This window comes from Cucumis sativus, unplaced genomic scaffold, assembly GCF_000004075.3.
Source record: "Cucumis sativus cultivar 9930 unplaced genomic scaffold, Cucumber_9930_V3 scaffold69, whole genome shotgun sequence".
NCBI lineage: Eukaryota > Viridiplantae > Streptophyta > Magnoliopsida > Cucurbitales > Cucurbitaceae > Cucumis > Cucumis sativus.
Window position 1 is genome coordinate 32,703 of NW_022279561.1, and position 60,948 is coordinate 93,650.

The 60,948-nt window shown below is 30.6% G+C and overlaps 4 protein-coding genes, 2 long non-coding RNA genes and 2 pseudogenes across 11 annotated transcripts; 3 read left to right on the forward strand and 5 right to left on the reverse strand.

Annotated features, from left to right (window-relative positions):
- Positions 1 to 19,621: 19,621 nt before the first annotated feature.
- LOC101217923 (cytochrome c oxidase assembly protein COX11, mitochondrial) lies at positions 19,622 to 26,882 on the forward strand. Of its 3 annotated transcripts, none has more exons than XM_031889852.1 (9): positions 19,622 to 19,708; positions 21,856 to 21,935; positions 22,122 to 22,273; positions 23,246 to 23,603; positions 23,685 to 23,737; positions 25,267 to 25,339; positions 25,595 to 25,699; positions 26,397 to 26,477; positions 26,550 to 26,882. In XM_031889852.1, exons 2-9 carry the CDS (start codon positions 21,876 to 21,878, stop codon positions 26,649 to 26,651), a joined length of 984 nt encoding a protein of 327 aa, XP_031745712.1. In that variant the 5' UTR covers positions 19,622 to 19,708; positions 21,856 to 21,875; the 3' UTR covers positions 26,652 to 26,882. The 3 variants fall into 3 exon arrangements, with proteins under 3 accessions (XP_031745712.1, XP_011653124.2, XP_031745714.1); XM_011654822.2 differs by lacking the exon at positions 19,622 to 19,708 and adding an exon at positions 20,486 to 20,580; XM_031889854.1 differs by lacking the exon at positions 19,622 to 19,708 and adding an exon at positions 21,661 to 21,771.
- A 558-nt stretch (positions 26,883 to 27,440) lies between these two features.
- On the forward strand, positions 27,441 to 31,274 carry LOC116406156 (annotated as a pseudogene).
- A 237-nt stretch (positions 31,275 to 31,511) lies between these two features.
- LOC116401611 lies at positions 31,512 to 35,462 on the reverse strand (annotated as a pseudogene).
- A 7,675-nt stretch (positions 35,463 to 43,137) lies between these two features.
- Positions 43,138 to 44,291, forward strand: LOC116406159 (putative ETHYLENE INSENSITIVE 3-like 4 protein). The gene is given in 4 exon segments (XM_031889849.1): positions 43,138 to 43,287; positions 43,289 to 43,649; positions 43,652 to 43,702; positions 43,705 to 44,291. Coding segments are annotated over 4 exon segments (1,107 nt in total). The 5' UTR covers positions 43,138 to 43,179.
- A 2,167-nt stretch (positions 44,292 to 46,458) lies between these two features.
- On the reverse strand, positions 46,459 to 47,493 carry LOC116406151 (major pollen allergen Lol p 11-like). Its single transcript, XM_031889846.1, has 2 exons — positions 47,280 to 47,493; positions 46,459 to 47,151 (listed from the first exon to the last, which is right to left on the reverse strand). The coding sequence occupies exons 1-2, from the start codon at positions 47,437 to 47,439 to the stop codon at positions 46,820 to 46,822; spliced, it is 492 nt and encodes a 163-aa protein (XP_031745706.1). The 5' UTR covers positions 47,440 to 47,493; the 3' UTR covers positions 46,459 to 46,819.
- Positions 47,494 to 49,507: 2,014 nt separating this feature from the next.
- Positions 49,508 to 52,984, reverse strand: LOC116406148 (protein UPSTREAM OF FLC-like). Of its 4 annotated transcripts, XM_031889843.1 has the most exons (5): positions 52,329 to 52,962; positions 52,192 to 52,261; positions 51,951 to 52,069; positions 50,743 to 51,324; positions 49,508 to 49,919 (listed from the first exon to the last, which is right to left on the reverse strand). In XM_031889843.1, exons 1-4 carry the CDS (start codon positions 52,495 to 52,497, stop codon positions 51,071 to 51,073), a joined length of 612 nt encoding a protein of 203 aa, XP_031745703.1. In that variant the 5' UTR covers positions 52,498 to 52,962; the 3' UTR covers positions 49,508 to 49,919; positions 50,743 to 51,070. The 4 variants fall into 4 exon arrangements, with proteins under 4 accessions (XP_031745703.1, XP_031745701.1, XP_031745704.1 ...); XM_031889841.1 differs by having other exon boundaries at positions 50,743 to 51,313; positions 51,951 to 52,261; positions 52,329 to 52,984; XM_031889844.1 differs by lacking the exon at positions 52,192 to 52,261 and having other exon boundaries at positions 50,743 to 51,313; positions 52,329 to 52,975.
- Positions 52,985 to 53,516: 532 nt separating this feature from the next.
- LOC116406152 lies at positions 53,517 to 54,315 on the reverse strand. Its single transcript, XR_004219175.1, has 2 exons — positions 53,989 to 54,315; positions 53,517 to 53,755 (listed from the first exon to the last, which is right to left on the reverse strand). It is a non-coding gene; the product is annotated as an uncharacterized LOC116406152 (long non-coding RNA).
- A 5,359-nt stretch (positions 54,316 to 59,674) lies between these two features.
- On the reverse strand, positions 59,675 to 60,205 carry LOC116406153. The gene is made up of 2 exons (XR_004219176.1): positions 60,158 to 60,205; positions 59,675 to 59,928 (listed from the first exon to the last, which is right to left on the reverse strand). It is a non-coding gene; the product is annotated as an uncharacterized LOC116406153 (long non-coding RNA).
- Between the last annotated feature and the right edge of the window lie 743 nt (positions 60,206 to 60,948).

A 60,948-nucleotide genomic window follows, 5' to 3' on the forward strand; every position in this document is an offset into this window, starting at 1 on the left:
TTAATCAACTCATAGCAAGGATTCGTCTGGCAAAATGCAAAATTATTATACACACATGTTTATATGCATGGTCAAAACATCAAAGGTTAAATTAAATATACATTTTATCTACTAACTTTCTTCAATCATAGTTAAAAGTCTAGCATATATATGTAAACCTAATTAAATAATGACGCACGAAAAGGTTTTTTTTAGAAAAAAACAATTGAAAGATAAAAGAAAAAAGTATGGATTTCTAGAATGATATACCTATAAAATATTAGGTTGAAATTAATCAAAGATCTCACTATCTCACTATACCTGTCTTTCCAAGAATGACAAATACCAAACCTACAACAAACAAACTCAACTTCAGTGTTTAAGTGGAGGATTTTTCTCTACTAAATTGACTTATTATTATTTTATTTCATATAAAAAAAATAAAAAACATCTAATCCAACCTAGTCTAGTCTAAGTTGAGAATTTTTCGAAAGATGAAAGAACAAAGTACATGAAATTTAAACGATTAATCTTAAATTTTGATGACATATTTTTAAATATAAAAAATTTAATTAAATTACCATCAAAACTAGCTAAAGGATGGTAGGTATCAAATTTTATCATAGTTATGCAAATACAATGTTTTTTTTTTTTTGAAAAAAGGATCATATTTCAGAACTCTTTAAACCAAGTTAAGATTAATCTTAGCAATGTTAAAACGTTTTTATGTTATAAATATTTAAAATCCACTAAAACATTAAAAGCTTAATTTTTAATGTGATAAGGGCGGTAGATGCATTGAAAATCCCATGAACTCAAAACTTATACAATGTATGCACATTGTAATTACTACTATATTTTGATCATATACGTTATTATTACAATATTACCAATTATAACCAATTTGTTTTCCTATTTAAATGAAGAAAACGTATATAGATAATAGATACAAATTAAAGCATAGTGGATGAAATTGTTATAATTTAACATATTTGAAATAAACATTTACATAAAATTGTAAGTACTGGATAGGATCCAAACAAAACAAACAAAATTTTCCCTCAAAAATTAATATTATTAATTTTCAAAAGAGAGAAAAAAGAAGAAGAAAAAAAAAGGCAATATGTGGTTAGGGCACCACAAATAGAAGATAATTTGAGAGTGTTTGGATGCTCCATCGTGTCAATTAATGACGACTTTCAACACACGTGTATGATTCACCCCTCATCAATTGCTCTGCCCTCTCTCTATTCCTCTTTTTCTCTACTTTTTTTTTTTTCTTTTTAATTTACTTCTTAGTGTATGGTTGATAAAGATGGATAAACAATAACTAAAGTATAAGGGTTCTATGTATTTTAGTTTCTTGCACCAAAAACTTGATGTTTAATGAGTTTTTTTTACATTAAATTGTTTTAGAGTTTTTGGATGGGTTGTCCGCTAGGATATGTCGATTATGTCGAAGTGCATATAAGTTGACATAAAATTTATGGATATAAAAAAGAAATTATTAAAGACATAGGAAGAGTGCAAGATTGATAAAATTTCAAAGAAAAAAAACAATACTTATAGCTACTTTTTTTTTTTTGTCGAGATTGAATAAAGTTATTTTTTAATGGTTAACGTGGGATGGGATAAATAGTACGTGACCGAATTAGTATAGATTTGCATTGTTTTGTGAATGAACATATCTTCTCGAAAATAACCAACTTGAATAAAAGACGCAATTATTCAAACGGCCACACATAGTCTATAAATTTCTTTTATAAATATATATATATATTTTTAAGTTTGTTCAACTTTAGTTTATTTTTTTTAGATGAGAAAGTTAATATGTTATTTAATGTAGGAGACATGTACTCATACAAGTAAGACGTTAGAGTAAATAAAATTATGTTAGAGAGCACTTGAATTGGTTGATTAGACTCAAATTTTATATTTTCTGATTTTTGTTTTATAATAATTATTATTCATAATAATAATGGGTTTATTAATAATTTTTAAATGAAATTAAAATTGATTATAGGAATTTTTATTTTGTTGGGGTTACAAATAAGTAAGTGAATAAAAAACAAATGAAATAGAGGGTTGACATTGTAGGATTTTATAGGTAAAAGATGGATTTAATTTGTGGAAAAAGAATCTCATACTTTTGTATGGGTATGGAATTTTAATTTAAATTGAAATGATAGATGGCTAATCAAGTCTAATTTTGAATCTTTTTTGAAAAGATGGTTAATCAAATATCGAAGTATATTAAGTGGATGTATTTGGTTCATAGCCATTCAAAATAAAGAGAAAATATATATATATACCATTTCCATTTGTCATGTGCCTTTGTCTACTTTCGATTGAGACTAACCTAAAACTAAACGCCGACGTTTTGATCTTCCTTTTATTTTTCCTATCTAGAAGTTAATTAAATGTTTAATTTTATTTTTCATCTCTAAAATTTTTTAATATATATATTTATTTTGGTTGTGTAATGGATGGAAATCAACACCTCTTTTTCTAATTCTAAATAAGAAAGCGAATTATTTGAAATCTTATCTAAACGTCATTATCTCTATTTCGATGCTTTACTTGTTTTATTTAAAGACAAGAATCACTGTAAAATTATTAATTGAAAACTAATTGAGAGAGGATGCATTATTTTTCTAAAAATAAAAGATTTAAAATGAAAATTCATGAATTAAAGTAGAATAAAATTTAGGGTGCCAAAACTTAAACATTTTATTTCGATGTTTAGAGATTAAAATATTAATCAGAAGATAAGAAACTTATACATGTCCAACATTTCTTTTTCTTCTCTACACAAAAAAAAAAAAAAAAAATTGTTATAAGTAGATTTTCATTAACCATTAAATCACAAATGATAACTTTTTCACAACTATTTTTCTTAAATGTTGACATAAAGTAATCGATGTTTAAAAAAATATTATTAAGTACACCTACATACTAATCGTAAATTTACTCTTTCAATATTTTTTCTTACCCTCATACAAAAAAGAAAATAAGAAAAAAGAGATAAAAAATTATAACTGAATTTATATCCTAATCTATCAACTTAAATTTTAATGAACGATTTAACATGGGATTTGAGAGCATGAAGTCTTGGTTTATACCCCATGTAATATTGTGTTCGTTGTTTGTTCCAGAAGAAGAGTTAAATATGTTGATATATAATAAAACTCATATGTCCCCACCTCGAAATAGTGGCTTAGCTAGGCATTGAAGTAGATTTATCACGTGGAAGACCTATTGCTAATTTTACCAATGTCCTATCTATATAAAAATGACACCTATCCCTAAAGAGTACAAACCATACCATATATATGTCCTAATAGAAAGAGATAACATTATTGTTGTGATGAATAATATTTGGTTCTTTTCTGTAAATGATTGGTAGATGCTTATGGATAAACAGTAAAATTTAAACTATTAATAACATATCACTTATTGTACTTCAAATCAACAACTCACAAGGCTAAGAATAAACGTCGAAGGAAATATAGCATAAATCAATAAGATAATGTAACAATCAAAATAACTAAATATAAACAATAAATAATCTAAAGAATGATAAAGATAAAGTGTACATCATCGGAGTGTTCTAGTGCTGCTAAACCAACCCTATCGTTCTACATCCACTACAATGGTGACCTTTGAATCAATATTCTACTTTTCACCTTCTCTTTCTTTTAACCCTTTTCAATCCTCAACAGACTTTTCTTTTTTTAACTTTTACAAATCAGCTCTTCTTTATTTAACCATTTTATATTATTATTATTTACATTATTTGACGTAGACATCATATAGTAGTTTAGGACGTTACCACCACTCTATTAATTACTTAAGATATTGTTTTCTTTTATAAGAAAAAACAAAATTATTTAATACTTAGGTCTCCTCTTTCTTTTTGTTATATAATTTGTAACACGTTAATTTATGAAGGGAGGCATAACACACTATTTATGAATTAATATTTAATAACAACGTGTGCGTGTGTATATATATGATAGAATAATTAAACAAAAATGAATACAAAACTTTTAAAAGGTTAAATGATTAGACAAAAATATAAGAAAAAGGAAAGAAATGAATTATTAATGATGAAGAATTATTTATGTCTTAATCAGCTGATTAAACTACTCATAACCCATAAGTCTCATAACACATAAAAATGGAACAAAGTTTGACCAATTCCTCGTTGAGTCTACATCCAATTCGTGAAAAATAGTAATCCCTTTATTCCGATTCCGGGATACACTCACACATGCAGCCAAACACTACTCGACAAAATCACTCCAATTTTTTTTTTTGTTTTGTTTTTTATACTATTTTCCTTCTAATTCTCATTTTACTCCCCAAAAACCTTCCCTTTAAACTCTATATTTTATTTCATTTATTTATTTTCTCTACTAAAAAACACACCTTTAATTAGTTATTGTTGTACTGTTTGTTGTATTGAAATTTAATAACACGAAGAACAATTACAAAAACACATAATTATATTGGCTCAAAACTAAAAAAAAAAAGAGTTTTATTAACAATTGAATATCTTTATTAATAAATATTGTCCATATATTTATTAATAGGTATTAACAGGTATAAAATTAAGCTTCAATTTTGTTATAATAAGTCAACCCAACCTCAATAACAATCTTCACTTTGGCTATTTTTTAAGGCAAAACAAAACAAAACAACCATTGAGAACCCAAATTAACACAAAACATCCAACAGTCTAATGAACTTCCAACAACTTTGACCACGACAACAATCCAAACAAACAAGAGCAAATCCATAGCTATAACCACATCAAGAGCAACCCTATAGCCATACCTACGTTCATTCTCTTCTTTGGTTCGTCTTAAAAGAAACAGCCAAAATCAACAACATATGATATTTAAAAGTTTAAAGCATATACTAAAAGTCTTTACCCTCATTTTTTTAAAAAGAAATATCTATTATACACATGTCTATCTACAATTGTTACGATTGTATTTTATCAAATTGCATCATATTGAACCAAATAAGTGAGTAAACCTTGTTTTTGTCTTCAACAACGTTCAACTATATATGTTGTATGGCTACAATTTGCTTGTTTCCATATGAGAACTTTGAGGTTACTTCAATGTTGCTTTGCTTTCTTCAATGTTGATTTTTTTTCTATAAAATTTAATTTAATATAATATGATCCCTTAACTAATTTTATTTGTTTATTTATAGTAAGTTATCTTTAAATAAAAAATGTATATTTTTAAGCACTGTTTTTTAATTACATGGAAAGATTTGCTAATTGAATTGAATATTTAATCAAAATTAAAACAATATAAACGTCTTTTTACTACTATTTCCACAAGGTAAGTAACCAAAGTTTAAGAATAAAAAATAAACCTAAAATTGTTATTGGTATAATTAGGGAGTAGAAAGAGTAATATATAGTAGAAAGTAATACGAATAAAATGAATGTATAAATTTTAGAAAAAAGAATAATAAGGATAATGAATAAATGATATTGTGAATGTGATTTTGGTAGAATGGAGGTTGCAAAAGGCATTGTGATATTTATAGGATTTTATGTGCTGTTGGGGTTGTATGATCTCCCTCCTCTCTTTTAAGTCAATCTATTAAGTGAGAAAGGAAAAATGGGTTGTAGAGGTTTGGAAATAAGGTTAAGTAGTGTTGAGATGGTTTGAGTGAATTGTAGCATTGGTTTGATTTAGGTGTTTATAAAAGTCATTTTGTTTGTAGTTAAATAATGAATAAGAATACATCCTTTGAGTGGCACCTACATAGACAAAATTACATTGTTGAGCAAAAAAGAAAGGAAAGGAAATCTTGGAAACTAACCGTCATCCAACCAACTGTAGATAGGGAAGTTGGAGTAGGAGAGATAAAAGAAAAAAACTCGGGAACTTTCGGTTACTAAAGGGATGGGACCCGGAAGAGGAATAGCCACGCGTCGTTGGAGGGGACCCACCCCCGAAGTACCAAGTTGGTTGGTTGGATGTGCGACACGTGTGGGAGCCCACCAGTCTTTGATCTTTCATCTCCTCTCCCCTCCCCACCTCCACCACCCTTCGCCCTTCACCTTATCCTCGGTGGCTCCTACCACTCCCACTCCCACTCCCCCATCTCCTTTTCTCTCCATACGTACTTACAAATATTTCCATTCTTCTTTCTATTTATGATTTTTTCCTTTTTTTTTTTTTAATTTTATTTCCCTTTTAATTACTATACATTTTTAGTCCATATGCCTCTCCTTTTGTCCCCATCTTCTTTTGTTTCTTTTTTCTCTCACACTAAAACCATTTTTTTTTTTTAGTTTTAAAACAATATATGAACCAACTCTCATCAACTCTTAATTAAATGGATCTTTGAGATAAACAAGTATAGTTAAATAATATTATGGAATTTTCATATGAGTAAAATTATAAAGCATTTAGAAATGAATTGGGATCATTTTTATGACTTACTATAATATATTCTGATGTGGAGATTTTGGAAATAGATTCCAAAAGAATCTTCATGTCAAACCCAATGACTTCAAAGTTTGTGATTTTTCAATTTTTATTTTTCCTCCCTCAATAAATTATTTGGAGTTAAATTCCCCTTTCGTTTCTTTTATTTTCTTTTTTTTTTTTCTCAAAATAAATAAAGATTTGATGATTCAACGTTAGGATACAAATTCTTGATATATATATATATGTATGATATTATTCTTAAAGCTAAATGAAAATGCATGCATGAACCCACATATGTATATATATTAATTAAATAAAGAAAAAAAAAAGAATGAGATATGAGATTCTATATACATTCATAATGTTAATTTAAAATGTTATAATGTTGACTTTATAAATGGGTCTGCTTGACCAATTCGAAAACCTATGTGTGTAGAAGAATCATGTGCCATATATGTGTATATATATATATATATTATTTTTCATAGCAAATTGTTGAGAGAATATTCTAATGATACCAATGAGAGACTGAGATCGGGGTCGGTTTATGATGGGACCTCAATACAAAAAAATCCAAATACTATATATAAAGTTTAAATATTTGCCTTCAAATCTCTCCCGGCCCTTTTTTTATATATATAATTATTATTTTTCCTCCTTTTTCTCATTATTCTTCTTTTGTTTTTGGTATTGTAAATCAAGTTGTTATATTCAATTCTGTAAATATATGTAGCATCAATATGTTAGAGATGATGTTCACGATTCCTTCATACTTTTATTCTACATGTTAATAATATTATAACTCAAACTTTTTTTAATCCAAAATGAATTATTTAAATAGATTTTGAACGAGCAATATAATCAGATGGACCAAAATATTTACTAATTTAGTAAAATGTAATGATTTATTAGCGATAAACATCGATGGATTACTATCATCTATCACTTGCTTAATAGTGCATGTCATGAGTATCTATCACTGGAGGATGAAATTGAGTTTTTATGGAGGGTATAAGTGGTAGGTTAGATTTGAGATTTACCATATGGCAAAATGACCAAATTGATTGATTCATTAGGCAGTATTGCATGCTCAATTCTTCCACCGAAAGCTATGTAGACATTGTGTATAAATGTTCAAAAGAACCTTGTTGAATCCTTTTGCTTGATTTTTTAAGATTTGAGGCATATATACTGCCTTTTTGTACATTATCATATAGAATATGATAAAGAATCCCATATCAACTCTATGTTCTTTATAAATTTTGATTTTTGACATATTTTAAGGAATATTATCTTCTAAATTTGATATGAGTTTGAGAATTTAATCTTTCGTGCCAATATATTTAAAAATGATTAAGCGAACAGAAATCATACCTGCTTCATTTTGGAATCAACTTTTCTAAATACCTTATGCCATTGTTGAATTATGATGATCAAGAGATTGTGAAAGCTTTCACGTGTACGTAAAATGTATGGAAGTATGTATGGAAGTAAGCATGGTATATATATAAACCTTCTATTTTTCGATAAAAATTTATGTCTTAGATTTAATTGAACTATACTCATATTGTCATCAATACACAACTACTCATCATGTAAATCTAAGTTAGTATATATGTTTTAAGTAAAATTCTAGTGACCGGTTGATATACATAAATGTGGTGGAAAGTTGCTAACAGTTATATCATAGGTTGATGTTTCTTAACCTCGAAATTTAGAGGGTAAGCAAAACTTTAATGTTAGAATTATGAATATGCTTTTATTAGAAAATGGGCAAAAAAAAAAAAAAAGTGCATATTGTAAGGATTTAAAAAGTATTGATAATAATGTTGACAAGATGAGGCACACTTTGAAGCAACTTGGCAGCATATGATTGTCTTTTTTTATCATTAACCCCTTGAGGTCATTGGATTTACCTCCTTTTTATCCATTGTTTTTCTTTTTAATCTATAAGCTTATCTTTTCTTTCCTCTATCTCCCCTTTTTTGAAAGGCTATGATGATGGGTAGATATATCCCACAACTTATAAACCTATATCTTTTATATTTCTATGATAATTAAGGAAAAGAATTCATCTCCATCCACACTAATTAAACTATCTTTTTTTTCTTTCTCAAATCTCTGCATCCACACATTAATGGTGTGTTTTTGGATAACGTCATGATTTGAAAAGTTGATTCGAATATAAAAGGATTAATTTTGTCCGTATCTACGTAACAAAAATAATTAACTTTGTTGCAATGAGATTTACATGTAATCAAATGACATGTAATATTGATAGAAATCTTATATGTAAACTACGTTTTAACGTAGTTGAATAACTATCATATTTTGATTTAGAGACTTTAATTTAATCTCACCATGAGAAATTGAGATACAATTTAAAACTTCATACTTTTAAACTTTCTTTTCTTTGGTTTTTTTTTGTCTTTTTACAAATAAGTGTCTTTACTATATTATGCCATTTTTTCGTTCCTCTCATATTGAAATACAAGCATTACCAATCGTTAGAAGTGATTAAAAAGGTTTTGAATGAAACGTTGATTTCCCTTCTATTTCAAAAGAAATTACCAACCACTTTTCTTTTTTTCATTTTAATTGAAATTTAAAATAAAAGTAGAGTGTAACTACATATTTCTCTATATAAATATTGATGTTAAAATTTAGACAAGAGAAAACACACAATTAAACTTTCAATTTGACAATAAACTAAAAATTAAAAAATAATGTAAACTACAAAACAAAAAATGTCTAAACATTCCACAACCCTCCAATACCTAATTTAGTAAGAGACTGTTCGAGCATCAAAAAAATTATTTTTTTAAATACTTTAACTAGAATAAACTCTAAAGTTTTTGAAAGAGTTCAAATCACAATTTGATATGTTTCTATTACTTATTATACTATTATAAATTTCAATATTTCCAACCTTTTACAATATATTGTTTACTATGATGGGTAGCTTAAAAGGGGGAGGCCATATGATTAATTAAATCCATCATTTGGGTACTTCTATCATTGTATTATTTAATTATTAATAAACAAAAAGTTGAAATTCTTATCTCTCTGAAAAAAAAAAGTTTATATATTTAACATATGATGACAGTCGGCAATTCCCATCAAAAAATTGTGTCAAAAAATTTGAAAACAATGTCTTTTCATGTCTACGTCTATGCTTATGGTTTTTCTCCCCTTTTCCAGCGAATCAATCTCTCAACCTTTCGTGTAATCGCATTCTTTTTTCTTTCTTTTACTTTTCTTTTATCATTCTTTTCTATAAAAACTCACATACTAATTAAATTTAGATATTATTGTCATTTCAAACTCAAAAAGTCAGTTTCAGTAGGATTTTTTGTCCATTTTATAGAATGTTAATTGATTTTATGATTAAATTGTATGTTTATCTAATATGAAATCGTAGTTGAGATTATGATCCATTTAAAAAGTGACATGTAAATTTGAAAAAAAAACTAAAAGAAAGAAAGTTAAACCATAAACCTCATTTGATGTATCATCCAATTTTGAATTATAAATAAAAATATTTATCAACCTTGTTGGAGTATCATTGTCAATATAAATGGTAAAGGTAATAACCAACCCATAGTTTAAAATTCATAAACTTGGTATAATAGTTGAAGATAATGAGATAAATTTTATAATATATAAAAAGAAAATCAAGTTCCAAAAATGTTTTATTTTAAAAATAATACAGGTCGGTATGTACAAATTTTTAAACAATGCATGCAAATAAACAGATTGAAATTTAAAACATAAGGAGTGGTTCCTTTTGCATATGGGTTTATTTAGTGCCACATTCTAAAAATTAAACATCTATCTCATTAAAAGTCTCTTTTCCTCTCTCTCTATCTGTTTGTATAGAAAAATACAATTAAAGAAAAAAAGTAGTTTTCTTTTCTTCTTTTCCTTTTAGTATTATCATGTCAAGATGGAAAAAGGAATGAGGAAGAAGGTTGATTGGATATTTGAATAAAAGAAAAAAGAAAAAAAGAAAATAATGGCAACTGAAAATAGTTAAAAAGAAAAAGAAAAGGAAGAGTTTTCATAGTAAGGTCCAGATAGATATGATGGACTTCCACGTTGTCGGCATCCCTATCATCATTATTATAATATAATCCCAATTTCAAATTAACTAAATATGTCATTTTTTTTTGTTTCTTTATTTAATCCTCCAATCTTAACTTCAATATTTTCCACTTTTTTTCCCTTACATTATCTCGGGTCAAATCATATTTTTAAAAGAAAAAAAGTTATGAGGATATTTCATGTATTAATTTTCATTGACATATTATTATTTGTTACTAAAGATAAAGAAGAAAAATAAAGTAAGCAACTGAATAAAAATAATGTAGTTGATGTTTTCATCCACGTAGGAATTGAGAGTTGAATAATTTTGCTGATATTGAGATTTTAAATTTTGGTTTTACACAATATTCATTAGTGATGAAGATTCATTTGAATGGAGATTTATAATTTAGAGATAAATAAAATGGTAAGTTGATTAATGGATCCATATCTCAAACAAAATAGCACTTACCAAAAACAGAGAAAAAATAGTGATGAGCCTTATGAAAATAATTATAATACTACTGATTATCTAATAATCCTCTCTTATTTCAATAAATATTAGTTAAGTGTTCTCAACCACCCACATATACATTATTTCAAAACTCTTAGTTTGATACCGTTTTTACTATTTTACATTTATCATTTTTATAATTATTTGCTATAGTGGTTAATTACTATGTTATTTTTAAACTAGCTAAAATAGTTTATACATTAAGTACATATTATTACAATCGAAACTAAAACAATCTACATTCTTAAACACAAGCTATTTTAATCCAAAATAACGATAATAACTTAAGACGCCTTATAACTTGCCTCTCGCCTCAAACGTCCAGTAAGTGTTTAAAAATTTGTTTCCAGATACAAAAAGGTGTTTGAATCACTTAGTTGATCATTGTAGTTAGTTGATAATAAAAGTTAGTATTAGGAGTGTAGACTATTTTAATTAAGTTAATTATAATAGTCTGTGTTTGAGATATAAACTAAATATTTGTGTTTGATTGTGAAATATTAAACACCATAATAAAAAAAAGTGTAAGTAAAAGATAATAAATACTTTAGCGAGCAAGATTTTAATATGATATTGATTATACTTAATTGTCAGTTACAAACGTCGTTATCATATTTTGTGCTCTAGACATGAAGTGGACTATATTCAAATGGCTCCTAAATGCTCACGACCTATTTTATAACTATTGATTAGTATTTTTTTTTCTTTTTAATTAGACAACGATATATCTATCTAATCTTATCAAGCTTTTTAGTTTTGATTTTAATTAGTGTATAGATATATATTTTTCATCCATACTATCTTTTTAAAGTTAACGATCACTCATTGAATTAAAAATTGATGCTTCATTTAGAACAATTGGCATCCAAATGACTAAATCCAACTAAGTCAAAAAAACAAATGATGGTTGATGAGTAGATACTAATTAAATAATAATTACATTGAACAAAAAGTACTTCGTGATATTATATCAACAACGTGCCTATCGAAACTACTATATATATAAATTTAGGATTCTACAATGAATATACGATTCCTTTGTTTAATTTTAATCTTTATATTTTTGGTTATCTAATAAATTAAATTTAAGATATTTTTAAATATATATATAAATAAAAATAAAAATATAGTAACTACAATTAAACTAAACAAAATATGATTATATATATCATTTAAGGGTAAAAATATGCCAATTTTCCTATATAAGTGAAAGAGAGAGAGAGAGAAATAGAAATAGAGTTTCACATTGAAGAGAAAGTGGGGAGGTATTAACTCATTGATTGTCCAATTATTATTATCAAGTTCCCATAGGAAAGTCCAAATACAATGAAACTAATTGGTTGGCAATGATAAATAATAAAGTGAAAAACAAAAGGGTCAAGATTTATAATGACCCTTCAAAAAAAGTTAGTGACTTCCATTCAAAGAGAGATTATAATAATTTTCTTTTTCTTAAGACAAACAAAAAAATGAACATTTTGACTTGGGATTCTCTTCCAAGTTGGCCATGATTCTCCTCCTAATACTTTTCTTCTTCATCTTTTCCTCACGTTTTCAACTATTATAATACATACTTTGTTTTAAAAAATTATTTGAACAAGCTAAGCAGTCGGACTATCTCGACATTGTATAGATTGACTAACATTTAGTAAAACTATATCATGTGACACTTTAAACTTTTTTAAGTAGATAAAAGTAAAAGAATTAGGTTGTACCTAATCATTGCTTTTATATTCTAATATCAAAATTTTCTATAACTATTAAATTAGATATAGTTTAACTAATTTACGATATGTGTTATCAATCAATAGGTATGTGATTTGAATTCTTCTACCTTAATTTATTCTTCCATCGTAAACATTTGGTCGTATTTTTTATTTTTATAAAAATATTTATATTTTGAAAAGCTAGAGAGCCTTTTGTTTTTTCTCTTTTTAACATGTATTTTTATAGATCATTTCCAACAATCCATGCCCATAGATCCAAATCTCTTATAAGATTTGGATTAATTATATATCTTTAGTACATGGGAGCACTTTTGGGGAAATGAATACGAATTGTCTTCATCTAGCTTTACGTATCTTCAAGATTATTGATTATATATATTAGCTGATCATTTTGAAGAGTAATATTCCAATCAAACATCTGGTTCAAAATCTTTGAGTTGTATATTTGATTGCTATTGATTTGGAGAATGTGGACTATGTTATATTCTTTTGAAACTTTAATACCAACTTTCTATGTTTATGTTACACACACATTCTCAAAATCTTATTTTTCAACCTTTTCAAAAAAATGATACTTGGACTTTAAACTTTTTTAAAAAATATAATTATTATTTGTCTTTACTATATTACTTTTATACTTTAATTCTTTGATTTAAATTCATGTTCATATTGACATATTAATAGTATATGTACTTGAAGCCCAAAATCATTAATAAGTTGAAATTAAAATAAAAGTTGGTACATGGCATATTTGGATAACCATTCTATTTTGAAAAAATTAACCGTGGTCTATAACTTTCTTTCTTTTCTTTGTTATCTATATTCTACTTATGGTTTAAAAACTAAAAACTAAATTTGAAAACTAAAAAAGTTATTTTTGTCTATGGAATTTGACTATTTTTTTCAAGATTATTGTATCGAAGAAAGATAGATGAGGAAGAAATTAATATGCATGTTTGATTTTAAAAAATAAGAACAAAAAATAAAATAATGATCAAACATAGCCTTACACATCAAAATCAAAATATGATATATATATATGAATGAAGATACCAACTTACTTAATTGTCCTTGACACCTTGTCACATGCTCTACTAAACAAATAACTAGTTAGCTCTAGAAGGGAATATTTTCTTTGGGTCTCATTTGGTGTTTTTTAATTTCTACCTTTTCTTTTTTGTGGTCAACATTAATTTTGGAAAAATAGACATTAGCTCATTGTATACGTCATATGCACATGATAAACAAAAAGTTAGAGCCAAAGACAATGAAGATACCAACTTCTAAGCTAAATGTAGAAATGAGGGTAGCTAGATACCTCTCTTGATTATTTTTGGGTGGAATTCTCTGACATTTATACATAGTTATTCATATTTCCATTCAAAGTCACATATTTGACCTAAATAAATACACGTAACAAAAGTTTGGCATGTTTTATATTGTTAATGAGTAGGTATATTTGTTTAAACCTTTAGATTATTTTTATGTTTTAAGTCATTTGAGTTATGTTTAGGTTGAGTTTATATGGTATGAGTAATTTTTTATAAAATGGTTAATGAATAAAATTTATTTGAAAAACAATACCATGTGGTATGAAAAACACTCTAATGGATTGTTTATAAATGGAGTATTGAGAATCACATACTGAATACTTTTATCCAAAAACAAAAGAAGGCCGTAGTAAAAACATATTATATAAATACATTTTCTTTTGAGATATTGGTCATTCTCATAATATATTAGACAAATCTAGAATATTGTATAGAATGAGACAAATCTACTACACTTTTACAAACATATATATGGTTCATGCCATTCTATATATACTGTGTACTACGAGAAAATAACGTAACATTGAAGCGATATGGTGGATATATATATATATGTAATACGATCGAGTTGATTAAACGTTCCAGTTTGAAATCTAAAGTTTTGTTTGATGATAAGTGTTTTTTTTTTTTTTTTTTGGTTTTTCAAAACTAAACCTATTTTTGTTTTTAATTTTTTACCACGTTATGATTGAGGTTAGAGAAATTTGAACTTCTCATCTTTTAATTAAGAATATAGACTTCAATTATGTTGGATGACATGATTTTCTAATATTTGTCTCATTAAAAGTTATGGTTTGTGTGATTTATCACGATAGAAATACAAAATACACCCAAAAATTATTAGTTTACAGCAACTTCATGAATCTAATCAATAACTACTATGAAGTTTTTAGAAGAAAAATATTAATAGCTTATTGAATTTCTAATGACAGAAAAACAGACGTTTTGTTGTTTCGAACAAATCGGATTTTCTGGAAACAATCCCTAGCAAATTGTGTTAATCATGAGACAACATTTAAGATTTGAAATTGACGACTAACAAAAAGTTGGTAATGGTAAAAAAATCAACAATGATAAATTAAATTGTTTTAAATAACAAAGTTTCTAAAAACATTTACAAATACGACCAGATAAACTACGTACTATATATTTGTGTCTATCATGATACATATAGACATAAATAATAGTAACTTTCGTAATTCTATCATTTGATAGATTGTGATATTTTTTAAATTTTATAAATACATTCAACCATGTTGATATATTTGAAAAAAAAAGAGAAGAAGAAAGCATTTCGTGTACTCAAAAAACTAACCATTCAATCAATTATGAATAGAGAGATGAGTCGTTCAAAGGTTGAATATCTTTACCTCTTTCAACCCTTCTTAAGACTTTTTCTTTCCATTTCAAACATGCATGTGGTCACCTCATTTTATTATTAATATTATTTTGTATCATTATTTTACTTTCAAATATTAAACATTATTTTGCAAACTAATTAATTTGCTACCTAAACCTTTCTTTTTCTTTAATTTTTATTCATTATCATTTATAATATAGTTTCCATATCTTAAACATTTTTAACAATAATATTATTAATGATCCCTCATTTCAAAAATATGGTTCATGTATATTCACACAATACACCCATTTTTTAACTTTAAATTTATCCTCCAAAATTTTCAATCTTGAAAAGTCTTTTTTTGTTTCAAAACTTAGCTAAGACGTCACAGGTATACAAAAACCATAAAATAATAACCTATCAATTAAACATAATAAGTAAAGATTAACTTACTATAATTTAAAAGGAAAAATGACAAACTTTAGAAAGAAAAAAAAATACACTAAATGTTTGATCGATCATACACATATAAGATTCTTTATTTTTTTTATTTTTTGGAAGTTAAGTGAATGAAATAGATTAAGATGGATGAAACTAAGTTTAATTGAAGTGTTAGGTAATTGGATATTTATTGTATTACAATGGTGAATAACTTATCCCATTAAAGAGTTGTACAATATTATAGTTCCTTATATATACATATCCTTTGACCAATCCTTTCCAAACCAAAAGCACAACAATACAAAATTTACCCAACTCATCAATTATAATCAAAAATATTTATTGAATGTATTCAAATATATAAAATTTAATTTTTTTTAGTTGGGGTCCATGAGGGGTAGAAGAGTATAGTCAGTGTTGACTAGATTATGTGCAAAACCCACTCTTTAATTTGTTGGAAGTTGGAAAAAGATAGTTTTTAATTTAATTGTTATTCTTTCTTGGTCAAAAAGAGACAAATTAGGTTATTATTTCGATTCTAATATTTCACAATGGTATGATATCGATATCTCTATATGATTTTGTTTTATATTCCATTTAGAAAGACTTCTCATGCGGATTTAGAACGTATCACGGTGGGTCCTTGAATAATAATTGTCTTTAATATATATTTATACATTTTGTTTTCTCAAATGATCAAATTATGTGATCTTTGGCATGTGGTAGGGGTATGGTTAATTGATTTTTCTTGTTTTTTCTAAATTTACAATACACGTATTTATATATGTATTGGTTTTTTCTAATTTTAAATTATTTAAATTTTTATGAATTTCTGACCCTTTATGTGAAAATTTTGAATGCATCACAATATTGCCTCTTAAAAGGAGTGAAGGAAATGAGAAAAGAATAGAGCAAATTAAATTGTCCTTTAGTTTTGCCTCAAATTCAAAAAATCTATGAGAAAGCATTGTTTTCCTCCTGATTTACCTTCAATAAAAGAAAATATCATTATATTTCAATGGTTGTTTATTTATTTTGTAATAGTTTACTTTTCAATTTCTACATGTAATCCATTTTATTTTTTAAAAAATAAATAAATAAAAAAATGATAGGAATAATGATAAAACTATTAAAAATATTTTCAAAATATACTAAAATTTTATATTCTATGATTATTGATAAATTTGAAATTTTATTATATTTTAGTTTATTTTGTTATATTTAAAAATGTAATGCACTCTATTTAATGAAAAAAATTTAAACAAATTAAATTTCTACCCATGAGAATCTCACGAAAGTATAACATCTTTTATTATTTAACAACTTAGTTTTTCTTATGAATATTTGCTTTCTTAATTCAATTTATCAATTTACATATATGATAAAAAATTACATTAAAAGTTAATAGTAGAGACATAATATTTTTCAAAATTTATCTATTTTTCATAGGAGAGACTTTTTTTTTGAAAGAAAACTTTATAAAACCTTGAAATCGAACCATGATGACAATGATCAACATTAATAACATCCAAAACCTAACTACGAATTAAAAGTCTCAACAACTCCCAAAACCATGTGCAACCAAAGAATTAAAAAGGAGAAATGGACATTTCATATTTCAAAAGAAAAAACTATATAATACATATAAATTTTTAAATATTGATGCATTTTTAGATGTATTTTTTCTCCAAATTATGCATTAATTCTGCAGTATTTTATCCTATGTGTTTACGTGTATGTTAGATAGAAATATTATAAATCAACAAACCAACGACACACATACATACATAATAAACCATAATTTACGTTGATACAAAATGTCACACAAAAAATTAAACCTTGATGACCAACCTAAAACTATCCAAGTTATAATTACTTATTTTTCTATGCATTTTCACTCATACATTCTATACACATGTGAGAGTACATATTTTGCGTGCGTGCATGTGTGTAATGTATGCTTATTTACTATGCACGATTTTAACATTGCAATTTTACTATCGTTATAAAATGTAGGTGTTTTGTATGTTTACCTTAGATATAAAAGTTACATGCATAAAGTTTTAATATATACAACGCGTGTGAAGTTTTTATGTTATTGATACCACAATCGAGTGTCGAAAATATATAGAAAAAACATATGATTGAACCATATGTAAAAAATTAAACAAATAAAGATTAGCTAACAAAAGAATCACAATTCTTTAGTTTACAAAAATCGCGTTGTATATAATAATTTCTTACTCAACTTTATGCATTCCAAACAAGTTGTTTTATAAACTCTATAGATAAGTAAACTCAGTTATTACCATTTAACTCAACCATGCACTAAACACATCTATTGAAATTATTTCGAAATGATGTAAGAGTAGGTTTGCATCTCGAAGAGATAGAAGTTGCATCTGGAACGGATAGAGGGGGGGGGGGGGGGGGGGGGGGGAAGGGAGGGCAGGGCAGGCATGTTGAATGGTAGTAAATGAGAGTGGGTTGGGATTGTGATGTAAACATCAAAGGGATGGGGTTAGATTAGAGAGTCAAAATCATATATGGCATTCTCTTTTGCCCATGTCTTATTCACTCCATCCTTTCAAGAATATTTGTCCAAAACCCTATTTTCTACAACCCAACAATTCTCTTTTTTGGTAATTATGAATAATGCCAAAATGCATTTCTATAAAAACAAAAACATAATAATATTCATAATAAATCTCTATTTATTTTATTTAGTCCTTCTGTTATTTTGTTTTCATGTCTCTCAAAATTGAGTATATGTGTGTTTACTACATATTTGTTTATTCTTTTTTTAAATGTAATGTTAGTGTTCAAAGGCAGATTTTTTTAAAATTTCTTTTTCAGTCCATTTTGATATAATTTCTATTCTTTTTATTTTTTGAAAATTGTATTTGTTTGTTAATGATATTTTTGTTTTAAACTATATTTCTGAAGAACTACCTTTTTAAAGAAAAATAAAATAATAAAATATTGTTCATTCTTTTCTTCTCTTTCATGGTTAAAGTTTTAGAAAGACTTGTTAAATACAGTAAAATGAACAAAAATATTTTAAAATATAGTAAAATATGACCATCTATTTGTGATAGATCATGATAGACTATATATAGATATGTATAGATGATGATATTTTTGTTATATTTGTTAATATTTTCAATAATATTACAATTTAAAGACAATTTTTTGCTTTAGTAATATATAATAGTATTAAACTAGTTGATGTAATAATAATAATAATAAATACTCAAAGAAATTTGCTTTATTAATATATTTTTTCTTTCCAAAATCTTGTCACATATTGGAAAATGATTTAGCCGAATAGTGGGCTCATGGAGCACATATCAAGCATTGGGCTTTCTCTTGCTTGGAAGTTAGCGTGGGCTGAATTGTCTAAACGTTTTCCTTAATGTGAAAGGAAAAACATTAATATCGCTTAGCAATTTTGAAAACAAACTCATAATAATTAAACACTCATAGGCATCAAGAACCATAAATTCTTCACATTCAATAATAACAAAGATTTGAAGAAATAAAAGGAAATCTTCGTTTCTATGTGAATTTGTACAAAAGAAACCCACCCAACCGGTTCGGTTCGGTTCAGTCGTACACAGACCGTGGCTATTTGGGTTGGGTCGATTTTGGAGGAATACAGACCCCTCCCAGCCCAACTAAACAAGGGTTGGGTTGTTTATTTGATGTTTTTTTTTGCTCGAATCGTTTCTTCCACAATTCCCCCTGATGCAATTTTGAAGAATGCTTCTGGATTTTCTGCTCTCGTATATTGATTAGGATTTATTTCGTGAGTCCTAAAACCTCAGGTCAGAGGCTTATCTAGTTCCTTCTTTCTTTTTCTTATCTTACCATATTGTTTTTCGCTCTTTTCATCCAGTTTTTGGCCTATTCTCAGGGTTGGGTTCTGTTTCTGTATCTTACCTTTGTTTAAGACCCATTTTTGTTGATTGTTTGTGAGATTGAAACTCAGGCAAGCTGTCCCTTTTGGGCATGTTTCATTTTTTGAATTTGTTGGATTTGTTTTTTGGAATTTGGTGTTTTTGTTGTTGGCTTCTTCTGTTTTAGAAATTGGTGTTTATGAATGCGATGAACTTGATGAATTAATAGAAGTTGGCGCAATCCCGCTGTTATAGTTTTTCTTATTCAAATGTAGGTTCTAAGTGAATTTTGTTTAATCTTCTTGGATCAGTAGCTAGTAGTTGTTGAAATATGTGACATATTTGTCAGCACATTTCTCAACAGATTTTCTTGCTAATTTCAGTTGAAGCTTTATATCCATGACTATTTAATTTGTATCTATTTGGAATCTTTTTAGTTTCTGCCGATCATAAATCACTCAACTTGCTATAAGCTAGTAACCCGTTTATACCCCTAGCCCAACTAAAGAAGGGCGGGAGACTTCTTCTACACGTTTCGAGCGCACAGCCCTCCCCTCTCTTGAACTTCTCTTCCGCTCACTATCTCTCTCTCGCACGCCGGCCACGGCGTAGCTTGCCGTCGACAAGTCCAAAACCCTCTCTTCCTCTCCTTCAGTCGACGCCACCACCCAGCCACCTTGCGCCGCTTGACTCGCCGGACGACGACAAATCGCCACTACTTGTCTTGTCTCATATTTGTCTTGTACCGCAGCTGTGAACACCACGTGGCTCCGCCGTTCGCGCTAAATTTTGGCTTTGGGGTAAGATCTATTATATTCTATCGTGTTTCTTGTAAACTTTCAAACACCCACCAAGTTTTGGCTTGAATTAAACATTATCCATTACATTTTGGTGTTAGATTTGGGTTCTCGAGGGGAATTTAATCGCTGTCTAGCTGTCAGGAAGTTCAAAATTGGGTGATCGACACAAATTTGTGTAAAATTTCAAGCTTTATGGTTTGGGTCTTGAGTACCCATTTAACTTTAGTGTTGATATTGAATAGCCCATAATGTTGAATGCTAGACTTTGAAGTTACAAGGTTGTTATGTGCTATCCATTAGAATTAAGGCTACTCTGATGAGTATTTAGTAAGATTTTGGGTAATTTTAGTAAGTTTCATGAATGCCCATTTAGTTTTGACATGAAAATAATGTCGCCACAATGTTTTGAATAGAAGAGTCGAGACTTGGAGAACTCTAAAGTATTGTTCACCACACTTAAGTTTGTTTGGGACAAGTTTGGATATAAACTCCAACTGAGACTCTGGACTAGTTTGGATGAGTTTGTGGTGAGACACCGTCGATGCTAATATAAGTGTGAAGATTATATATATAAAAGTGTAGTTTTCCTCTCTTTTCAGGTTTTGGCTAACGACCCATATTTTAGGGGAGATGCTGTCGAATTTTCTATAGAATTTTATAAAACTTGTTCGCTTGTCTTTTAGATTGAAAGGTCGTGTTCAAAAAGTATTTCCATGCCACGATCTAGGTTAGAGGGAAAAACCTAAATCGGGGTGTGGATAGGAAACCTTTTTTGTTATCCATTTGGCTTGGTGGGGATACCCATCTCTTTTCTTTTGTACTCCTCTTTTTTGATAATTAAAGTTTTGTTTCTTATTTTAAATAGTAATAATCATAAAAGAGGAAATATTACTAAAGGATTTGTGGATTGCACTCCAATTAGAAGTTGTATACCATACATGGTTGCACCAGTTATTTAAATAGTTGAACTTGTAATGTGAAGGCAAACTTTTTCTTACTACCTTTCAGTCCTTTGATAGCGATTGTATTTCTTATTTTTTTAATTTATTTATTTTGAATCTGTGTTTGTATGATGGCCTTCTGGAGGTTGGTAATGGAATATGCGTATATTGGAACCACATGCTCCCATAGAAGAAAACAAAAGTGTTCTTTTAAAAGAAACAAGCTAAGGCTATTTACGTTAATTATGAAGTATGGTTATTTTGAGCTATGCCTGAAATGCTTATTTATCTTCATTTTTATTATTCTAAACTCTTTGTTTGGCTTCTTAACCAGCTTATGGAATACTTACTAAAATGGCTGGTGGAGGAATGATCGGGCAGTTACTAAGGAGGAAGCTTAAGACCCAGTCTACCGTAAGAACGTTGCCTTTTTTTTCTTCTTTTTCCCCTGGAGAACTCATTTGACAAATCAAATCTGCAATATTTTGTCAAAATTGTGAAATTGTGCTATCTTAATTTACTCTAGATTGTAAATGAAGGTTCCATCTTTCTCAACCTTTCTCAAAGATTGATCAACCTGGATCTTCTTGTTTGATGCAGTCCTTTGGAGCACTTGCTTTTCTTGGAGATGGCGTGCCAGAACATTTGAGCTTTGCAACAGCAGCATCCTGCTATGAGGCTGATCATGGGTTACAGTGTCCAAGCTACATCTGGTCTCGCAATGGTAATCTCAGTTCACATGTTCATGCATCGTAAGTTTTTCCTGGGACTATGGTTTTCCCTTGATGAAAGATACAGTTCAATGTTTGTTACCGTTAAGATAGTTATATTAATTCATTAAACTTGCTGATAGTTGAGGAGTTTTTCTTCTCACTATAATTGATTTGACGTGTTAATACATAGTTAATGCTTTTAAAACTTACTCGTCCTGTTCTTTCTTGACAAGTCTTTTCTTGCCCCATAAGAACTTATGATATGGAATCCAAGTTATTAATTACATAAAAGTAGTGATTGGTGAATCAAATTTCTAGTATTTCCATATAAGCAGGTGGTCTGATTTGTCAATGACAGTTTATAATTGTTAATGGTGTATCTGTCTTATATATGCTAATTTCAAAACAAAATTTTCATTCTTACGTGAAAAGCTACAAAGTGAAATAAAATTCCACGTAACAGAATCGGAAACTGGAGCGAACCAAGAATTCTACAGAAAGCGCTCCCCAATTTGAGGAAAGAAAGAAAGAAAGAAAAAAAGATGATAAATGGAATTTTGCTATGTTGAACACCTTGCTTCAATTTTTTAGCTTTTCCATTGGCAAGTCTATTATTTCTATCTAATCAAATATCCTATGGACTATACTAATATTTCATACACCTGGAATTCTTACTAATTTTAAAATTGTTCCTTCCCGCTTACAGTACACCACTTTTATCATTCCTGATTTCAGTTTCACTCGATGTCCTCAAACAAACCAGTACACCTCGTTTATCTCTAAATCTCAGAGAACTAACATCTTTGGATCTCATATGTTATATGAGTTTTTGGCTAATCCTGTATGATCCTTAACTTAGGGTATTTTGTTATTATGAGTGACTTACTGACTAGAATTATTTGATTACTCGTGCTTGCCAGAAAGTATATTTTTAATCTATCTCCACTATCACATTGCTGATTGGTTATTGATTTTGTTGACAGATGCTCACTCTATGCTTTTTGGATGCAGGTTGACATCCAACTTTCTACTGCAGTCAACTTATAGTTTAAGTCGAACTTGTAATGTTTATAAAAGAGGTACTGGTTTAGATGTATGTGAATTAAAAATGGGACGCGGCTTTCATTCACAGTCATTTCAAAAGCATTGGTTTTCACCCCTTTCTACTCGTTATATTGGGAGGTATTCTTCCTTGCACAATATTCAGCGCAGCTACTCTACAGCTGCTATTGAACGGAAGTCCAAAAATATGCTTTTCTACCTTGTAGCATTGGTTCTTACCATGGTAGGATGTAGTTATGCGGCTGTTCCTCTTTATAGGAGGTTCTGCCAAGCTACTGGTTATGGGGGCACTGTTCAGCGCCGTGAGGTATTTTTCTTTAGTTTTTGTTATTGTGTCAGATTCCTCATACCTTTGCTTTTCAATTGAGAAAGGATTTCCTTTATGCAGAGTGTTGAAGAAAAAATTGCTCGCCATGCTAAAGATGGAACAGTAACTACAAGGTTTCAATTCTCTTTAATGTAGTTCTATTTTGAAGCAATGATTGGATTAGTTACGGTTTTATTTTTCAAGTATTTTGTTGCTAAACTAATTGTCCTGCTAAACCTTAGTACAAGCATTGCAATACTTTTGTGCATTGTATCTTTTCATGTTTGCACTAGATTAGATGTGCAGTTGCAAGCTGGTTTGTTGCAGAATGTGAGGCATAGATGCAAACGTTTAGAAGCCGATGGAAATTGAATAAATTAGGACAGTAAATGAAATAATATTTTGACTGCCTTTGGTTTTTTCAATTGTCGTTAGATTGCAATGCCTTACCATCAATAATACTTTTAGCAAGCAAAACAATCATAGTTTCTTCTTCATTTATATTATTATTATATAGAAAATATCCTTGAAGAAAAATTGAAGCACAAGTAGCTACTCACAATATTTGGATAAAATAATTACCTTTCAAAAGTAAACATGGTCTCAAGGAAAGAGTCTTTCCTTTTCTTCGATGTTGCAAGATTGAATGATCTAAAGATTTATGTATCCACCAAATGTATAACTTTGGGCAACATGCTGGAGAAGGTTACTCTTGCTTGTACTTTTAAATGGACACGTTAGTCAACCTTCTAAGGATCTGCAACAATGCTTTAAGTTAATTGTTGAATAAGCAAGCACTCCAGTCATAGAAGATTGTATTATTGTCATAGACCAAAATTTTGTTAATCATCTTCAATCGTGTGAGTGACCCTTGCTCTTCCCTTTGTGGAATTGATAAGGAATTTGTTCAAGGTTATGTTGCTCTTCAAGAGAGAGCTTTTAGTCTTAAAGTTAACTCAAATAGGTTGTTGGTAGGTTATATTGATTGTTTCAACAATCAAAGGTATTCCGAGTTTTTGTTATGATATCAGTTCTTTGCCACTCAAAATTCGTTGCTTTTTTCCTGGATGGCATCTTAAAATTGGATGTATTGATACTGGCTGTGGAGAGAATTTGTCGGGCTTTAAAGCATGAAAAACTTAAAGGATTTTTTGTGAGAGAGGTAAGATGGACTATAGGTGTTCGAGAAGGAGTCAATCAGCCTGAAGAGTTGGAACAACCACAATTTAATAGAGTCGATCTGGTTTAAATGAATTTATCTGTAAGAAAGATACTTGAAGTTTCATTTGTTACAAGAAAATGATTTACTGAATCACTTTTACTTAGAACAATCCACGTTGTAGCTATTTTACATTTGTTGCTGGTTCTGCGTTCTGGGCTTCAAAGTTTGTGGTTTTTAAGACCCTTCTTTGTGCCACCCTGGTGGATAATTTTCGGTGTAGTGAACAGGATTCTACATCTTGGTGGGCGTTCAAACCTTTTTTTGTAATTATAGTCTCATAACTAATGATTGGAATGGTTTGATGGTTTAGTTTGTGTGGGAGGGATTTCTTCTACACCCTAACCTTAGGTGGTTGGCCTTTCTTTCATGTTGTATTAATAAAAATATATAAAAAAAAAGTCTAATTTCTCAATGCCTGATAAATTTTCATTTTGTTACCAGGGATATTGTTGTCCAGTTTAATGCTGACGTAGCTGATGGAATGCCTTGGAAGTTTATTCCAACACAGAGAGAGGTGTTTCCTTATGCATATGCATGTATAACTCACACACGCTCATGCTCTGCGAAAAAATGTTTTAATCTTGATACTTCTGCTTGTGTGCGTGTAGGAATGTTTGCATTCACTTCTGTTCTAATGCCATTCATTTGTTGACTTGTCCTTAACTTCTGGCATCTCATTCCATCAACAAGAAACAATAAGGCACAAATATGCACGCTCCATAAGGAACAATACTTTCGATGGAGTAAAAACTAACTTCATCTGTTGTAGGTAAGGGTAAAACCTGGAGAAAGTGCACTTGCATTCTATACTGCTGAAAATAGAAGTTCAACTCCAATTACTGGTGTGTCTACGTACAATGTTACACCTATGAAGGTAACTAGTTTCCCTACATTGTATTGTAGAAACCACAATTTTAATAAATTTCAACTATTGTATGCTGTAAAGGAGATTATTGGCTTTATTTATGGAAATCTCGCTAGTGCTTGAATTGTGAAGTGTTAAGATGATCAATGAAGTTTGATCTTCATTGGCTTTTTCAGTTTGTTTCTCAAGTCACTGATCTTTTCATTGCGCTGTTCTATCATTCATTTGTTAAGAGTAAATTCTATCCAGGGTTAACAATCTACATGGGTTTGCTTGGTTTTTAAAAAAATGTTAGAAACTGCTTGTAGATTGATCTTTTAAAACTGTTGCCTATCTTTTTAATTTTAGAATGGAAAAAAAAATTATGTTAATACATCAACGCGAATGAACAAAATCAAAGTTGCACCTGGAACTCTTACTTTATGAATGATCTGTAATATTCTTTGTAATAGTAAATCATTCTCCCTCTGTCCCTTCTGTAAATGCATATGAAAACACGATTAGTGAGTTTCGTAAACCTCTATGCTGACTGATTCTTTACTGTTTATGCCTCCTTATCCATCTTACTTTATCAATTTCATAACATAATAGTTGTTTCAAACTTTTGAGGCTGTCAGGAAATAGACAAATGTTCGTTTCTGTATAGAACTCATCAAAATAACAAAGAAGATTGAAACTTTTCTTTTGCACTTGAACTTTGTTACAGGCCGCAATCTACTTCAATAAAATACAATGCTTTTGCTTTGAAGAGCAACGTCTCCTTCCCGGGGAGCAGATCGACATGCCTGTAAGTGTATAAAATTCATTTTTGTAGTTGGAGTTTTTAGGGAATCATATGGTTCATGACCTGATTCTGCAGGTGTTCTTCTATATTGATCCTGAGTTTGAAACTGACCCAAAAATGGACGGCATCAACAATTTGATTCTATCATACACTTTTTTCAAAGTCTCAGAAGAATAGGTGAATGAACACCGAACAGGGGTTTAGATATCCAATTTTTTGCCATTGATAGAGAATTGTCCAAGAAAGAAAATCGTTATTGAGATTCTATCATATGCCATTACTTCAGATCATGGAAATAATAGAAATTCGAGATTGAGATAATTTGAGGGACTGATGATTGATTATTGTCCAATGCACCACATTTTCATGAAGTAATTATCATAATAATTTGAAAGTGGAAATTGTCAATTTGAATGTCTCATTATAGTTATCCTATTTACGTCCCTTGATTTGGAAATTTTGATGAGTAAAACACGGTAAGGCCCTTCTAAAATTTTAAATACCATTTACTTACCAATAATAACAATTATCAATTGGATATATATTGTATTATTTCTTTTATATTTATAATCTAAATTATTAATTTATTGATTTTGTTCACTACAGTTGGAAATCGTAATAGGAATTAAATAGGTTTGTCCTATGTTTAATTTATTAACCGAAAATAAAATTTGAATTTATTTGATAGCAATATTTTTCTAACTCTAATAATTTATTTAATATTAACAAATAATAAGTAATGAAAACCGAAAAATATGACCTTCAACATAAATATATAATGTAAAGATATATTAAAATATAAAAACTAAAAATTGAATGAAATTACAGAAATAAAAAAGTCTATTCCTTCATAAGTTAGAGATTGAAAATTGGTAAATAAAGAGTAAAGATATGTTATAAAATGTGAAATGTGAATGTCCAAAAGCTTCTTCCTTTATCCAAACTGCTTTGAGAAACGCGCCAATTCAACTGGCACCCACATCTCCCAATCATATTTCGACACGTATATATTCAACGAACGCCACGTCTGCTCCCCTTCCTCTTTTAATCAATCCCCCAACCGCCTTCCGGTACCTTAGCTTCTATCTCTTTCTCAACGTGTTTGCGATCGTCGTCCGAAGACATGGCATCACCAAGAGAATCAAATCGGGCGCCCGAGGATGAATCTCATGCAGCCTCCCGGCGGATCGAGCGTCTGTCCTTGCACCTGACTCCCATGATTCCCCTTCCCGGAGATGATTCGTACAGAATGGAAATCGTAACGTGCGCCGGAAATTCCAAGGTGGGCAGAATGGATGTCGACATGGAAAGTTTATCAGTGTTTATGAGGGGGAAACATAGGGAGATTCAAGAGCGCGTTTTTGACTACTTCAATTCGAGGCCTGAATTGCAAACGCCGGTAGAGATCTCTATGAACGATCATCGGGAGCTTTGTATGAAGCAATTGATCGGTCTCGTGAGAGAGGCCGGAATTAAGCCGTTTAGGTTTGTCAATGAAGATCCTGGTAAATATTTCGCCATTATGGAAGCCGTTGGAAGCGTCGATGTCTCTCTTGCCATTAAAATGGGTGTACAGTTCAGGTCGTCTTTATTTTCATATCATATCATCTCCTTCTTGAATATTGAATCTTGGATCAAATTGTTTTGTTTCTTTCTTAATTAGGCTTTAGCTAAATCACTTCAAATATTATTTGGAGTTATTCTGTTTTTCTCCATATCAGTTTCTTTAGACCTTTTTTACTATAATTTTTTGTACCCAATATTTCATTAATATAAAATAAAACATATTATCTAGATTCTCGCAATAAACTTGGAGAACATATGAGAATAAGTTTCTCAATGTTGGAACTAATTTGAGAATTTATATATTGGATGTAAGTTCTAACAAAGAACTACAGTTTCTTGGGTAGCGTGTTTTAAGTTTCAATCTTTAATTTGGATTAGTTTAATCAGGAAAATCCTTTTGACCAAAACATTTGCTCACCATGAATTTAACTGGAATTTCTCTTCCAAACTTTTGAGCTCTTCTTCTCTAGAGTGAAGAAAATTTGCTGACCATGAATTTGAGTTAAGCTTAGTTATGCTATATTAATTGAAATTTGGCATATTTATGTTTCATTTTGTAGTCTTTGGGGCGGCTCTGTTCTCAATTTAGGAACCAAAAAGCACAGAGACAAATTCTTTGATGGTATTGACAATGTGGATTATCCTGGATGTTTTGCTATGACTGAACTTCATCATGGTAAGTTTAGAATGTAGAATTTTGTTGTTTATTTTTTATTTTTTAAAGAAGTTTAGCCTTATCTGTAGCACAAAGAACTTGTTTTCCACTAAGTTCACACCTCATTTTATGTTGTATGCTATACAACTTATATGGTAATATTAATTAGATGCTTAACTTTAGGGAATCTAATTAAATCTTGTGAGCTTATTTCAGATCTTGTTCAGTACTATAGGTTTGCATTTTGATATAGAATCTCTTCCTTTTACTTCTTTGAAGGCTCAAACGTTCAGGGTCTACAAACAACAGCTACATTTGATCTGATCACTGATGAATTCATTATCAATACACCAAATGATGGAGCCATCAAATGGTGGATTGGCAATGCTGCAGTTCATGGAAAATTTGCCACTGTTTTCGCTAAGCTGGTGTTGCCAACTCACGGTTCTAAGAAGACTGCTGATATGGGTGTTCATGCGTTCATTGTTCCAATAAGAGATCTTAAGACTCATAAAACTCTTCCTGGAATTGAAATACACGATTGTGGCACAAGGTAGGCCTCAATGGGGTGGATAATGGAGCATTGAGATTCCGTTCAGTGAGAATTCCACGAGATAATCTCCTTGATCGATTTGGACAGGTTTCCGAGATGGAAGTATAAGAGTAGTTTACCATCGATCAATAAAAGATTTGCAGCCACGTTAGGAGAACTTGTAGGTGGAAGAGTTGCCCTGGCATATTCGTCAGCTAGTGTTCTTAAGATTGCTTCTACAATTGCAATTCGATATTCGCTGTTACGTCAGCAATTCGGTCCTCCAAAGCAGGCTGAAGTCAGTATTCTGGATTACCAATCTCAACAACACAGCTAATGCCAATGCTGGCATCAACATACGCCTTCCAATTTGCTACTATACAACTAGTGGAGAAGTATACACAGATGAAGAAGATCATGATGAAGAACTAGTTGGAGATGTGCATGCATTATCAGCGGGGCTTAAGGCTTACATTACTTCATACACAGCGAAGTCATTGAGTACCTGCAGGGAAGCCTGTGGTGGCCATGGATATGCTGCTGTCAATCGCTTTGGTACCCTTAGGAACGATCATGATATTTTTCAAACTTTTGAAGGGGACAATACAGTTCTTCTACAACAGGTTTTGCTAACATAATCATTTGCTTGTTGGCCATTGGTTTTCCCTTAGATGATAGTATATTTATTCTTCAATTCATTCATTCTGGGTTCTTGCTATTAGTTATTAGGCTCATCTCTATGATGCAAAAGAACTTCTAATAATTTTTAACCGTTGGATGACTAGAGCTGAACTTTTCTCTTTTTGTATAGGTCGCAGCATACCTCTTGAAGCAATACAAGGAGAAATTTCAAGGTGGGACACTTGCACTTACATGGAACTACTTGCGAGAATCCATGAATACATATCTGTCTCAGCCAAATCCCGTCACTGCACGCTGGGAAAGTGCGGACATCTGCGAGATCCTAAGTTTCAGCTAGATGCCTTCCAAGTGAGTATAATAACAGTTGCCTCCTGAAAATGAAAATGCTTCTAATGTTCAAACTCAGAGTCCTTATTCTTCATGATATTCATCTCACAGTATCGAACATCTCGGTTACTTCAAAGTGTGGCTGTTCGTCTTCGCAAGCATACTAAAACCCTTGGTGGCTTTGGCGCATGGAATAGATGCCTGAATCACCTTCTAACTCTTCGCAGAATCTCATATCGAGTCTGTAATCCTTGCTCAATTTATTGAAGCTATACAAAGGTTCCTCTCATTCCAACACCTGTAGTTGCTTCATATTGTTTTCTGTTCTTGAGTTTAACAAATTGTTATTTTACATCAGATGTCCCAATGCGAATACACAGGCTACTCTGAAACTCGTATGCGATCTTTACGCCTTGGATCGTATATGGAACGACATTGGAACTTACCGAAATGTTGACTATGTAGCTCCCAACAAAGCAAAGGTATTTGTAGCCAGCATCAAATGGTGTATAAATAACTAAATATCATACACTGTTTCCCATTTCCTCGAGTTGAATTCGTCTGCTAATTTTCATTCTGCCCTGCAGGCAATTCACAAGCTCACCGAATATCTATGTTTTCAAGTGAGAAACGTTGCACAAGAACTAGTTGATGCATTTGATCTTCCAGATCATGTAACTCGGGCTCCCATTGCAATGCAGTCAAATGCTTACTCCCAATACACACAATACGTCGGGTTCTGATTGCCAACCCACGCAAATCGTATTCAAACTTGAAGGCGATTAGTAGGGTGGTTAGGCTTCTAAAACCTCGATAAGTTCTACTATCACTTATACAAATCATTGACTGCCAATTCTTGAAACCTCAAATGATTCTGGTATACCCATTGTCATGGTGGTGTCTTTTCTCCTATGTATTGATACATAAAATATGGAGATCATAAGATGTTGATAGAAATGTCAATGATTAAATATTGGTTGCAATTGATATTTACGTTAAGAAATGACATTATCTAAAAGGATTTGTTCTGTCAAAGAAGTTTGGCCAAACTGTTACTCAATGTTAGCTTTTCTTCTACATTTGTTTTATATTCTTTTACATCTTAATGATTAGTTAATGGAAAATTTAAAGGAAGAATAAAGCAAGATACACTTTAATACTTTCAGTTCCAATTAAGGTGTTAAATTTTTGTTGACAATTTTGATCAAAACATGCTTTATGATGATGTAATGAAAAATTGAAGGAAGAATTAAAGCGAGAAGCACTTTATGCTTTCAATCTCGATTAAGGTGTTAAATTTTCATGGTCTCAACCATTTTTTTTTTCTCAACATACATTATTCATATTCAAGAATTTGATTATGGACTTTGACTTTGTACAAATAGGAATTCCTAACAGATATTGAGGCCTTTAGTTAGAACTAGAACGCCTTTCCTAGAATTCAATGGTCCTAAATTGATTAGATTCTGCCTAAGATCACAATAATGAAGAAAAAAGGAAAGAAAAGAATTTGACTTTCAAGAAATCAACAGGATTTCTGGAAGCAGAATAAAATGAGCATCATCATCATGCAACAAATTCCTCAAAACTATACAAATATTCCATCTCAGCCCAACTTGAGACATATTTGTACTTCCCCTTAATTACATGGTTAATATCTAACTGGCTTATAATTCAAATATGTTGATTGTGCGGCCTCGCTTTTCTGTCTAACATCTTCGTACATTTTGAGTGAGGCCTCAGAAAATTTCGTTAGTCGATCGAGAACTTTTGTTAAACTTGAATGTATGCAACTTATATTTGAAGAGAATGTGGCATTTTCGTCGGCCTTCCCTTCTAGTTCTTCACCAGTGTTTGCTTCGACAAGCTTCTGTTTCCTCTGTAGTTCAGCTTGTTGGGATATTGAACAGTTCAATTCTCCCAAGAAGGCTCTGATGGCATTGCTGAGTTCATTGGATGGAAGGTCATCAATTCCGATTAACCAATCACGACAAAGGACAAAGATAGGTGGGGCAATGACACGGCGAGGAGAGAATGGCCTTCTGCTCTTTGAACGATCCTGTGGCTGAATACAATGCTGTAGCCAGCCGTTCAAAGCACCAACATACGATGCAAGGCTGTTGATCCAGTTTGCAAAGCTTAGGCCAAAACATTCGATTTCTTGTTGAAGTTGGATCGATATCTGCCTCTGTGCATCTGCTCGAGGTGTACCCATGGCAGTACTCTTTGAATGATATGCCAATGATATTGTTATGTACTGTGAGTGATGACATTCAAGCATCGCCTTCCACATCCTGATCAACCTGCACCGAAACAAAAAAGTATTGACAAAACAGCAAACAATCTATAATAACCGGCTACAAAATGAGTCATATCGCCTAATCACTTCGGTTGTGAAGAGGAAAATAAGATCCCTTCTTACCCCTGAATGAGCTCAATAAGTTGTGGCTGCATCTCTTCATCCCTCATTTTCTCAATGCGTTTTGATATTGAATCAACAGAATAAATTGCAACTCGTATCCGGGAGTGCAGATCCTTGACAACTGCCCTCGTTTTGTCGATGACTTGTGTACTGTAATCCTTTGCAAATAGATATCTGAGTTGATCACACTTACGATCATACTCCTTCCTAATGGATTCGCTTGCCTAAAAGCACGAGTGATATGAAAAGACAAATCTTATTAAAAAAAGAGGTCAAAATGCAAATTGATCACCAAAATCTTATTCAAGATTTCAATAACCTAAACAATCAGCTCAAGATAACATCTGTATGATAAACTTTTGCTAATGATACTTCACCATTTTGTATATCATAAAAATGGTTCATCAATCTATAAGATTTAAGCTAGAATGCAATTACTGAAATGATGAGCTCAAGATATCATCTATACGATAAACTTTTGCCAATGATACTTCACCATGATATCATCGACGTACCTTGACTTCATCGTAGAGTTTCCTCTCCCACGCGTAAAGCCGATCCAAGGTAGAGGAATGACTTCCAGAGATCATACAGAACTCTTCTACAAACTCACTTCCACTGTCATCGTCATCTTTGGCAGCAAGAGGATTCCTTGATGAAGATGACCGAGTTGATGTTGACCTTTTCCATGTAATCACTTTTGTCTTATGAGCTTCTTCTACATATACATTATGACTCTATTAATACAGCAGGCTTAACAAGGAAAGGGCTATATCAGAATATTAAATTCAAGGGTTCTATCTCTTTCATCCAAAAAGAACTTTACCATGAGAATAGAGGGCAGGTTTTGCAGGACAACAAACAAGTCGTAATCGACGTAAAGGGTCGAGAAAAGCAAAACCGGATATACTTCCTGCAAGAGTTGAGATACAACAGTGGAAATTAATGAACTAATCAAATACACATATGAACAGCTATAACTAACTCAAGCAAATTAGTCAGTTAATTGACATTTTTTCTTCAATGTACCGTTTTCTTCAAGGTATCCAACTCTGATTTTATTGGCTTCAAGCATTCTAGAGATCTCCCTCCCAGATTCCGAAGCTCTCTGAAACCGATTATCGATCTCCTTAATGCTGGAAAGAAAATCTTTAGCTCTATGAGTAATAAACTCTGAGGGATCCTCTTGTTCAGTACACAATCTCTTCTCCAACTCCATCCCGCCTCTCGAAGCAGATTGTTCAAGCACAACTTTGTTTGATAAACTTGCCGAATTAACCTCTTTATCTTCCCGTCTCGTCATCTCCAAATTTCTTTCTTCAACAGCCTCAAAGGAACTCAAATTCTCACCATTATCACCAGCTTTTTGCACTGCTTCTAGCTTTGAAGTTCCTTCATGAGATTTATCTTTGGTGGGATCAATCATTTCTCCCTTAAATTGCTTCCACATTCTCTCATCCTCAAAGCTCACATCCATTCCACCAGTCCCCAAAAACCTAAAGCTCTCAATTTCATCATTGGTATCAAAGTAATCCCAAGACGGCCCTGACTCGTGGAGTGGCGGCGGGGGTGGTGGAGGCAATGGGGAAGAATCAGCAACTGATTCTTCATACACAAAACTATGGTTACTTGGCCGGACCTTGACAGTAAGAGGAGTTCCACCTCCGGCGACCATGTAACTAATAGTGGCTATCGGCGGAGAAATGGGGCTTTCCTGCAATGGAGACTCCGAAGCATCGGCAGTGTGCGACGGACATGGAGACGGATAAGAGGAATGCGACGGCGTTTTGTCGATCTCGGTAGCCGATGTTGACAAAGACGATTCTATCAACACCTCAGCCTCGGCATATCGTCGGAGAGAAACGCCGACGTTTCTGAGGGCCTGAACGTAACAAACATGCGCAGCGGCTAGAGCGTATCTCGAATCGATGGCCTGTTTGATGTACCGTTTTCGCTCCTTACAAAGGCGTAGGCTTCGTTGTTCTCGATTTTGGAGTTCGTACCACCCATTTCTCGCCAAAACTTTCACTACCCAGGTCATGAAATTGAGGTCGAAGCCATAAAATACTAATTAAAAGAACACTCACTTTGTAATCAATGGCTTCCGGACTCGATTTTCAAAGAAATCCACCAGCATCAGACATTGTAGAGCATCGAGATGAATACGAGAAACAGAGCAAAACAAAGCGAAACCTGTATAGAAAAACAGAGCAGCCTCTTTTCAACGAACAACTCAAAAACTCAGCACGAAATCAAGAACCCACTACAGGAAAGCGTGTTTGTAAAGAAAAGGACAAGACACACAAAAGGGAATGTGCTTAAGAAGACAGAGTTTTCTTCACATTACATTTCACAATATGACAAAAGAAAACAGAGGATTATTACCTTGTTTTGAAGCACGAAAGAGAGCAAAGCTAGAAAGTTCAGTGAGCAAGAGCTCATAAATTCAAACCCATCAAATACAAAACTTGAAGAGAATGAAAGAGAAAAAACGAAACGATCTCAGAGATTATTAGTATTCAATGAACCTCTGAAACGAAGATTTTTGCAGAAATAGAGAGGGAAAGGCAGTAATGATGAAGCAAAATGGAGATCAATAAAACCTAAGAAGGAAAGAAAGAGAGAGCTTAGTGGGAATCTGCTTACACAATCACCATGGCAAGAAACTCCTCGAAAAATGTGTAGATTTTCACCCAAAAAAATTCAAAAGAAAAAACATAAGTTATTAGAAAACATTCATACTTCACTGTTTCAATTAAAGAATTATAATGGCCATTCCTTTTTATGGGAAGGACAAAAGAAAATGAAAGAAAAACTAAAGCAAAAACCTTTCACACTAAGCAGAACAGAGGAAATTAGTGTCAGAAAAGGGAGAGAGAGAACATTTAATGGAAAAGATGGGTAGATGACGGAATTGCCCTTGATTTTCACAAGAGAAAGTGCAACGGCTCCTTAAAATCCGGTTTTTAGGGAAATTGCGTTTTGTTTTGTAGCAACTTTTGCCAGCTAACTTCGCCATTTTTACACTAATGGAGCTCTCTGTACTGCTCTGTTTCTCTGTTTAGTGGAATGAGAGAGAAAGGGAAAATAAGATAAATTGAATTTTGAATATTCTTCTTCTTTTCTTTTCTTTTCTTTTCTTTTCTTTTTTTCTACTTTTTATTCTATTATTGAATGAAAAAGGTTTTTTCTTTTGAAAGTTTTGAAAGATATTTGATCTAATTTATTTAATAATATGCAAAATTTAGATTATCAAGTCTGGAAATTTAGTATAAATTTGAGTATGGCAGAGAATCTTTGGTACATGATGACAACTTAGTGACATGGAAAGGAATGTTTACTTTTTCCTTTGTTATAAAGATTTGTGTAAATTTTATGATACATTTTTCTTTCTTTGATCTCTTTCTTTTTCTTTTCTCATCAAAAATTAACAAAGTTTTAGTTCAGTCCACCAGCCAACTTCTTCATTGTTTTATTGGTTAAAATCTTTTAGTTAGATCAAAAGTTCCAATATCATCTCCCCATCCATTCAAATATATAGCTTATTAACTTTAATATGTATCAATTTAGTTGATATTGTTAAAACTTATGTCTAAAATAGATAATATCATATAATTGTGAAAACCTTTACCTCATGGAGTGTTATAAGAATCATGTCTTTGACCTAATCGTGTTAATGGATCATCAAATGTCAAACCAATAAATTGTGAGCCACACTGATATTATAGTCTGTTCAAATTCATTTGGTTATGCTCTATATATATGTACAATCTCTAACAAAAAGAAGAAGAAAAATTATGTCAAGAAATGTTTGAAGAAGTTTCTTTGTTCCATGGAAATCAAACTGCTCTAACACTGTTATAAATTAGTGCAAAGTGAATTTGCAAATAATTTAATTAGCATGTAAAAATTTAGTTTGTGTCATTCTTAAGATGCAGCTAAAATGGATGAGCCAAGGTTGATAGAATTCATAGCTAATCATTGCTTTAAAAGATCGATCCAGGTGAATTTGCAAAAATTAGGGAAGACCTTTAGTCTCGTTGGAGCGCGCTCAACAAGACCTAGAGACTATCTTTACACTTTGTCAGACCAAGTGACTAGTTGAACTCCGACAATTATTGGTCCAAATTCCTTACAACGATATATATTCATAACAAAAACCGCATTGAGAATTGAGTTGACACATAATTTGATTGGTTATTAGAGTAAGTAGTGACATAAGACAATCATTCAACCAATAACTCAATACTTCTAAAAATTAAAAAGAGAGCAACGATGAATTTGAGTGTTATCTTACCTAAAGGTAAGCACTATATAAGCAATAATATATATATAGAGCAATCACCATGGGTACACAAAAAATTCCATGCTCTTATTTGCTATAAAATTACTTAGTAATCTACTAGGTGTGTTTGGGGTGGGAATTTAGGGGTTAGGAAAAGAGTTATGATCCAAACTTTATTTGGGCAAACGGTTTACATTTTTGGGATTAGGGTTTAATAAACCTATATATTTTCCTACTTTTATCTTCTCATAACTACAAATTTTCCTACTTCATCTTATTATTATACTACACTCATAACTTTTTTCCAAACACATCTTATAATAACACTACAATTATAAATTTTTCTCCAAACGCATATTATCATAATACTACCACAATAATTCTTTCCTCAAACAAATATTATCGTAACACTATCCTTCATATTGCTTCTTTCAAACAAATATTACCATAACACTACCAATAATAACTCTAACCTCAAACACGTATTATCATAACACTAGGATTATTATAATCCTAAGATTATCACAATCATTTTTCTTAATAGTTGTGTCCCTCTTCCAAACACATACTTATTGTTTTGAGTTAGGCATCAAAATATTGGTAGCTTGACATCACGTTAATTTTTGTTTTTATTATTTTGCAAGACACTTTTCGTATTATTTAAGAAAAAAATATTTCTAATGCTGATTTTTTTTATATGAACACAATACTTTAGGTTGACAAAGATTTCTACGTTAAAAAACATTTTCATAGAATCTAAAAGTACACAATAATTAATTAAATATTACAAATTATTTTAAACTATTCAAAAACTATATCGTAAAATCTTTAAAATAATAAATAAAAAACAAAAAAAGAACTATATTGTTACGAAGTTCTATGAAAACTTTTTGTACTACTAATAATAATAATATTAAATTGAAATCAATCTTTTTACAAACAAAACCTTTTATACAACTCTTCTTAAACAGAAAAAAAAAAAAAATCATGCTAAGTTAGAAATTTTCATTTTTTAAACAACTTGGATAAATGTTTTTGAAATCTAATGAATGTTTTTAACCATCTTTTAAGGGTATCTTATGACGCTTCCTAATTTTAGTCGTGTGTTGATTGATGAATTATTGAATTTCAAACTAAGAAACAACAATGAAAATTGCAAAGATCATCACTTTAAACTTTTAAAATAAAATTATTTAGAATTAGATACCAAACCGCATTGTAGTCGAAATGAGATTCATTAAAAATAATTGAAGAAGTATCTATTTGTTTTAGTAGTGGTCGACAGGAAAGTAGTTCTTGTTTCAAAAGTCACGGTTGAAATTCTTGTTGAAAATTATCGTTCTATTAATTGATCATATATGAACTCATATTCACATTAGCAGGAGAAATGTTGGCATTTGAATGAAAGGTACTATGTTTTCATAGCGAGACAACAAAGTCTAACTCTTTCTCTCTTCATCTTTGCGTAAGAAAGTTACCGTTAGACACACTGTGGAATGAATGCATTGCTTTTAATCGTGCTTACCTACCTAGAAATATATACATCTATCACATTTTACTGTTACCTTACCGTTATTGATTGACCACGACAATAACGATAACCGTAACAATAAATTAAGCATGACAATTTCATAGTTTTCATATTGTTATAGTAACAATATTTGTAACTGTAACAATAAAAATAGTGAATCTCATGTAATCTTCCGTTTCAATTCGATATAACTTTTATTCTTCAATCAAATTATAGAATTTGATTACAAATTTCAAAAACCACATTTGATTAAGATTATATATAAAAAAAAAAACAAGTAAACAACAAAAAGTAATCAATTGGTGTCCACTCTTTACATTACTGTTGATGGATTACTTTTGAACCGTGTAAATGTAGTTCTTAGGATGTGTATTATTACATAATACTTAAATAGTAATTATTTATTACATTTTAAATTATTAGGAAAGGGTAAATAAATCAATTTAATCCTCATCCCCTAGTGCTTAAGATTATACTCTAAATCAAAAAAATCAAACATTTTGAATCTATTTCTCTCAAAATGAAAGACTAAAGTACAAATCAAATGTATAGAGAAAAAGTTTACATGTATATATATATATATATATGTAAAGGAAACATAAATAATTTGTTGATGAAAGACATTATTGTTAAAGCTTAAACATATGTTTTGCTATGCACGTGATAAAAAATGACTAAGAGCAATTTGGGAAAGGATTCAACTTTATGTGGATAATAGCAATGATTTCCTCATCTCCAATTCCACTCATGTTTGAGTTGAAAGGGAGGAGACAATATTCTCAAATACTTTTCATCAAACAAGTATAGTTTAATAGTTTGATTTTGTTTAGTTCAAACAATATATGCTTTACCGATGTTAAGTAGAATGTGGTTTCATTGATCTAATCCATAACCAACCTATATTCTTTTCTCTAATTCAGTTCACATCCATTTTAATAAAATTAATTAATATTTCACAAACTTAATTTGATTAGATACTCAAGCTTGTACCAATCTTTTATTTTAAGAATATATGTTTTTTTAAAAAGGATAGCATAGTTAATTGAATATGATCATTGCAACAAGCTTAATGATTTGATTTCCAATCACAATTGATTAGGTCATCTTTAATAACGACCTAGCTCTTTTTTTTAAAAAAAAAATTAAAATTAAGTTTATATATAAATGTTCGCTTAGTTATATTTACTTTTTACCGATGTTTTTAACGATTCATCCATGTTTTGAAAACAAAAAAAAAAAATTAGTTTTCAAATTTGACTAAATAATTTAACTCTTTTACTTTATGAAAATAAAATTCATTGTAATATGTTGAGAGGAAATAGGCTTGATTTTCACAAACGAAAAATAAAAACCAATAAACACGAGAGACATGAAGTTAATTATGATAGTTAGTGATTATTACAGCATATGTGGATCGTACTAATCTATAGATTGTAATATAATAATTAAAAACAAATTAAATAACTCCCAATCATTTTATCAAAATGGGTCTAATTAAATAGTTTTTGAAAGAATGGAAGAGAAAAGAGGTGACTAATTAAGTGTGGGGCACATTGTGCCATAAGAGAGTGGTAATATTCTTTACTTGGCAAAGTAGATCACGAGACTATATTTAAATGTCAACTTTGAGCAAAGAATATTGAAGTGTTTTTTTGGTCGAGTAACGTAGTTTTAAACACTTATATAACTTATGAAACTGGTTAATATAATATGTGTACGTTTTAATAATCTTTGTCGATGTGAATATTATTTTAGTTTAGATAGAAAGTCATAAATGTTATAATAGAGAAAAAATTTAAATTGTATTCCAATTACTAATTGTATCACCGCTATTATTAATTTTACTTCAGAAATTTTTATATACTTTTCCTTCTAATAAAACTAGTTTACATTTGAATCTTTAGAATCAAATAGTTAAATGGGAAGCTTTTTTAAACAATGATATATTTTCTTTTTGTTTAATTTCATAGTTTAGTTTGCTTTTATTCATTCTAATTCTTTTCATTATTAGTCTACATATATCACCTACATTCCTATACAAAAATTGAGTCTTATTAACACTAAACGTTAATAAAATCTAGTTTCTTAAAAGCACCATATCAAAGATAACCTTTTAGAACCAATAATTATATCATGTTTTTAATCATCAAAGTTCACATTGGACGAAGTATACAAATTTGGTTAAATTATATAAAATAATATCCTAAAATCCTTTTTCATTTGCTTTAAAAATGCACATCCTTTTATATTTTCAAAGGTTACAATAGTCGTATATGAAGTCATGGCGTTACTGTTTCTGAATTCTAATTTAAGTTTTCAAAACCAGCAACTAAATGCAGTAATCAAATGCATGCATGACTCACGAAATTCCTTACGTAACTCTTTCTGATTAGTAAGTGGCATCTTACAAATATTTTAATGCATGAGTGGAGGAAAATATAATATAAGAACTTATCTATGAAGAATGAATTAAATAACATTACAAAAGTTTACACCGCTTAAGATCAAAGAAACCAACTTCACTCAGCTGTTGAGTGTCACCAAAAAGCTTCACCAGCCCTCTTAACAGTAACACTAGGGCCTTTTCTAATTAATAAAAAGCAATAAAATAGCAAACGAAAACAAAAACAATCATAAATATTGAAGCTGCTTAACTCTTAAGGCTACGTAAAATAATTTAATTATTCAGTCGGTTCAAAAGAACTGACTCCATCCATGGATGTTGGAACACTGTCTCAAAGAAATTAAGAAAGGGTAGAAATATATGAGTTTCGACGACGACATAAGTGACATCATGGGTATATATAACAATTAATGTGAGGGTAAACAATATAATTTAATATACAAAGTCTGTGGATTTGACCTAAACTTTAGTTCCTTACAAATAATACTCCTACTACTGTTTTCTCAAATTACCATCTACAAAACTCAAAACTACTTTTCTTTTCTTTTCTTTTTAATATCTAAAATCATGAAAATCATGAAGGAAGTAATCATACCAAAGTTTCATTGATGGACAAACGATAAATGACTTGAATCGTAAACTTAATTAGACCATTTCTATTATAAGTTTTGCAAATTTACTGTTATTGTTACCTTTATCTCTACTTTGAGGGTTAAGTAAAATTGATATCATTAATAGTAATTGTAAAGATGTCAAAATTGAAAATGTTCAGTTGTAATTAACTATATATATATTGATAATGGTAATGATCGGACATAATTTTTAGATGTAATAATCAAATTGAGCCTTCTTATAACTCACCAATTACATTGTGTTATTTCATTAAAGATTTGGATATAAACAATGCCAGATGTAAATATAATTGTATAATAGTAGTAAACAGGTTCAAAGTAATATACTTTTTTTAATTTTCATTAATCTATTATTTTTCCACTGCCATAAATAAAGAGTGAGATGAGAGTTATTTAAACTACACTAGAGACTCTCATTTTGATAAATGGAGCATGCTTCAACTTATAGATGACTAGCGACTCAACATAATTATGTTATAAAATTTCACTCAATTTTCTCTCAAATTCATCCTTTGTCACTGTTTTCCATTACTTATATACACTTATGCAATGTTTTGATTCCATAATTAAAATTAAAATTTAATATAGAAAACATACCTTTATACAATATATACTTCTATTAAAATGAATATTAAAATGAAAATTGACATGCATGAATTCTAGTTGCACTAAAAACTAGATAATTACTAAATCAAATAAAAGAATAGTTGTAATTATAGTAATTAAATTTAAATCATCCACGTAAATATAGAAAAATTTATATTTGATTATATTTGCAATTTTTTAAAAAATTATTACTATACAATTAATTATTATTTCTACAATTGTGATGGTAATGATGCAAAAGTTAACTTAAACCACTAAATCAATCAACTAAATTATTACTTTTTAAAAGTTTAAAAAAAATGAGCAAACGGTTGCCAATGATGGGGTAATATCATTCACAAAATGATTGAATTTAGTAATGCATACATAATAGGATTCACAAAATGATTTATATAAATTAAGGTGGTAATAAAATTGATTTAGTTAATGATTTAAAGATGATTATTTTAGATGAAACAAATGATATATAACATCTTTTCATTTTCCAGTAACTTTTTAAATATTTGTTAAGATACAATTTAATTTTTTTTAAAAATGTTGTGCATAATTTAAAATTCAAAACTATCATTTTTAAAAAGAAATATAAATTAAAAAAATTACTGTAAATGGGTAACGAATATTAAAAAGAATATGTGTAAGTAGATTTAATATATTTTGGAAATGATAAAGTTAAAAATAAAAAAAAGTATTATTTTGTGTGACATAGTAAGAATGGAAAAAACAATAGTTGGTCAAATATAAAAGGAAAAGAAAATATATAGAGAAGGATTAAGTTGGTTTGTGTAAAAAAGAAAGAAATAAAACGATAAGTTAGTGATGTAATGAAATGGCATATGTGTTCAACATGCAAGCTCCCTACACCCATTCTTCAACCATCTCTTTCTCTCTCTTTTTCCTCTCTCTTCTTCCTCTCTTTCAAAAACCTCCAAAGTCAAATTTACTCCTCCTTAATGGCAAACTTTGTCTCCAACCTTCAATCACCGCCATTCTCAATTTCTTCCCATTATATATATACCCCTTCCCAACAATGGACCCAATTCACTGTATCTCAATTTCCCCCCCAATTTTATAAACTACATATTACCTTCCTCATCTCACTTTAAATGATGGTGGAGTTCCATGGAGAAATCCGATCCCATAACGATGAAGACGACCGAGACCAAGAACCAGAAGAGGAAATTAGCTACGATGATCTCAAGAAACGAATGTGGGAGAGATCGACAACGGATGAAGAAGATGAAGGAGAGGCATGATGAAGAAGAGCCTGAATCTGCTGCAAGAGAAGAAGCTTCTCGCCGTAAGAAAATGGCTAGAGCTCAAGATTCCATTCTTAAGTGCATGGATAAAATCATGGAAGCTTGTAAAGCTCAAGGGTTTGTTTATGGAATCGTTCCGGAAAAGGGAAAGCCGGTCACTGGCTCTTCCGAGAGCCTCCGTGAATGGTGGAAAGATGATGTCCGATTCGAACAAGATGCTCCAATGGCTATAGCGAAATTTCTCCCCAAAGTAATTGAAGAATCAGGGATTGATCCCAATTCGTTTTTGCATTTACTCACCGATTTACAGGACACAACATTGGATCCATTCTCTCCGCTTTGATGCAGCACTGTATTCCTCCACAGAGGAAATCCCACTGGAAAAGGGTTTAGCGCCGCCATGGTGGCCGACGGGTAACGAGCTTTGGTGGGGTGAACAGGGCGCCGCCGGTGGTCATGGTGTTCCGCCGTATAAAAAGCCCCACGATCTCAAAAAGGCGTGGAAAATCAGTGTCTTGGCGGCGGTGATTAAACACATGTCGCCTGATTTAGACAACATGAAGAAATTAATTAGGCAATCGAAGAATTTACAAGCGAAAATGACAGCGAAAGAGACAATCACCTGGGCTAAAGTTGTGAATCAAGAAAGAAGCTCTGATGAACTTAACAAAAAAGAGCTTAAGAATCACCGACGAAGAAGAAGACAAAGAAGAAGAACAAACAAAAACAGAGATAAACAGAGCAGCGATGAGATTATGACGAAACGAAAGTGTGTATTCGAACAAGAACCCATATTGGAATCGTTGTTATACCCTTGCCAGAATCAATGGTGTCCGCAGAGTGAAGCGGTAATGGGATTTATGGACAAGAAAGCAAGAACAGAGCATGAGACACAGTGCATTTGCGGAGGAGAGAGGTCAGAGGAATTTTCGGACGAGCAATCGATGACACGCATTTGAAGAGCGTGGTGGAGTGGATGAACTGGGAGCTGGGGAGGGAGGCAGGCGGGGAGGGAGGAGGCGAGGATAGAAGATGCTGGAGATGGGTCGGGGAGCAGCACGGCGGAGGATTACGGGAGTGGGTACTGGAATATGGATTTGAATGCGAGTCCGGCGGAGGATTTGAGTGGGCAACAACAAGATTCTACTTCCATTTGGGATTTGAGATATGATTGGGGAGCTGAAGAATAATGAAGATCAACAATCACTCCCTTTTTATATCTCAATTTTGATGCTTCAAACGGAAAAATTAGTTTTGAAGAAGTTTTGAATTTTGAAATTTTAAATCTTTTCTTGGGTAGAAGTTAATTGGACTTTAGGTTTGAATACTGAGGTTGCTTTAATCTTCTTCCATTATCATTAATGATTTCTATGATTAGAATGATTTCTATGATTATGATTCATATTAATACTATTATTAGTAGTGTGTTCCATTAAAGTCGGAAATGGATTATTTTGTTACTAATATAATGTTATCTTTACTTTGAATGTATTGGATATATCTATTTATTACGAGAGTGTTCTTATTACTACACTTTTTGGAAGGACAGAAAATAATTCTTTCACTGGGTGCACTTCGAATTCGAATTCATTTGAAGGTTGAGATTGTCTTGTTCAATCTTCTTCTTTAAATTGACAAACAAACAAACAAAAAAAAAGGACGTGTGATGGCCTTTTACTTCTTCATTCTTCCTCCCTATCTATTGCTTTTTTATTCTCTATCTTCCTTCTCCAGTTTTTACCAACTTTAATTTGGATTATATGAATCATAGAGTCTTTTTGCTTATGCTTCAAGGATTATTTCACACATGTTCTCTTTCAACCATTATTTCACACATGTTCTATACAAATAGAGGTTGTGTCTTCATTTATAAACGGAACCAAGCAAGTAAAACAAGCAAAAAGAGAGTAAGAGAGTTAGTGAGAGACTATGGGTGTTTTGAAAGTAAAATAGTGCTAGCTCTTCCAAAAAAATGGTCAATTCTTTGTAAAATTTCAAATATAACATTCACATTAATCACAAATTCTCATGATATTTACTAAGTTAATAATAAAAATACAAATAATTAAATTTGAGACTAATTAAAAAATTGACATCCGTCCAAATTAAAATGATCAACTCTGATGCTGCCACATAATTTTATTATGACCGTTAGATCAAGTTAATTATTTTGGTCCAATTAAATATTATTTATTTGAGTTAAAGTTCAATTGAGTAAAAAAAATGTAATTGTAATTGACGACTATTTTAAAATAATAATAATTAAATATAACAATATTTAAAAAATTGCAAATATAGCAAAATTATCGTCGATAGACTTGTATTATTGATGGACTCGTATGATCTATTAGTGATAGATCAATATTTGCAACATGATCTATCACTAATAGATTTTCATCATTTATAGAATTTGACAAATTTTGCTATATTTGTAATTTTTTTAAAATGTTGTTATATACTTAATTATTTTGAATCTAATTGCTAAATTTGCAACTGTCCTAAACAAAATAAATTTAATTTAGTTCAAAAGTTAAATATGATCCAAATCCATGTGGTTGAGTATATGGTCTAGCCCATGGACCAAGCTTAAGTTCAGAAAAGACTAGGAGTTAAGAGGGCAGTTAGAAAGTGGTTAGAGGTATTCTTGCAATTCCTTGGAAGATAGGAAGGCAGAATAGAGAGAGAGACTTTCGAATTGAGATCTCCTCAATTCGATTTTCTTGTATTAATTTATGAATCTGAAGCAATAAAAGAAATTTGTTACGTGGTTCAATTTGGTGTTCTATCAAATTCCACCAAAAAATTCTATAATAGAAAAGTTCTCCTTATTTGGAAAGAGTTGAATTTTTTTTTACTCCACATCTTAAAGAAAATTCTTTTAAAAGCTAGAAGACTCTTTTAGCTTCTGAAGCCGACCATCCCTCTAACTTCAAGAACATCATGTGCTCTGCTTCCTCCAAATCAAGTATAGACGTTCAACCGGAGAGAGAAACAGATGATCAAATTCTAGAGATGGAAGTATATCACGTCAAAGTAACATAAATACAACATCAACACAAGTTCAACTACACGAATTAAATTTCTCAAAAAATCTCGTGTGAATAACGTGAATTAAGGACAAGAAGATTTATGACCATACGAAGAAAAAAAAACTATTTATTGAATTTATATGCTTTGGACAATTTAAATACATAACCTCAAACTAAGTAAAACATTAAAAAGTAAATACTCGAGCTTTCAAGAAAATGCATGGAACTCAAGCTAATTTAACAAGAGGTTAATACATTATTATCATCATATCCATTTTCCAACAAGTAGTTAAAAAGAAGAAGAAGAAAGAAAACTATAGCGCAATGCATCAAAGAAATCAAACCCTGAAAAACCAATCCTTTGTAGTGAGCTTAACAACTTTATTTTTCTCAAATCACTATTTCTAATAGCTAGATATATATATATATTAGAAACCGTTAAGCGAAAGACAACGCTTTCACAACGACTCATCGAAGTCGAGATATTGTTTGAGAATTGTGGGGCAGAAAGCAAGAGGACGTCGGATCAGGAAGCCCATTGCATTTGCATAGCGGAAGATGCTAGTGAGGCCATTGTTGTTGGTGAGAATGACAGTAGCACTGTTTCGACCTACATCGGGACGGTTGCACCCAAGATGAGGACTACTCACAAGAACTACCTTACAACTCTCATCCTTGTGGTCTTCATACACATTGATTTTGTATTTTCCTTTAGAATCGGTAATAGCTTCTTTGGTGAACTTCAACACCCATGTGGCTCTATCTCTACACTCCAACCTCACTTTTGCACCTGTTTCATTTCATTGATTAATTTTCTAGTAAAACAATCGTCCATTTCATTACTTGTTATAAAAGAGAAGCATTACAAACAGAAATATAAAAGAAGCATTACAAACAGAGACATAAAAGAAGCATTACCAGAAATGGGAGTGGAGACGTTTGTCTCGAAACCACACCGACAAGTGTCGCAGTAGACACAACCATTGACGACGAAAAGCTGCGCGGAGGCAGGAAGGCCGTGAAGAAGCACGAGAAAACAAACACCAATCAATAACTTGAAAAGAGTAGAAGTAGGCATGATTAGGAAGAAGAATGAAAAGAAAGATTAAAGGGGCAAGGTCTCAGATTTCCAATGGTTTATTCATATTTAAAAGGGGAGTTTTGAAGATTGGGAACTTGGATTTGTGTGAGACATTAATGTTACAACGTGCTCTTTCCCTTCTCTTCCGCATATTCTCACAACTTCTATTATTCATCACTTTTTCAACACTCACATGCCCCTTCTTTCATTTTTCTTTGTTTACAATCCAATGGAGGAATAGTCGGAGGTTGACTTTAAATTGAAGTGAGAGAAGTCCATGCTTTATCTACGGATCTTGTCCTCTCCTCCCCTTTTCACATTTTTTATTTTTCTATCCATCCAACAGTCGAGTTGAGATCTTCCAACTCTAAATGGCTGAGATTGTTTTGGGACAGGTATTTTAATTTCTGTAATATATATGCACTCCTTACTCCTTACTAACAACATTTTATCATAACGTCTTTCATCAACATTAATCAAACCATATACACTACTCCCATGGGTGTATTGATCTGAAATACTGAACTTGGCTTCATTCCTACTCAACTTGGTTCACTTGTTTGGTCGACTCTTAACATGGCCCTTGGGTTTATATATTTTCATATATGGTTTGAGACTTGCAAGATGAGGTTCACAATATAATTTTTGGAAGGTGCTTCAAAGGTTGATTTCAAACAAGTTACTGCAGTTATTATGTTTAATAAATTATTTGTGCCCTATTTGATAATTGTTTTTATATTTTCTTTCTTTTAAAAACTAAACTTATACACGCTTACACCATTCAATTTGTTTTGTTATTTAGGATTGATTTGATAACGTTCTTGTTTCTTCTTTTTTTATAACAAAAAATAAATCTATGTTTAAAAAAAAACAAATTTCGTTTTTTGAAAAAAAAATAAAAACATGAATTGTTCGATAATTATCGTTTCTTGTTTTTTGTGTTATTTTTCCTATTTTCACTTATTTTCTAGTTTAAATATAATTTAATTGTGTACAAATTAATATATATATATATATAAATAAAAGATAATTATAAAACATTGACATTATCAAATATTCATAAATCCCTCTTTGCAAAATTAATAACTTATAATATACTATAGTTTTTATTATGTCGTTCAAAATTATTTGGTTTGAGGTATTTTTTTTTTCATTTAATTCATTTATCTTTAATAATGTTAATTTAAATTAAGCTATATTATTATATAAATAGGGTGGTTGTAAAATATTAAAGAAAATTGAAATGATTATCTTACTAAAAAATTTATATAATATAAAATTCTAAGATATACTAAAAATAATAATTTTAAAATTTAAATAACATATAAATATGCATGTTAAAATCTATTTTAAAAATTAGATATAAAATTTAAAATTAAATAATAGGTTAATCTAAATATTAAAAGTTTAAGATTTAAAATTAAATAAACATACAATTATGAAATATTAAGTGAAGAAAAAAAATGGTTAATTTTTAAAAATAGAAGAATTGACAAATTATTTACTAAACATACAATTATGAAATATTAAGTGAAGAAAAAAAAATGGTTAATTTTTAAAAATAGAAGAATTGACAAATTATTTACTGTCAATAGCAAAATTTTAATCCAAATTTAATATGGATAACCAAAATTTTAACCAAAATCTAAAATATAAAAAAAAATAAAAATTGCTATAAAATGTAAATACTTTCTATTTTCTTCTATTTATGTAAATTCTCTAAAATAAAAACTAATTAAAAAATATTAAACATATATAAAAATTAATAAATAAAGAAAAAATAGAGATATTAAATGTATAAATATGAAAAATTAACCTATAATTACGAAAAATTAATAAAGAAAGAAAAGAAAATAAAACAAGTTAAGAAATAAAAAAACCATGAAAGTTGGAAATTGAACCTGTTAGTTTCTCTATTTTTGTATTTCTAGAAACGTATCTTGAATATTAGAAACAAGAAATAGAAATGGTTATCACACATGTATGTTTCTTAAAAAAATGAAAAGTAGAAATAAAAATTACTAAAAGAATCGTTTAAAGTATGTATCTAAAACTTAACTCAAAGTTAATGAAGAAAAATATAGAAGTATGTATACTGTAGTTGTTAGTAGTACATTATACATATAAACAGCAAACATTTAAACCCTTATACCTAAGATGTATTTGTCCCTTCAAATTTTTGTCACGAGATCACAAAATATGTAGTCAAGAAGCAAGCATTGTGCAAAACAAACAAACTCTTAGAAAACACAAAATTTGGAGCTCACCATAAAATTTTTAACTACAATCAAAACTTGAACAAAAGCAATGTGGGGGGTTTGCATGGAAGTGAGTTTCAAGGCTTCTTGGGTTGCTTTGATGAGGTTGAGGTCAATATCATGAGAGGAAGGCACCTTCCTTTGATCCCACCATTCTCATTCTCATTCTCTTCATCTTCATCTTCATCTTTTTTCTCTTCCAATTCTTCCCTTTTGCTCCTAAATATAAAATCTCATAATATTCTCAACATTTTCATAACTATTCAAATGGACAAATACTAAACAAACCTATATGATTGTGACATTTTGATAGTTATTATTATATAACAATTTTGGTACTCATCAATATCAATAATTTAGTTTTAGAAAATGTGATAGATTCTTTTGTTCTTTTTGTTTTTAATTTTTTTTAATGGTATGACTGTTTTATTAACGATGGTTGGATACACCGAATCTTATCATTCCCTCTCTTTTACACACTTGAAAATAATGTTGTTTGACACATTCCTATTTAGTGCTAGTCAAAATGCACGAAAGACTGGTGCCACTCGATTTTTTATCAAAGTCTTTTTTTTATATAGGTGATTTTCATGAATCACAAGGTTAAATTTAAAAACAATTACAAACTACATGTTTCTTTCAAAGTTTTTGACCTTGTAAAAAGTTAAATTAATTAAAAAAATTGTAAAAAAATGGACAAAATATTTATATTTTATAAAAAAATTAAGTGTAATTGATTTTAGTCCTAAATAATTTGGACTTTTTTACCAATTTTTTTTAAGAAAAACCCAAAAAATTAAGTAAACAAAGGAACTCATAGTTAAAAATAGTATCTACAGCCCAATTTTGCAAAATTAAAAGTCGAAAGCCAAAAAAAAAAAAAAAACCTTTTCAGCCTGAATAATAATGCAAAAAAAAAGTAAGATTAATTTTCAAAACCAAAAATAAAATAATTAGGCAATGCTTAATAATTGCTGTATTTATCTAAAATTGTTTTTATAGGACTTTTATTGTATTAAAAAGAATGGAAAATCGTACTTACTTTTCTTCTTTATAGGAGTTGGACTTGTTGAGCATAGGTGGGATGACATGCCGATCTTCTCTAATGGACTCCACAATGGAGCCACTAAAATACTCCTTCTCCTCTCTCTGCAATTTCCCCAACCTCGGATTCTCTGACATATACTTTATCATTTCCTCTTCTCTCATCATATTTCCCCCCATTTTACACACAACCCCTTTCCCTATCCCCTTCTCCGTTCTTCTCACGGTTTTCCCCTTCGAACCCACTGACCCACCACACCCTATAAACTGCATCAGAACCGAATTCCGACTCGGACCCGACTCGATCCCTAGTTCGTCGTCGTTATTCAAGGCAAACCGTTTCGAAGTGGAACATCGAGCCGACTCGGTCGGAGTCTGAGTTGTCCCGGGGGTTCCCCAGCGTTCTTATCGCCATCGTCGTATTCGTAATCTTCGTCTTCGTCGTATTCTAAATCGGAATGTGGGTGGTGGGGGAGTGGAGTGGGTGCGAGTTGCTGTTTCCGAGTTTTAGTTGGGAGGTTGGGTTCTTGAACCGGTTGCCTTGGGTTGTTGTTGGGTATGTGTACTTGCTGCAATTTTTCTGAGAAATAAATATAATATAAACTATTTTGAAATGAATTATGATACAGTATTTCCGTGACATCACAAATTGTTTTATAATTGGTAGCCCAAAATTTCATATTTTTTAAATTTTTTTAATAACTTTATAAATTTGAATTTAATTTTTATAGCAAATAAAACTGTTCAAATATAATATTATTATAGTACAATCATGAGTTAAAAATTGAAAGACCTATTAAACATTATTTAAAAGCTTGACACATCATTCAAATTTTCAGTTACTTTTAAAACACTTAACCAAAAGAAAAGAAGCTCATTAATGAGAATTCAAGAATCATGAACTCATTAATTCAAGAATAATTATGAATCTGCAAAATCTCTCTATGATGATGAGCATGTAATTTCATTTTGCCCATCATATTTCACCGATCAAATGTACACCATTCGTACACCATGATCATACTAAAAGCAAGTTGAATTTAAATTATAACAAATTAAAATGGTGATTTCTCCCAATAATAATAATAATAAATAGTAATCTCTTCGCAATTAATTTTTAAATATATGTAAAGTTTGAATATTAAATTTAAACTGCAAAATCATTTATGAAGAAAATTATAGATAGATATAAAGACAAAAAATCACCACAGGAGGCATGAAGATCAACAAGTTGAGATGCCTTGAGAACGTATTCATAACCTTCAGCGGGATAAACCACGTCATTTTCCGACAAGTCGTTCCACACATATCCACTTTTATAGTTCCTAAAATAAACCAAACAATAAAAATAAAAAGAACCCTGAGACTCGCTAAACGACATGTCGTCTTACAGAACAGAGAACCCCCTGTTTTTATTTTTCCTCCTTTCTCTTTTTCATTTTTATACCTTTTACAGGACCAAGAATAGAGGAAAGGCATGGCGTTGCCCCTGAGAACAGCGAGCCGATCCAAAACATCTGTCGTCACATTGAATACGATGAGACCCAAAACGACGTGTCGTTCGAAATAGTAGAAGAAGCGTACCTTTGAGACGAAGAGGGTGGTTGGGGAAGAGAGGGATTTCGAGAAAATGGGGTTGTTCCAGACGGCCGTTTCTGGAGATATAGTAAAAAACTTGGGCTTTTTTCATCGGAGTGGGAGAGTCGCGGCGACGGTGGTGACGGTGGTGGTGGTCTCTGTCTTTCTCCTCCATGGTTATGGATGGGTGAGAGGGAGAGAGGTTGTCCAGTAGAAGAAGAAGAAGGAGAAGAGTATTAATATTTTACGGGAAAAAGATGGGATTTGGGGGAATTGGAAGAAGCTGAGGGTAATTGTAGAGAAGGGGAGAAGGCTCGGATCCCTATGAATGAGGGAGGAAGAAGTTAATTTTGAATCCAGAATCTACGGATGTGATTTTTTACATGCTTACATTACCTCTTACAAAACAAAGCAATTTGTACAAATCTATTCATTTTCTTTTTTATTTCAAACAATTATTATTATTATTATGTTATCGATAGTTTGATAAGTTCAAAAGGTGCAACAATAAAGTTAGTGGAGTTGATAGGAATCAAGAAAAGAGTCTAGTAATTAAGAAAAAAATAAATAAATCAAATAAGCTATATGAAGACTAGGGCCTTTAAAGGGACCATGAAAAAAACACAGTGAAACTTCTCCATAAGAAAAAGAAAAAAGAAAGTTAGATTTTCATTTATGTATTGTAAAAGTAATAATAAGAACGACATGAATAATAATGATAATAAATAAAAGAGTAAACTGGAGGGATGGCACCGTATAGTTGGTTTGTTTGGGGGTTGGGGAGGTAATAATTAAGAAAGGAGAGTAGGGTTTAGGGTAAAATGCGTTGGGTTTTGGTTACTTTCTTCACAACTTACTGCTTTTTATGAGAAGCTTTAAAAATTGGAATTGCCAAACCAAATGTCATGGGGTTTCCCCCTACGTCACCCTTTTAAACTCTTTTTTCTACATCACTTTTCTATCTTCAAACTCAAAACACTCACTTTCTCTCTATTTTTTTCCATTCAACATCAGTATCCACAAATTTTGATCTCAACAGTACCTAGTTATAAAGTCTACCCGGCATTTCAAACGTATTATAATCTGTCGGTTATAATAGTTTGTGTTTCAAATACAAATTATTATAGTCTCTGTTATTATAATCTACGTTTAGAAAATGAAAAATAGTGAAACAGGAGAATGAAGAATAGTGACATTTTATTGTTCTCGTTGTTGAAAATAATGACGAAAGAAGCACCCAACGACACATAAGGTACAACCTTTGTATAAAGAAACAACAAATTATATTGAATGAAGAAAATGAAAGGGAATTTAGATTTTCCTTTCTAAAATGTTAATTAATCAAATCATTTATAGTTGATCCCACCATTTTCCAGCTGTCAACTTTAAATTCCTGGTCAATTATCAAGCGCCTAGTTTGGACTTGAGTTTTTCTGCAGTACAAACACATAAAAAATCAAAATAACTCACACAAGAAAACAAAAAAAGATTAAAAGAAATAAAAGTTGGAAGAAATAAACAACTAAATTTAATTTTCGTTAAATTTTGACACATGAAATTTTTGCCTCGCAACTAAAACTGACCACACACAATAAAATTAACTATTGTCTTGATATAACAAAAAAAAAAAAAAAAAAACCATTTCTCCAGAGATTGAAGACAATACCAACAACTTCATTTTTCATGCAATCTTTATCACATATAGGATCACACAAATCGTTAGCAACGCCTTTTGTCGTGCATGTTTTCTTGCACGTTTCTACACATGATTTGTATTGAGGCTCTAGATTGGATATTTCGTTAAACAAAGTATTAGATTTCCTCTCAATCTCAGCATCCCTTTCAGCGGTCATGTGTGCCTTAGAGAATTGCAGTGATCCCACCACAACAATGGACATAAAGAAAACAATCGTAATGGTTTTTGCCATTTTTTAGTTTTATCTTTTAGTAATTAAGCCTACTTTTTTCCCTTATGGCTTTATCGTATGAGAAAACGAGGGAAGACCATTTTATAGCAATTTTCGTTGTTAAATTTAGATCATTGAGCGAAAAGTAGGTTTTTATCTCTCTATAAATATTTGTAACAAGTGGTGAATATTTGTTTGTTCTCTAAAAACCAGTTTTTGTTCCTTAATTAACACGTGAATAGAGGAAGAAATGGTAACGATAGCAAATAAAATGTCGGTGTTGACTAAATATGGTGTCTCAATTTAAAGGAGATCAATCAAAATAATGAAAACATATGTAGCTTAGATCGAGTGTGTAAACTCAAAGGTAAGGTTGACATTAATTTTATGGTTTCACGAACAAATAATTGATGTGGATAAATTAGCTTTACCAAACAATAAAATTATACTAATTATTTCGAAGCAGTCTTAATTATGTTGTAAAAAAACAGAAAGAAAGAAAGAAAGAAAAAAGGCGTGGTTTAATAGAGAGTGCAACGAGTCAATTATATAGAATTTAAACACCCATGACAAAAATAATCATAAACATACCTCAAACCCCCTATTTATTGAAGGCATTAATATGATTTAAATTTGACACAAAATAAAATACAAAAAAGTATCATTCCTCTTCTCAGCACTTCAAACACTCAACACACATACACACATATAGGCTGCAACATATAATTATTAACACAAAAACCCACAAACATTGTTTTATTTAAAAAGATAACTTTGGTTTTCAAGGAGCGACACCATGAAGCTTAGTTTATATCGGTCCCAATACAATGGACATCAATAATCGTGGCTTCTTTCGGTTTGAAGTCAATGAGTTTTAAGCAAATTTGGCAAATTAACTTGGATTTGAATTTTATAGCGATATCAAATTCTTTTAGAATATCATCCCCTAAAATCATGACTAACATAAATTCAATATTTTCAAATTATTTATAGTCATCAATATTTATTTTATGAGTTGAATTGAAAATTTGCGTTGAAATATCTCCAAATTTTGAATTTAGAATTATATTCATCCCTAAAATCGTGCATTTAACATAATAACAACTTGAAATTAAGATTTTTATGGGACGTTGTTTTTTTAATTACATTAATATTTAATTTTATTTTCATTTGGCAGGATATTTCTGGTTTGCCTACGACTTTCTTTTACGGTTGAGTTGCTTTTCTTTTACTGTTATCATTTAGCGTTATGTGTCATGGCACTACAACGTGTGAAGACTACGTTCGATGGAAGATGGATTGGATTTTCCAATATATTGACTACCACGTGGTTGATGTAAATGTTCCATGTTCATCTTCGTATTAAGAATTTATACAATGCATTCAAGGTAGACTTTTCCATCTTCAGATCTTTCTGTATATCGGTTGACTCTTTATTTAGTACGGATGCAACAATTCAAACCTTGGCTTGTTCGAATTGTTGAAGAAATAGACTGTATTGGCTTAAATATGTTGGTTTTTTCGAATTTTTCCAATAATGATTTAGTGGTTGTCGCCACGTGCCCGAGATGACGTGGAGCGACCGATGTCCTCAAAAGAGTTAGTGTTTTTTTTAAAAAAAAAAACAGTCGCCACCAATCTTTTTTACGGTGTGATTGGACATCAAAATAAAGTAAACAATTTTAAAAATATGGTCTGCGAAAAATAGAGATGAGTTCGGGAGTCATTTGTGTGTGAGGAAGGTATTAGCACCCCACAACACCCATTTAGAAAACGGTGGGCAAATTTCAAATCTCGAATTGAAAATAATTTTTTATTTATTTAAAACTAATGTCTTATTTTACCCCTCATTACTCCAATATTTAAGCAATGATCTCATAAAATAAGTGGAATAATATTCCCTTAATTAGTCGGTATATTGAAGGAAACTTCTCACCTTAAGAAAAAGAAAAATTATTACAATTTCTCAAAGTATATCATGGGCTAGTCTTCGAATAAAGATTTTTTTTAAAATATTGATTAAATCCATTTTTTCTTGAGATCAAATTTCAGACTCCCAAAGATATTGATCCCTCACCTTAAGAATTCTAGGAAATCGGACTCCCAAATTTCCTAGATTCCTTCATAGTATTTTTCTGTTAGCGAAATAAAAGTGTGTTGCTAAAAAAATTGATTAGGATGACTTATGAAGTATAAATTTATATTTTAAACTTTTTTCTAAAAATAAATTAAAAATGATAGTTTCAAAGTAAAAATTTATAAACGGCTAAAGAAGAAAATTTAAGAAATGATTCAAAATTAGGTCAATAGGAAATAATGCGCAATGAAATCAAATGTATTATACAACGAATTAAGCAAGTAAGATAAGATTTTGTTTTTTAAAAAAATATTGGGAATCAAATCTTGGACTCCCAAAGAAACGATTCCTCACCTCAAGAATTTAGAAATAACGAATTCCAGATATTTTTAATTGCATCGTCGAATTTCTTTTAGAATGGTAAAATGTAAAGATAAATATGATGTAAGAAAAAAGAACAATTAACTGATATAAAATACCGTGGCAATATTGGTAAGCATAAAAGAAATATTCATGAATTTAATATTACATGATAATAAATATTGTGCATGCAAGAAAAATATGTTAAAATAAATAAGAAAAAAATAAAAACCATCACCAACCAAAAAAGGATAGAAGAAAGAAAGGAAAGTTTTTTAAAAAAAATTAAAAATGATAGTTTCAAAGTAAAAATTTATTAAAACTGTCAAGTATAACAAAACTGCAGGGGTCAAGTAAGGTTGTTTTTGTAGTAGTGCCATTACATTTTAATGTCAGATTTGAATTTTGGAAGAGGTCAAGCCGCTGTCTAGCCCTTGAATTGAAATAGTGTTTGAGAAAGCTTTGGATCATATTTTGTTGAGATTTTGCAAGTACGTAAGGTTGTATTTAATCCCTATCAATTGTTGGTTTCAAATTGTGGATGCTCAATTTGTTTTGGATGTTAGGGTTGAGTTTCAAGGGACTAAAAACCATATTGTCCTACGGTTTAAAAGCGTAAATTTATGGCGCCTTCAATTGTGATACTTAATTGGAGTTGGAAGTGACTTTTCGACTTAAGGTTGGCTTAAGTTGCGGGTACCCCCATTGTGTAAAATTTGTATTTGAAGGCTTGAGGTACTATAAAATAAAAACATCTTGGGAGTAGTTCAATTTGAGGAGTGGAGGATCAGGGTCACTGAAACATAAAATAGATTGAGTTGATATTATAGAACGCTTTGGGATAGTTATGTCATGATCTGAACATGTGAGGATAACTTAGTGGCCTCATAAATCATTGTTTTCCTATCAAACTGAAGTAGGGAAAGCTTATGATCCTGGAGAATTTAGTCGTTGACTGGGAGTGGTTATTTTCAAGTATTTTCTTATTAATCTATGTATGCTATTATAGTATGCCATGATTCAAAAAATTCCAATATGAGTGTTTCTTGAACTACATGTTAGAAATAATTTTAAAATATGACTTTTGGTTTCCATGTACTATTATATTTTGGAGTGAACCCGAACTTATTAATCATGATTTAAATGACAACTGGTTTAAAAGGATACCCTTGATCTGTAATTAAAACTTGGATGGTTTGAATGGCCTCTTCTAAAAGTATGTGTCTGATCTTTCAGGACTGAAAACGACTTTACGAAAATGTATTTCTGACATGATTGACTTTTAAACATGAAATATGTGATCTTAATGAATGTTGGTGATTTACCATAAGTTATGCAAATGTGTTTTGGTAGCGCCACACCTATGGTTGTTAGGGGATTTCAAGGCTGAAAGAGGTCGTGGCCATAGATTCAGGAAGCCTGAAATAGGGAGGACGTGGATGAAGGATTGTGATTGGCTTCTAGCCTAGCTCAACCCACATGATGGATGGCTCTATGTGCACATAGGAGCGTGGATATGGGGTTGCTACTGCGGTAGTACTAAGTATGCATGAGCTCAGTTTGACCACGTGTTTTCCTGTCGATATGGATCGCGTGTGACCTATTCTCGACGTGTATTTAGTATTCTATCATGCTTGGATTGGATGCAGGTTGCTACTGTGGCAGATACTAAATGCGTGAGCTTAGTCTAGTCGCGTGTGTTTATTTGTGGATATGGATATCGTGTGAGCTATTATCAGGTCGTGTATTTAGTATTCTACCATGGTTGGTTGGATGGATGTCGCTATTGTGGCAAGTACTAAATGTACTCGAGCTTGTTTTGCCACGTGATTTTTCTTGATCGTTTGCGAGCTATTATTAATTCGATCGTATATTTAGGCGCTCTGCTATGGCCGTCATATGGTAACTGGTTTGTTGGCAAATACTTGCGATTTATCGTAATATGTGATAGGACGTTTCAATTATTAATTCATTATCGATTCCTTATTTAAACAGTTGTTAGAGTATGTTTACGAGCTTTAATTCTAAAAGAAATAGAGAAAAACAGTTTCAATGTATATACTTAAGTTTTATATATATTGTAGCATGGGGTGGTTAGAAGTGGCGATTGTAACATTATGGCATGTATTTGAGAGATCTCTTAGTGGACTGTAATTCCTCTGTAACTAAATTCCTTGTTTGGATATAAACTCTTATTGAGACTCTAGACTAGCTTGGATGAGTGTGTAGACGCACTCAATGCGGTTATGAGCTGAAAATTATAATTAAGTATAGAATTCTCTTTAAACTCTTTTATCACTTTCTCTACCTTCAATGTCAAACCACTCACTTTCTCTCTCATTCCTCTCTATTTTTCCCATTCACCATATATATACCCACAAACAAGCTCTAATTTACAGTGTTAAAATAATTTAATTTTGATTAATGAATTCATTTTAAAACAAAAACATGAAAATCAAATCTAAAATATAAACAAACCTCTGCTCCTTCATTGTCCGCCATTAACTCATCTTCTTCTAAATTCCTCTTAGCATTTGATCCTAATATATTATTGAAGAGATGTCTTGTTTGATGATACATTTTTTTTGCAAAACCCCCATTGAATAAACTAATGAATTCTTAACCCTACCTGTTCAATTTTTAAATTTCTCCCTTCATATATTCCTCACCAATTTCCTAATTTTCTCAACCCATCTCCTCCTCTCCATTTTCTCTTCTTTTTTTTTCCCATCGAAACACAATTTTTCTCTTGACAATCTGAAATACCAATTCAAAATAAACTTATCTCATAATTGTAATTATAAAAAAAAGCAATAAAACATATCTATAACCACAAACTTCATCTCTTTTATAATATATCAAAAACTATCGAGGGAGATTGACCAAACACACATGTGACAAAACTGCTCGCAACTTGAATAATAATGTGATATATTCACAAAATTTCTTCTACACGGTAGGATTATATGATAAATGTAAAACGCATAAATAATTATGTGAATAAACACAAAAGGCGTAAATAAACTTTATTGATCTCGTTGTTGAAAATAATGACGAAAGAAGCACCCAACGACACATAAGGTAGAACCTTTGTATAAAGAAACAACAAATTATATTGAATGAAGAAAATGAAAGGGAATTTAGATTTTCCTTTCTAAAATGTTAATTAATCAAATCATTTATAGTTGATCCCACCATTTTCCAGCTGTCAACTTTAAATTCCTGGTCAATTATCAAGCGCCTAGTTTGGACTTGAGTTTTTCTGCAGTACAAACACATAAAAAATCAAAAATCACACAAGAAAACAAAAAAAGATTAAAAGAAATAAAAGTTGGAAGAAATAAACAACTAAATTTAATTTTGTTAAATTTTGACACATGAAATTTTTGCCTCGCAACTAAAACTGACCACACACAATAAAATTAACTATTGTCTTGATATAACAAAAAAAAAAAAAAAAAAACCATTTCTCCAGAGATTGAAGACAATACCAACAACTTCATTTTTCATGCAATCTTTATCACATATAGGATCACACACAAATCGCAACGCCTTTTGTCGTGCATGTTTTCTTGCACGTTTCTACACATGATTTGTATTGAGGCTCTAGATTGGATATTTCGTTAAACAAAGTATTAGATTTCCTCTCAATCTCAGCATCCCTTTCAGCGGTCATGTGTGCCTTAGAGAATTGCAGTGATCCCACCACAACAATGGACATAAAGAAAACAATCGTAATGGTTTTTGCCATTTTTTAGTTTTATCTTTTAGTAATTAAGCCTACTTTTTTCCCTTATGGCTTTATCGTATGAGAAAACGAGGGAAGACCATTTTATAGCAATTTTCGTTGTTAAATTTAGATCATTGAGCGAAAAGTAGGTTTTTATCTCTCTATAAATATTTGTAACAAGTGGTGAATATTTGTTTGTTCTCTAAAAACCAGTTTTTGTTCCTTAATTAACACGTGAATAGAGGAAGAAATGGTAACGATAGCAAATAAAATGTCGGTGTTGACTAAATATGGTGTCTCAATTTAAAGGAGATCAATCAAAATAATGAAAACATATGTAGCTTAGATCGAGTGTGTAAACTCAAAGGTAAGGTTGACATTAATTTTATGGTTTCACGAACAAATAATTGATGTGGATAAATTAGCTTTACCAAACAATAAAATTATACTAATTATTTCGAAGCAGTCTTAATTATGTTGTAAAAAAACAGAAAAGAAAGAAAGAAAGAAAAAAGGCGTGGTTTAATAGAGAGTGCAACGAGTCAATTATAT

Excerpts from the sequence above, each read along its gene's own strand:
- LOC101217923 (XM_031889852.1), top strand. The coding sequence starts at position 21,876 with ATGGCTGGTGGAGGAATGATCGGGCAGTTACTAAGGAGGAAGCTTAAG. Across the intron at positions 21,936-22,121 it reads AGCTTAAGACCCAGTCTACC|TCCTTTGGAGCACTTGCTTT; the intron begins GTAAGAACGTTG and ends TGTTTGATGCAG. Across the intron at positions 26,478-26,549 it reads GGGAGCAGATCGACATGCCT|GTGTTCTTCTATATTGATCC; the intron begins GTAAGTGTATAA and ends CTGATTCTGCAG.
- LOC116406151 (XM_031889846.1), bottom strand. The coding sequence starts at position 47,439 with ATGCCTACTTCTACTCTTTTCAAGTTATTGATTGGTGTTTGTTTTCTC. Across the intron at positions 47,152-47,279 it reads CGTCTCCACTCCCATTTCTG|GTGCAAAAGTGAGGTTGGAG; the intron begins GTAATGCTTCTT and ends GAAATGAAACAG.
- LOC116406148 (XM_031889841.1), bottom strand. The coding sequence starts at position 52,497 with ATGGAGGAGAAAGACAGAGACCACCACCACCGTCACCACCGTCGCCGC. Across the intron at positions 52,262-52,328 it reads CCACCCTCTTCGTCTCAAAG|ATGTTTTGGATCGGCTCGCT; the intron begins GTACGCTTCTTC and ends ATGTGACGACAG. Across the intron at positions 51,314-51,950 it reads TGATCTTCATGCCTCCTGTG|CAAGTACACATACCCAACAA; the intron begins GTGATTTTTTGT and ends GAAAAATTGCAG.